The sequence below is a fragment of the Bombina bombina genome, chromosome 6 (assembly GCF_027579735.1).
Source record: "Bombina bombina isolate aBomBom1 chromosome 6, aBomBom1.pri, whole genome shotgun sequence".
Taxonomy (NCBI): Eukaryota; Metazoa; Chordata; class Amphibia; order Anura; family Bombinatoridae; genus Bombina; species Bombina bombina.
Genome location: NC_069504.1, coordinates 652,269,407 through 652,341,495, shown reverse-complemented (window position 1 = coordinate 652,341,495; position 72,089 = coordinate 652,269,407).

Here is a 72,089-nt window from a genome sequence, read left to right as displayed (position 1 = left end):
TTCCCTTGTGGACATACCCACATACTTTTTCCAACACATACATTCCAAACAGTAAATAATGTTCCTGGTTCGACAGTTATAAACTTCATTCATTTATCTTGTTCCATAGGGCAAAATTTCTATTTCTTTCACAGTACGTATATATGGACAAAATTTGCAAGTACCTCAGGAATATGTGCTTTTGAGTTTGTCCTTTCTTCTATTTACATGTTTAACAAAGTGGCTCTTGACAATTTCCTACTTAGATTTGTCCTCAGCCACAACTATTTGTCTTTAATGACAAATTCTTTCTCCAAATATGAGGTACCACCATGGGGATGGCATGTGCCCCCACATACGCCAATATATACCTAGGATGGTGGGAATGGAAAGTAGTATTTGGAGAAAAGATGGAAAAAATATATGGAACATATTTTGTTGTGGCTGAGGTACATAGATGATATGTTTATTCTGTGGAAGGGGGATGAAAACCTTTTTAAAACCTTCATAAGTGAACTGAATTTGAACGAACTGAATCTAAAATTAACTTATGAAATAAATTATGATAAGGTAACCTTTCTGGACCTAAGCATATCCAGGGATATGTTTGGCAAAATAAAAACTGACCTACACTTGATAAATTTAGCACAGTAACTCTGGGGAGTCTGCTGTATTATCTGTTAACGTAAGATTGTCTGTTTAAGTATAGCAGTTAGCTAACCAAGTTAATTTTTAAATTGTTTGCTTTGCAAGGGTTGCATTTAAAAAAAAAAAAAGAAAAATAACTTTTTATTTCTACCATTCCAATTTTTTTTTATTTTTCCTGTGTGGGTAATTAGGGGTGGGGTTATTTTCAGCTGTGTGGGCCTAGCAAGCCTATAAATTTAGCACAATAACTCTGTGGAGCCTGCTCTGAGTAGGTCTGCTGTATTATCTGTTAAAGTAAGATTGTCTAAGCATAGCAGTTAGCTAACCAAGGTATTTAGGCAAACAAGGATTTGGAATAACCAAGGGGAAATATAATTATTTAATATTTTTAAGTTAAACCTTTTAGTAAGAATATGTGAGAATCTCATTCAGTGTACAGCTTGCCATATGTTTGCATCACTGGAGCAGCCACTTTAGGGATTATATGTTTGTGGCAAGTGTGAGCATATTGTCTTTCTATTTAGAAACTCGTATTGGAGCTCTGGAGATACGAATTGCAACACTGCATGAAATTCAGACACTTGAAAGGGAAATGGATAGGACTGAGCTGGTTGTAAATGGTTCTAGCAGTGGAATGGGGAGGATTCAGATGAGGAGACTCCAGGATGTAGCTGGGTCACAGTTATAGGGCAAAGTAAAGGTAAGCAGAAGAGACGGGCCAGTTCTGAGCTGGTACACCCCAACAGATTTGCCAGATGAAGTGAAGATGTTGGGGATATCAGATCAGGGGTGGCAGTGTCAGAGAGGGCTGTTTTGCCTAGTATTGTGAACAGTCCTTTAGTCGTGGAAGAGGAGCATACTATGGTGGGCAGTCCTTCAGACATGGTAGAGGGGCATACTATAGTTAACAGTCCTCCAGTCATGGAAGAGGGGCATACAAGTCATGTCCTGAGGCAAATGTTGGTGATAGGAGACTCTATAATTAGGAAGGTTGATAGGGTAATTTGTCATCCAGACCCTTTAAATAGAACAGTTTGCTGTCTTTCAGGGGCTCGTGTTAGGCATATTGTGGAGCGTATTGATAGATTGCTAGAGGGATGTGGGTCTGATCCTGCAGTCATGGTACATATTGGTACTAATGAGGGTGAAAAGGTGCCAGAAGAACAAAAATTAAGGCCGTCCCACAAAAAAAACACGGGCGGGGAGCTGTGGACTCTTTCCATCTGAAGAAAAGAAAATTATCAGGTAAGCATAATTTATGTTTTTCTTTATAAATGGAAAGAGTCCACAGCTGCATTCATTACTTTTGGGAAAACAATACCCAAGCTATAGAGGACACTGAATGCTAAAATGGGAGGGTACAAAAGGTGGCCCATTCTGAGGGCACCAGGCCTGAAAACCCCTACCCACAAAATCCTGTTTCGTCTGAAGCTGAGAACAACTTTGAAAAAAAAGAAAAAGGCCCAAGGACACTGACCCACAGATAGTCCACAAGCCATGCTAGAGACCGCAGGAAACTAGACTTGACTGAGTCAATTAGTCTCCAGGAGACACCGCCGCCCAGCAGTCGGTCTCCAAACAACACACCCCTTACTAGAGAAAGGGAACAGACTACCGTATTCTTCCACCAAGGAGAAAAGACACCAAGAAAACAACCATAAGGAACTCCAGAACCCTAAAAAGGGCACAACGAGTCCTTATTAAAAACAGAGCGAAAACCAGAGAAACCGGGTCAGGTTAACAGAGATAGAACCAGTCTCATAGAAACAAGGGGAGGCAACACCCAGACTCCAGAGATACAGAAACCACGGGCTAAGGCCGGGAGTCTGAAACAGAGAAGAGAATCTTCCCTTAACACAGTGCAACCAACTGAAGACGAAGGTCCCCAAGTCGCAAAAGGTAGTTCCGAATATCTATTCAGAAACAAAACCTCTTGCAGCAAGCTCAGATAGATGAACATCTGACGTGCAGTCATCTAAAAATGACTCTGAAACTTGAATACTTGCAGGGCAAGTAAAGGGCAGCTGAAGATAGGATCCTTCAGTCTGCTAAGCATCCACTACCCAGTGGATAACGTCGCAGGCTATCCCAAAGCCACCAGTCCTTCCCACAGATCTTAACGTGGAGAAAAGCAGAAACCTCAAAGAGGCTCACCGTACCTCGAATGACCCGAGGACGAATTATCAGAGCAACAGATCTCAGATCCTGCTCCAAACACCGGACCAGCCCAAGCAACAGGCATGTCTTATAGACAGGGGGAACAGAAAGACCCCAACCACAAGTCCCCAGGAGCTGATTGCCAACCCAATCCGCTCCTCCAAGAAAAAAGTACTCCCAAGGAGAACCCCCTAGGACCTGGTATAGAGAAAGTACATTAGATCCTTAGGAAGACCTGTCACAACTCTCTTAGACAGTCTCTACATGGAGACTTCAATTTCCAACAGTTGGAACAGAGCAACACACGGAGCAGCAGACTGCTGAGCCTAATGGAAATAAAGCAACCTGTTTCAGCCTCCTACACACAGGGCCCACCAGAGAGAGGAAGACAAACTACCTCCTCGAAGGGGAGGCATAGAGAAATATAGCGCACATGCCCACAAGACATGAAACCATAGTCTGATCAAAACACGGACCAAATGAAAAATCATCCAGACACCACTGTTGATCCAACAGAGGAAAACTCCCCATAAAAAAGAGCACACTCAGACCAAAGGACAAGACAGGCCTTAAAGTTTATATCCAGTACCCAAAGGTGGATTTGAACCCTGGCCTAAACTGGACATCCAGCGCCGCAGCTGTATTTGAACAAACAACCCTTGTGTTGCAAGGCCACAAAGCTAACCGCTAGGCAACATTTGTTATTTACAAGCCCAATGAGCTAGCCCCTATGTCATAACAGTCTCCCTGAAAAAAACTGGGTCGTCCCGAACCAGTCTGCAGGATCAGAAATCTCTAGACATCCAAGAAGGATCTAAGACAAGAACCCTGGACCCGGGACCCAGAATCATCTTAAAATGAATGCCCAGGGAACACAAGATACCCCGTCTGAATAAATCAGACCTCACAGGGAATGATAACTGGGCTAACCCGGATAACGGGTACAGGACTCAATCGTAATATCCAGCCCAAGGGGAACAGAACACCCTTAGCAGGAGGTCAACACCCCCCAACAAGGTGCTAGGCCGTGACAAAGTCACGCAATTCCTCTAGATCCCAAAGACTCCAAGGACAACGTGCACAAAGTCCAAGACTAAGAGAATGATAACAAGAACAGAGTCACCCGAAGAGAGAGTAGAAGAAAGGCCAGTCTCCATAATCCTGTCAGATTAACTTTCCGGAGGACCGCACAAAAGGAAAAAGAATGCAGAGCACCCCGAACCCTGGTAGAAAAAATCCCATAAGCAAAGCTTGGAAAAGGAGACAACATCACCTATCGTCCCTGATACAGAGACGACTAACTCCCGGAAGTAAACAAAGCCGCACGGCCCTCACTTCCTAAATTAAATGGCCAAAGCTGCCAGAAAAAAACAGACGAAGTCCAGAAAATCCCAACCCGAAGGAGGAGAACCTCTAAAAGGAACAAGTCCTAAAAGGACACTCCCAAGAGACATTGAAAATGCAAGGCCGCAAAGAACTGGCGGTATGAGGACCTAAATCCTCCAAACCACCAACCGATAACGGAAGGGAACCACTCTAGTTCTCGCAAAAAAGGCAAAACAACTGAGTATGTCGCAGCGGATCTCAACGGAGTCCCGGCCGACTAGATTGAGAGGCTAATGAGGACTGAACTCAATCCCCCCATGCCCCTAAGCAAACCACGGACCATCAAGTCCTCTCAGAATGCTAGCTGAAACTTGTAAAATAAAACAAGGAAAACAACACAAATCATAGTGTGAGCACTCGGCGCCTGTCACCGGACCAGACCGGCATAAAAGGCGCCACGTGTCTGAGCTAGGCCTCAAGGACAGAAGGATTTGTACCCAGTCAGGACCTGCCTGAAACCAAGGGCCCTAGCACTGTCAAGGCCACATAGAGTCTCCTCCGAGATGAAGGGATAAACGACAGACAGACAAACATAGGACTAGCACGTCCTCACTCTTTGAACAAAACTTTGTAGAGGTAAACAGTGCGACCACAGTGCGACACGAGTATCAATTCCAGAGAAGAACGTTTCCAAAGGAAATATTACAACAACATGAGCTTTAAACAAAACAAAATGAGGACCTAAATACTCCATCCTGGATTAAAATAAAAGATAAGGCAACCCGTAGGCTATCACCCAGGAAGAACAGACACACCCGCAGGACCAGCCCAACAGGAATCCGAGTCTTCCAAGCTCAGAACTGTAAAGGATACTCAAAAAATAAAGACTATAAGAAGATTACTTCATCCCTTATGTCTAATCATGCAAGTTATTGGAAGAGGAAGACTGAGAGTTCCCAGACCCATTAAGAGCGGGATCCTCCAGCAACGCCAAAACGTGTCTCAGTAAAACACGAAGGCACGCCAGTCTGTAATGAAAAGCGCAACCTACCTCCGCCGGGACAAATGAAGACCCCAGCCCCGAAGGTTGACCCCCCGAGGCCTCAGGGGCAGTCGCTTCCCCAAAGGGCTGAACTAGACCAGGCAATCCCACACCTGACGAGCCCCGGTTTACAGAACACAGACAGTATCATAAGCACACTCCTGGGAGGTGTAGATGTGCCAGCGCCAAAGATATGGTCATGTGGAACTGTGTCGTAACCTCCGGTGGGAACAGACCGCTCTCCATAGAAGGATAAGCAGTGTTTGGGTTACCTGCATGCGTAGTAGTAAGAGATGGTGGTAGGGAACTCGCCGCGTGGGAGATAGAACCCCCAGAGGCGGATGGCTCAGCGGGTCCCTGATTCCCCGATCCCGAGGAAGAGAGCACTCTAAAACAGCATTCGGAACATAACTGATGGGCATGTATTACCCGGGCCAATTTGTATTCTTCGCAAGTAGTAGAATCTGAATCAAAGACTTCCGTCTCCAAAAAATCAGAATCCTCCATAAATGGGATATTGAATAAAAAATGGACAATTCTAAACGGCACCTTACACCCCCAGGCTGGGTCACTCAACACCTCCTGTGAACCAGAAACCAGCGGACCAGAATTTCTCCGTCACCACACGGTCAGGAATGCGGAAATATAGAGCCAAAAATGTGACCATGCCCGGTCACAAGCTAAGCCCCTCTCGGATAAACAGTTACAATTACAATACATCCATGATGAAAGTAAAATGAAACGATCTTTCCGGGAACGACGCCATAGAACAGGAACACGGCCCTTCAAATGTGACAGATAGTAGCATCACTTCTGACAACTCTGATTGCTTGTGGAGCTGTTAATATGAGTCGGGATGGTTTTGCAGAAAGACTCTCCCTGCATCTCCGGACTCTAACTTTCATCTAGGCTCTCACTGAGAGGCTGACAGGACTAGTTAAAACACCAGTCCCATTCCGAAGACTACAACCCTCCATAATAGACTATCGAAAACTTCTGACACTTCTCTGCCAACCTCCTGGGATGAAAGGCAAACAATTACTGTGGGATGAGGGAAGTGGGTGGAGTATTTAAGCCATTGGCTGGGGTGTCTTTGCCTCCTCCTGGTGGCCAGGTTCTGAATTCACAAAAGTAATGAATGCAGCTGTTGACTCTTTCCATTTATGAAGTAAAGTGTGGGCGACAAAGTGTCAATAAGTTGGAGGAGAGCCCCAACTATCAGAGACAAAATTTTCAAGAGCCACTTTGTTAAACATGTAAACAGAAGAAAGAACAACCTCAAAGGCACATATCCCTGTGGTACTTGCAAATTTTGCCCTATGGAACAAGATACATGAATGAAGTTTATAACTGTCAAACCAGGAACATTATTTACTGCCTGGAATGTATGTGTGGGAAAAAGTATGTGGGTATGTCCACAAGGGAATTAAGAACCAGACTGGGTGAGCATTTGGGTAACATTAGAAATGCAAAAAATGATCTTGAGAAACAGAGAAAAATTACAACTGTGGCCAGACATTTTCTGGACAAACATGGGGGTAAACCCAAACTGAAATGCTGGGTTTTACAAAGGGATAAACTAGGCATACGAGGAGGCAATATAGAAGCAGCACTTCTGAAAGAAGAAACTAAGTAGATATTCAGGCTGCAAACTATGGCCCCCCAAAAGGCCTAAATGAACACCTAACATATGGTCCATTTCTGTAACTCAACACAGCTACACATATGTAGATCCAGTCAGACCATGGGATTAATTGATCTCGATGTACCATATTTTTGCCAAATATAGACATATTTAATGTGAGACAACGCTATGAGATTATGGGACTAACGATACCTATATATGAAATCTGTACATACTTGTGCTATCTGATACACTGTCCACATATAATGGCTATATGTTGTTTTCTTAATTACAACACAAGGTATTAATGTTTATTAAACAGACCATTCTTAACAAATGAAAGATCAAAATTTTATATAACCATTAAGGTGTTCACAAACCCTTCCTTTGATAATCTACATAGTGACAGGAATTGGTGACATGCTTAGAAACTCTCAACAAGAAATAATCAACCCATCAATACATTTTTGATGGGTTGTTTTAATCGTAATCACGTATTACTACATCATGAATGGGAATCCTTTTGATGATCGGGGAACGTACTTATACACCCCCCTTTTTTTTATGATAAACCAACTAAATATATTGACAACTGACCAATTTTTTGACACCTAAAGATAGCCAATAAAAAAAACCTATGTTTAAAGACTGTACCCCCAATTATGTAATATTTATGTTATACAATATCCACACGAATAAGGTAATAGTAGCTGTTTAATGGAAGTTGTGTATTCGATAAGAATATCTGCATTACAATAATCAATAATAGAGACACACCATTCATTTCGTTGTGAATCGATCTTAATGGTAATAAAGACCCGTCTTTAAAAGTAACGATGGGGTGATTGGTGGATGCCACCACACACCCTCTTCTGATGTCAAAAATAGCGTAACAGCATAGAGAAAATCCGGACAACATTGTCGCAACCCGACTGGCTGCGCCTGTCACATGTTCCAGACACACCTTCTTTAGGATTGGCTAACTACTCTACAACTGAGCTCAGATGAGGGTGATCGGCGCCTTTTACCAAGCAGTAGGCGAAACGTGCATCAGGCGTTCGCTCTGCTTCTCTGCATCCAGTTAATATTTAATTGTTGACCTTAATTGGTGTATAGGGGGTACAGCTTGGTACTTTGATTCATGGGGTGGTTCTGAGTTTACGGTCCTCACATGTGATTGTTGTATACAGTGGATGACTCAGTTACACCGCTCCTATATCTAATTCTGTTTATTAGACAGTTGTACTACCCGGAGCTCCTGCTCTCAGACAATAGTGTTATCCCCAGCCAGCTATATCCACTGTATAGAATAGAATAATAAAAGTAAAATTGTATTTATACTCAGCCCTCATCTACACTAATCTGATTGCTATCTAAACTCGGGCAATAAGTGTGCCAAATAATGCTTCTATTCTTCTCTCTCCCCTTTTTTGCATGTGTGTGTATCAGTATAAGAAAGACGTTTAAAGGCAATAATCAACCCTGAGAAATGATCAAGACCTTTTTATTGCCATGAAAAGTTGTTGGTCTTATACTGACCCATATCAAATAAAGGCCAATTCTTAAAAAAAAAGATTTTGTTGCTGGTCTTATCTTTTTATATAATATTCTGCAACATAGTATTCTGGTAATAATGATAATATCATCATTAGCCTGTATGCTTTTGTAAATTTAAGACAACTACAAGAAGATCTGTATGGTCATTATAATACAGCTGCAAATATGGAAACATTTACCTCATGTATTATTTCCGTGAGTCTATGCAGCCAGCCATCCAATTGGGTTACAAGATCAGTAACAGGATCAGGATTCTTAATTAACTTTTTTAAAGATTGAGCCATCTCCTGTAGGAAAAGTGTACGTATATTGTACAGCTGGCTGTCCAAATTAGTCTTGTATGGGCTTTCCATCAAGCGGAGGATTTGTCTAAAAGTTAAAGATGGGGAAAAAAATGTGTCATGTGTCTTAGATACTTTCGCTTATATGCATAACACACATTGCCAAATGATATAAATAAAATAAAAATTCACTCCCATAATAAATACAATAAAATGCAAAGAATTCAATCAAAATGGGGTATTGATACATCAGACAGCCATATTATCTAACATGACTAAAGCTGTCTTTTCATCCATATTGAAACAACAGAGATAAAAGTTTTCCAAAGCTTTTAAAATATTACCAACAGCTTCCGTCAAAGCTTCTAAGGCTTTCAAACATTTATTTTAAAGTGTAAACTATACAGAGATCTTGTCTCTATTACCAACACAACATGAGTTCAGAGCCCAGGGCCCAGGTTTAGGGACATATCTGCCATTTTTATTTAATTTAGTGTCAATTTAAAGGGACACTAAAGTCAAAATAAAAAAATTTAAGATTCAGATAGAGAATGCAATAATAAAAAAAACTGTCCAATTTACACTATTAATTTTTGCTCAGTCATTTTATATGTACACTTTCTGAGGCACTGGATCCTACCGAGCATGTGCAAGAGTTCACAGTATATACCTTTGTGAGTATGTAATTGGGTGGTGGCTGTCACATGACTCAGTGGGCAGGTAAATGGAAGAAACATTTCAGTAGCTCTCATCCTATTGGCTGTTTTGAACAGCCAATATAATTTCAGAAGCTCTTCAAAGGTTAAGCCATGCACGTGTAAATTCGAACGCACCCCGCTGTCCCGGGTTCCTCCTGGGGCCATACCTGTATGAGGGTCGCCCCTCCGTCGGTCGCCCCCGTCGCGTCCATGCGCGGTGGGCAGCGCGAATTGGTCCGTCAAAGGCGCCGTGGCGGGGCCATCCTATTGGCTGATTTAAATTTGAAGAATCAAATTAGCAAATAGGAATTAAGAGGGTGAGTTAAATAGTGCGCTGGTGTCAAGGGGGAGGGGAGAAGATCAGACACCTTACTGGATAAGCTTAGATCCTTCAATCTAAGCAATAAATGTTAACAATACTGGAGGGGGTAGTAAGGGCGCTGAAAGCTAAAGATCTCTGTGGGTGTTAATGTACTTATATCGTGACACTCATAAGTATGCAATATTATTTAGAATCTTAGGTGCATCAAGTGTTAACAGATAGGTTCCAAGTGATTCTACACAGACACTCTTGGTGGGTGTTTAAAAGTTATTATTTAATAATAAAAATTAATAAAAATTAATACAATCTTCATTAGCTAAATTAAATACATAAAACAGTTATTAGAGACGTCTCTATAATAGGCTATAATATTGGGGATCCAACCAGCATAATCAACATTAAGCGAAAATACGTTATCAATGATACAATGTATCAATCTTTGGCATCTTTTACAGTGGTTAAAAATGAGGAAACTTTGTAATAAAAACAATAATTGATAACCTTTACTTCAATCTTATCTGGGAAAGTTCCTTTCCGGTTGTTAAGATATATTTGTGGCTGAAGTTACGTTATATTATTGAAGCGTTATGGTATTGAAGCGGTGCTGTGAAATTTTTTTGATGACACAGTTGTTAATTCGATAGTGCCTTTAAATGCAAAGAGTCTTAAACTGCAGGGTATTATGTAAGCGTCCTGCGTGTAAAATGTTAGTAAGTAATATTTATTAATCTTCCCGTGGTAACATACCTTTCTGCTTCGGTATCCAGGACCGTAAGGTTTACTTTCTCTCCTCCGATGTTCCGCGGCTAGTATCTGTCTTGTGAAGCCGGCATCTGACGTCACAACCGGTCACTCACAGATTCTTCCCACAACTGTCAATCACTCTCCGGGAGGTATTCTCAGGTAGTTACCACTTTTTGCTGTTGTATATTTAGGAGAAGAGTCATCAAATGTAGACAATATTAGTGATCTTTAGGACGAGTCCCTTGTACTGTAGTAACCTGCTCTTAGTGCTCAGGCACGCAGGTTATTTCCATCCAGCAAAGTATTCCGTTATCAGGAACAGTTCCAGATTATATTGACAAAAGCAACCCGGGTTGGCAAATATTAGTAAGATTCTGGTGCAAGGTCCACTCACTTCAACGCGTTTCACTCCTTTATGGAGCTTTATCAAGAATGACCTGAGACCGTTATGCACCTTTCTTTTAAAGGGACAGTCCTTTCCTGATTGGCTGGGTTTTAAGTCTTGTAATTAAGGTGGATTGTGATAATATATATCAGCCTCTTCACCTTTTAAGGTGGAATTGTTTTCCTCTTTGTGCACCCACTTCAATACTGCAATATCTTTTATGTACCCACTTCAATACTGCAAATATCTTGGATTTTCACAACATATGGAAGGTCTTATAACTTCATATATCTAACATTAGTAACAGCAAATACTATTATAACATATAAAGTGCATTGGTGCAAAGTCCTCTGGTTGCTGATTATTCCATGTTTATAACAATCTGAGATAAATAAAAAGAAAATGAAAAAAAATGAAAAAATGAAAGAAATGAAAAAATGAAAAATTGAAATGATTAAAAAAGTATTGTCTATAGAGATATATTTAATTAAGAAATATTTTAGGTTTGTGCTTGTGTTACTCTACTAAAGTAGTGATATATCTGGTTCTGAGTTCAACCTTTTGAAAATAGAGTGTTATATATAAAGATGAGTTCTGCTTCTTTGAGCATTGTTTTTTTCTGAATTTCTCTTCCTCTCTGATGATTTTTAACTTTGTGTACAACATATGGGAGGAAAGAGAGGAAGGGGACTATACACAAAAAGAAGCAAAAGAGGGAGGTAATCACAAATGAAGGAATATATAAACTTAGTAGTATCCCCCTCAGTAAGGAAGAAGAAAAGGTCTTAAGTTTGGGTCTCACGTATGCACCCACTACTAAACTCAATAAATTTAATACTTTCATCCACATGAAGAAATTTGTAAGGAATCTGACCATCAAAAGACACTATCTCAAAAATCCTATCGAAAAACAACTTCATACACAAACTAATATAATACATTCCAATTTGAAACCTAAATCAAAATTTAATCCGATACATTCAAAAGGCAATTATATTGACACCTTCGAAAAATTGGTTATAAAAGATATTACTAGAAGTGATCCCTCTTGTCCAAAGAAGTTTAATCTAAGTATTAAAGAAAAAACTATAATAAGTAATTTACAAAATAACAAAGAGCTAACAATTAAATCTGCGGACAAGGGCGGAGGTATAGTCCTAATGGATACTAAGAATTATCTGACAGAAGCCTATAGACTATTGAATAATACAAAGACATATAAAAAATTGGACTTTAATCCCACTTCAAAAAATTCACAACAACTAAATAAACTATTGGTGGGAGGTAGAGGATCGGATATTTTAAATGAGAAGGAATTTCAATTTCTCTCCCCACAAAATCCCAGAATACCGATCTTCTACTTCCTACCAAAAATTCATAAAAGCCTCACCAATCCCCTGGGAGGCCAATCATATCGGGAATCGACTCTATATCATCAAACCTCTCTAGATATGTAGATGATTATCTACAAAAATATGTAGTTAAATTAAATTCATATCAATGGCCTAGATTTGGAGTTTGGCGGTAGCCGTGAAAACCAGCGTTAGAGGCTCCTAACGCTGGTTTTAGGCTACTGCCGGTATTTGGAGTCAGTCAAAAAAGGGTCTAACGCTCACTTTTCAGCCGCGACTTTTCCATACCGCAGATCTCCTTACGTCAATTGCGTATCCTATCTTTTCAATGGGATCTTTCTAACTCTGGTATTTAGAGTCGTGTCTGAAGTGAGCGTTAGAAATCTAACGACAAAACTCCAGCCGCAGAAAAAAGTCAGTAGTTAAGAGCTTTCTGGGCTAACGCCGGTTCATAAAGCTCTTAACTACTGTACTCTAAAGTACACTAACACCCATAAACTACTTATGTACCCCTAAACCGAGGTCCCCCCACATCGCCGCCACTCGATTAAATTTTGTTAACCCCTAATCTGCCGACCGCCACCTACGTTATACTTATGTACCCCTAATCTGCTGCCCCTAACACCGCCTACCCCTATATTATATTTATTAACCCCTAACCTGCCCCCCACAACGTCGCAGCCAGCTACCTACAATAATTAACCCCTAATCTGCCGACCGCAAAGCGCCGCCACCTACATTATAGCTATGTACCCCTAATCTGCTGTCCCTAACACCGCCGACCCCTATATTATATTTATTAACCCCTAATCTGCCCCCCTCAACGTCGCCTCCACCTGCCTACACTTATTAACCCCTAATCTGCCGCTACTATAATAAAATTATTAACCCCTAATCCGCCTCACTCCTGCCTCAATAACCCTATAATAAATAGTATTAACCCCTAATCTGCCCTCCCTAACATCGCCGACACCTAACTTCAATTATTAACCCCTAATCTGCCGACTGGAGCTCACCGCTATTCTAATAAATGTATTAACCCCTAAAGCTAAGTCTAACCCTAACACTAACACCCCCCTAAGTTAAATATAATTTTAATCTAACGAAATTAATTAACTCTTATTAAATAATTATTCCTATTTAAAGCTAAATACTTACCTGTAAAATAAATCCTAATATAGCTACAACATAAATTATAACTATATTATAGCTATTTTAGGATTAATATTTATTTTACAGGTAACTTTGTATTTATTTTAACCAGGTACAATAGCTATTAAATAGTTAAGAACTATTTAATAGCTAAAATAGTTAAAATAATTACAAATTTACCTGTAAAATAAATCCTAACCTAAGTTACAATTAAACCTAGCACTACACTATCAATAAATAAATTAAATACAATTCCTACAAATAAATACAATGAAATAAACTAACTAAAGTACAAAAAATAAAAAAGAACTAAGTTACAAAAAATAAAAAAATATTTACAAACATTAGAAATATATTACAACAATTTTAAACTAATTACACCTACTCTAAGCCCCCTAATAAAATAACAAAGCCCCCCAAAATAAAAAAATGCCCTACCCTATTCTAAATTACTAAAGTTCAAAGCTCTTTTACCTTACCAGCCCTGAACAGGGCCCTTTGCGGGGCATGCCCCAAGAAGTTCAGCTCTTTTGCCTGTAAAAAAAAACATACAATACCCCCCCCAACATTACAACCCACCACCCACATACCCCTAATCTAACCCAAACCCCCCTTAAATAAACCTAACACTAAGCCCCTGAAGATCTCCCTACCTTGAGTCGTCTTCACCCAGCCGAGCCAAATTCTTCATCCAAGCGGAGCAAGAAGAGGTCTTCCATCCGATTGAAGTCTTCATCCAAGAGGCATCTTCTATCGTCATCCATCCGGAGCGGAGCGGCAGCATCCTGAAGACCTCCGACGCGGAACATCCATCCTGGCCGACGACTGAACGACGATTCCTTTAAATGACGTCATCCAAGATGGCGTCCCTCGAATTCCGATTGGCTGATAGGATTCTATCAGCCAATCGGAATTAAGGTAGGAATATTCTGATTGGCTGATGGAATCAGCCAATCAGAATCAAGTTCAATCCGATTGGCTGATTGGATCAGCCAATCGGATTGAACTTGATTCTGATTGGCTGATTCCATCAGCCAATCAGAATATTCCTACCTTAATTCCGATTGGCTGATAGAATCCTATCAGCCAATCGGAATTCGAGGGACGCCATCTTGGATGACGTCATTTAAAGGAACCGTCATTCGTCGTTCAATCGTCGGCCAGAATGGATGTTCCGCGTCGGAGGTCTTCAGGATGCTGCCGCTCCGCTCCGGATGGATGACGACTTCAATCGGATGGAAGACCTCTTCTGCCCCGCTTGGATGAAGACTTCTACCGGATGGAGGACCTCTTCTTGCTCCGCTTGGATGAAGAATTTGGCTCGGCTGGGTGAAGACGACTCAAGGTAGGGAGATCTTCAGGGGCTTAGTGTTAGGTTTATTTAAGGGGGGTTTGGGTTAGATTAGGGGTATGTGGGTGGTGGGTTGTAATGTTGGGGGGGGTATTGTATGGTTTTTTTTACAGGCAAAAGAGCTGAACTTCTTGGGGCATGCCCCGCAAAGGGCCCTGTTCAGGGCTGGTAAGGTAAAAGAGCTTTGAACTTTAGTAATTTAGAATAGGGTAGGGCATTTTTTTATTTTGGGGGGCTTTGTTATTTTATTAGGGGGCTTAGAGTAGGTGTAATTAGTTTAAAATTGTTGTAATATATTTCTAATGTTTGTAAATATTTTTTTATTTTTTGTAACTTAGTTCTTTTTTATTTTTTGTACTTTAGTTAGTTTATTTCATTGTATTTATTTGTAGGAATTGTATTTAATTTATTTATTGATAGTGTAGCGTTAGGTTTAATTGTAACTTAGGTTAGGATTTATTTTACAGGTAAATTTGTAATTATTTTAACTATTTTAGCTATTAAATAGTTCTTAACTATTTAATAGCTATTGTACCTGGTTAAAATAAATACAAAGTTACCTGTAAAATAAATATTAATCCTAAAATAGCTATAATATAATTATAATTTATGTTGTAGCTATATTAGGATTTATTTTACAGGTAAGTATTTAGCTTTAAATAGGAATAATTTATTTAATAAGAGTTAATTAATTTCGTTAGATTTAAATTATATTTAACTTAGGGGGGTGTTAGTGTTAGGGTTAGACTTAGCTTTAGGGGTTAATACATTTATTAGAATAGCGGTGAGCTCCAGTCGGCAGATTAGGGGTTAATAATTGAAGTTAGGTGTCGACGATGTTAGGGAGGGCAGATTAGGGGTTAATACTATTTATTATAGGGTTAGTGAGGCGGATTAGGGGTTAATAACTTTATAATAATAGTGGTGCGGTCCGGTCGGCAGATTAGGGGTTAATAAGTGTAGGCAGGTGGAGGCGACGTTGTGGGGGGCAGATTAGGGGTTAATAAATATAATATAGGGGTCGGCGATGTTAGGGCAGCAGATTAGGGGTACATAGGGATAATGTAAGTAGCGGCGGTTTACGGAGCGGCAGATTAGGGCTTAATAATAATATGCAGGGGTCAGCGATAGTGGGGGCGGCAGATTAGGGGTTAATAAGTGTAAGGTTAGGGGTGTTTAGACTCGGGGTACATGTTAGAGTGTTAGGTGCAGACATAGGAAGTGTTTCCCCATAGCAAACAATGGGGCTGCGTTAGGAGCTGAACGCGGCTTTTTTGCAGGTGTTAGGTTTTTTTTCAGCTCAAACAGCCCCATTGTTTCCTATGGGGGAATCGTGCACGAGCACGTTTTTGAGGCTGGCCGCGTCCGTAAGCAACTCTGGTATCGAGAGTTGCAGTTGCGTTAAATATGCTCTACGCTCCTTTTTTGGAGCCTAACGCTGACATTCTATGGACTCTCAATACCAGAGTTATTTTAAAGGTGCTGCCAGAAAAAAGCCAGCGTTAGCTACGCGGGTCGTTACCGACAAAACTCTAAATCTAGCCGTTAGAGACTCTACCCAAATATTAAACATATTAAATACTTTAAAATGGGAAGAAGACATGTATTTGGTTACGTGTGATGTAACATCACTGTACACAGTGATCAATCATACACAAGGTTTAGAAGCAGTCAAACACTATTTAAAACAGGATAACGATATGTCAGTGACACATGGAGAGTTTATTCTAAATAGTATAAAGTTTATTCTTGAAAACAATTACTTCTCATTTGATGAGAAGTTCTATCTTCAAATAGAGGGAACAGCAATGGGTACAAGGTTTGCACCTAGCTACGCGAACCTATTTATGGGCTTCTGGGAAGAGGAGTTTCTGGGTTCGGGTGGCTATGGTGCAAACCTTGTACTCTTTAAGAGATACATCGGTGACTTCATACTAATTTGGAAGGGAACTGAAAATGACCTTATCAAAATGATTGAAGAGATGAATAAAAATAACTATGGCTTAAACTTTACATATAATTACAGTAAGGAGTCAATTGTGTTTTTAGATCTAGAAATTATGTCCATAAATAATAAAATTGAAACAAGAACCCATTTCAAGAAAGTTGACTGCAATAATTATTTACATGCTAATAGTTGTCACTTAGATACATGGAAAAACAATATCCCCATAGGGCAATGCTTAAGAGTAAGGAAAAACTGCTCAAGAACAATAGATTTTGAGGAACAGGTAGGCACTTTAGTGGAAAGATTTACATCTAGAGGTTATAATATTGAAAACACTAAAAGAGCGTTAGAAAGAGCCAAGAATACAGATAGAGAATCTCTGTTAGTATATAAAGAGAAAACAACTACAAACACGGATATAATAAAAGTTCCATTTGTTACAGATTACAACATTGACCATAATTTGATTAAAAAATTGTCAAAAAACATTGGCACTTAATTAAAGAGGACGATGTACTAGGAGAAAAAATATCAAAGAACCCTAGCTTTGTATTTAAGAAAGCAGCTAATTTAAAATCATTGCTTGCCCCCAGTGAAATGAAAAAACAAAATAAACCAAAAAATCTGATACAAAAAAACCTTCATGGACAAAAAATAGCTGGATTTTGTCCATGTTATTCTTGTAAAGCATGTGGACATAGTAAAAAACAAAGCATCATACAGATAGGGAGCACAGAAGAAACCATACAAATAAAAGAACTAATTAGATGCACCCACAAAGGTATTATTTACATTTTAAAATGCACCTGCAATATGTTCTACTTTGGAGAAACAAAAAGGGCAGTAAGAGATCAAATAAGGGAGCTCCTTTGTAACATAGAAAATGGAAATGAGGATACATACCTCTATAAACATTTTAAAAATGTCCACAAAGGCAAAACTAAAGACATGTCCTATTGGGGGATATATAAAGTTAAAAAATCATTGGAGGGGAGGAGATATCCAGAAAAAATTATTGCTCAAAGAAGCAGAATTCATCTTTAAGTATAACACTTTATTTCCAAAAGGGTTGAACTCAGAACTAGACATATAACCATTTCTGTTAGACTAACACAAGCACAAATAAAAAAAAATTCTCTAACTAAATATATCTCTATAGTAAAAAAAATGTTTCCTTATTTATATCTATCTCAGAGTCCCACAAACATGGAGTAATCAGTGTGGTGACATTTTATCACTGGAATATTCACTTAGCTGTTATTGGGATCCCTTCCCCCAGGTACACCTTTCTCTCTGAACTATAGACACTCCCATTGGTCTTTTTGAGTGGCATTTGATAAGCCACTCCCTTTTGAATTGGGTTATAAAATACTGTAACACCAGAGCCTTTGTCTCTTCTTTGTATCCTGCTAAAAGATGGATGATGTTGGACACAGAGAATCTGGCTAAGTATTTCTGGGATAATATTCTGTGTAGCACAATTGGGGTTAGTTTAGAAAAGTTTCCCTGTATCTTAAAATGTGGACTGTATCTGTAAAATAGATTGATATATATATATACCTGTAAATATTTATCTTATTATTAACATATATTGATTCCTAAATAAACTGTTTGACAAATAATGGAGGACCCTCATAGAGTTTATTTCACAATTTATCTGTGTTGGTTTTAGTGGTACCACCATAGATATTTAGTATATTATATTTAGTAGAAAGTAGAGATATTTTAAATTAATAGATAACCACATTTTGGCGACCACGAAGGGACGCCAAAATGTGGTGGTAATTAGTACCAGAATATAAAACCAAAGGGGTTGTCCACTTTTTAAAATTATTTTATTGGAAGACAAATAATATAGGTATGAAGATTAACAATTATCTATAGGCTACAAAATATAAAACAAGTCTCAAGAAATACCAAGAGCTACAAACATAAATTACAGTCCAAATTATATGGGGCAACTCTATTTTAAACAAACCCAGATTAAGCAATATTAACTAAACATAGTGAAAAAGAAAATGTATCCCAAAGTAAAATGTATACGAATGCTAATATACTCAGCCAGTTCAGTCCTCCAATGCTCTCTCTCTCATCAGTTGCTTCCAGGAGGTGAGGAAGATAAAAAAGTGTGTATATTAACTGTTGGCTCCCATTGTATACTTAATTCACTTAAGGTGTGTCCTACCATACACCAATCAAAAGGCTACATGGGAGTGTCCTTCTTAGACAAAGACTAGGCCAGAGGCCTAGTCTATATTTTACTACTTGGGATAGGGATAAATTCTCTGGTTTTATGACACCACAATCAGCACCTTGAGTACTTTGCACAAATGCACAATATACGATATAAGAAATATATGTAGACACTAATGTTAGACATATGAAATAATGAAACCTCCCATATGTTGTACACAAAGTTAAAAATCATCAGAGAGGAAGAGAAATTCAGAAAAAAACAATGCTCAAAGAAGCAGAACTCATCTTTATATATAACACTCTATTTTCAAAAGGTTGAACTCAGAACCAGATATATCACTACTTTAGTAGAGTAACACAAGCACAAACCTAAAATATTTCTTAATTAAATATATCTCTATAGACAATACTTTTTTCATCATTTCATGTTTGCTGTTACTAATGTTAGATATATGAAGTTATAAGACCTTCCATATGTTGTGAAAATCCAAGATATTTGCAGTATTGAAGTGGGTTCATAAAAGATATTGCAGTATTGAAGTGGGTGCACAAAGAGGAAAAAAAATTCCACCTTAAAAGGTGAAGAGGCTGATATATATTATCACAATCCACCTTAATTACAAGACTTGAAACCCAGCCAATCAGGAAAGGACTGTCCCTTTAAAAGAAAGGTGCCTAACGGTCTCAGGTCATTCTTGATAAAGCTCCATAAAGGAGTGAAACGCGTTGAAGTGAGTGGACCTTGCACCAGAATCTTACTAATATTTGCCAACCCAGGTTGCTTTTGTCAATATAATCTGGAACTGTTCCTGATAACAGAATACTTTGCTGGATGGAAATAACCTGCGTGCCTGAGCACTAAGAGCAGGTTACTACAGTACAAGGGACTCGTCCTAAAGATCACTAATATTGTCTACATTTGATGACTCTTCTCCTAAATATACAACAGCTACAAAGTGGTAACTACCTGAGAATACCTCCCAGAGAGTGATTGACAGTTGTGGGCAGAATCTGTGAGTGACCGGTTGTGACGTCAGACGCCGGCTTCACAAGACAGATACTAGCCGCGGAACATCGGAGGAGAGAAAGTACACCTTACGGTCCTGGATACCGAAGCAGAAAGGTATGTTACCACGGGAAGATTAATAAATATTACCTACTAACATTTTAAACGCAGGACGCTTACATAATACCCTGCAGTTTAAGACTCTTTGCATTTAAAGGCACTATCGAATTAACAACTGTGTCATCAAAAAATTTTCACAGCACCGCTTCAATACCATAACGCTTCAATAATATAACGTAACTTCAGCCACAAATATATCTTAACAACCGGAAAGGAACTTTCCCAGATAAGATTGAAGTAAAGATTATCAATTATTGTTTTTATTACAAAGTTTCCTCATTTTTAACCACTGTAAAAGTTGCCAAAGATTGATACATTGTATCATTGATAACGTATTTTCGCTTAATGTTGATTATGCTGGTTGGATCCCCAATATTATAGCCTATTATAGAGACGTCTCTAATAACTGTTTTATGTATTTAATTTAGCTAATGAAGATTTTATTAATTTTTATTATTAAATAATAACTTTTAAACACCCACCAAGAGTGTCTGTGTAGAATCACTTGGAACCTATCTGTTAACACTTGATGCACCTAAGATTCTAAATAATATTGCATACTTATGAGTGTCACGATATAAGTACATTAACACCCACAGAGATCTTTAGCTTTCAGCGCCCTTACTACCCCCTCCAGTATTGTTAGCAAATAGGAATGCAAGGTACGCTATTTTGAAACGGCAACCTTGCATTCAACTTCAGTGTACGGCGGTGACCGTATGAATAGGACGCTGAATAGAGATGAATAGGGATGAAGATAGAAGTCATCCCCGAGATGGATTAAGGTGTAAAAGAGCTTAATGCCCTTTTAAGGGCAGTAAAAGAGATGAATGCCCTTTAGGGGCAATGGGTAGCTTAGGATTTTTTAGAGTTAGGTTTTTAATTTTGGGGCGTTACAGGCTTAAAGGCTTGCGGTACCGCTATACCGACAAGACTTGTAATGGCTGTGGTGCTGTTTTAAAGCTGAAATGGCCATTTTTTCAGAGTTAAAAGACAAACACACAACTCGTAATCTATCTGTGTCTAAATTATGTTTCCTCCTAAAATGTAATGCAACTGGAATAATTGATTCAAAATCCTCTACAGTTTGGAGATGTTCAAGAAAATGCTATTTTAGGGGTGTTATTTGAGCCACATACTTTTTTGTACCTAATATATTGTCTAATATTTTATGTTCTGCTTGTCACTTGTGTAGAAAAATCAGTGCCAAAAATGGCATGTGCACATTATTTACATCTTGAACTACCACATCTGCAAACATCGTGTTTATTAGATAGACAAGTTGTTATTTTGATTACCAGTGAAATTGAAGGTGACAACATGTTTCCTATTGTTCTTGCTTTTTTGATATAAAACAACTTTTGTGACAACTTTAAAATAGCAGTAAGTAAAGTAGCAGTAAGTAATAAAAAAGACAATCTTTTGTGCTGCTGCTAGCTTGCAGCAGTAGCACTAGCTACCACTTTAAAACTTTATTTAAGTTAAAGATGGTGCTCCTCCGCTGCCTTGAAAATGTTTCACATAGGAAATAGCATTATTAAATAAATTCTTAGAGACCCCCTTAACGAATATCAGAGAAAACTATTTTTTTTTTTTTTTTGTCATTACAAATTATTTGTCTGGAACCATTTTTTTTGTGTGTACACGTCTGTTATTACGTGCATCTGTAAGTGTCTATAAACCACTGTGTGTTAAACAGTGTGACTGAAATTACAATAGACTTGCACTGTCACTGGGCTTTTCACTATTTATCAAGAATATTGTTCCATATCTTAAACTGAAGGAAGAGTTTAAAATCTAAAATATAGGGCTAGATTACAAGTGGAGCTGCGCAACTTACCCCCTTCGCTGTGCTAGTTCTCATGCCGTGTCTGACAGCATGAGAATGAGGCTCCCATTGGAACCTATGGAAGCGCACTCTCGTGAGTGCAATGCTTCCGTACAATGTAAATGCAAGGTTGCGTTCGCATTGCACCTAATTGTAATACCAGAGCACATTTGTGTGCGCGGATAACAGAATTTATGCTTACCTGATAAATTACTTTCTCCAACGGTGTGTCCGGTCCACGGCGTCATCCTTACTTGTGGGAATATCTCTTCCCCAACAGGAAATGGCAAAGAGTCCCAGCAAAGCTGGCCATATAGTCCCTCTTAGGCTCCGCCCACCCCAGTCATTCGACCGACGGACAGGAGGAAATATATATAGGAGAAACCATATGGTACCGTGGTGACTGTAGTTAGAGAAAATAATTCATCAGACCTGATTAAAAAACCAGGGTGGGCCGTGGACCGGACACACCGTTGGAGAAAGTAATTTATCAGGTAAGCATAAATTCTGTTTTCTCCAACATTGGTGTGTCCGGTCAACGGCGTCATCCTTACTTGTGGGAACCAATACCAAAGCTTTAGGACACGGATGAAGGGAGGGAGCAAATCAGGTTACCTAAACGGAAGGCACCACAGCTTGCAAAACCTTTCTCCCAAAAATAGCCCCCGAAGAAGCAAAAGTATCAAATTTGTAAAATTTGGCAAAAGTGTGCAGTGAAGACCAAGTCGCTGCCTTACATATCTGGTCAACAGAAGCCTCGTTCTTGAAGGCCCATGTGGAAGCCACAGCCCTAGTAGAGTGAGCTGTGATTCTTTCAGGAGGCTGCTGTCCGGCAGTCTCATAAGCCAATCGGATGATGCTTTTAAGCCAAAAGGAAAGAGAGGTAGAAGTCGCTTTTTGACCTCTCCTTTTACCAGAATAAACAACAAACAAGGAAGAAGTTTGTCTGAAATCTTTTGTAGCCTCTAAATAGAATTTTAGAGCACGGACTACGTCCAAATTGTGTAACAAACGTTCCTTCTTTGAAACTGGATTCGGACATAAAGAAGGTACAACTATCTCCTGGTTAATATTTTTGTTAGAAACAACCTTAGGAAGAAAACCAGGCGTAGTACGCAAAACCACCTTATCTGCATGGAACACCAGATAGGGCGGAGAACACTGCAGAGCAGATAACTCTGAAACTCTTCTAGCAGAAGAAATTGCAACCAAAAACAAAACTTTCCAAGATAGTAACTTAATATCTATGGAATGTAAAGGTTCAAACGGAACCCCTTGAAGAACTGAAAGAACTAGATTTAGACTCCAGGGAGGAGTCAAAGGTCTGTAAACAGGCTTGATCCTAACCAGAGCCTGAACAAATGCTTGAACATCTGGCACAGCTGCCAGTCTTTTGTGTAGTAAGACAGATAAAGCAGAGATCTGTCCCTTCAGAGAACTTGCAGATAATCCTTTCTCCAAACCTTCTTGTAGAAAGGAGAGAATCTTAGGAATTTTTATCTTATTCCATGAGAATCCTTTAGATTCACACCAACAGATATATCTTTTCCATATTTTATGGTAAATCTTTCTAGTTACCGGTTTTCTGGCCTGAACCAGAGTATCTATCACAGAATCTGAAAACCCACGCTTCGATAAAATCAAGCGTTCAATCTCCAAGCCATCAGCTGGAGGGAGACCAGATTTGGATGTTCGAATGGACCCTGAACAAGAAGGTCCTGTCTCAAAGGTAGCTTCCATGGTGGAACCGATGACATATTCACCAGGTCTGCATACCAAGTCCTGTGTGGCCACGCAGGAGCTATCAAGATCACCGAGGCCCTCTCCTGATTGATCCTGGCTACCAGCCTGGGAATGAGAGGAAACAGTGGAAATACATAAGCTAGGTTGAAGGTCCAAGGTGCTACTAGTGCATCTACTAGAGTCGCCTTGGGATCCCTGGATCTGGACCCGTAGCAAGGAACCTTGAAGTTCTGACGAGATGCCATCAGATCCATCTCTGGAATGCCCCATAATTGGGTTATTTGGGCAAAGATCTCCGGGTGGAGTTCCCACTCCCCCGGATGGAATGTCTGACGACTCAGAAAATCCGCCTCCCAGTTTTCCACACCTGGGATGTGGATCGCAGACAGGTGGCAGGAGTGATCCTCCGCCCATTGAATTATTTTGGTCACTTCTTTCATCGCCAGGGAACTCCTTGTTCCCCCCTGATGATTGATATACGCAACGGTCGTCATGTTGTCTGATTGGAACCTTATGAATCTGGCTTTTGCTAGTTGAGGCCAAGCCCTGAGAGCATTGAATATCGCTCTCAGTTCCAGAATGTTTATCGGGAGAAGAGACTCTTCCTGAGACCATAGACCCTGAGCTTTCAGGGATTCCCAGACCGCGCCCCAGCCCACTAGACTGGCGTCGGTCGTGACAATGACCCACTCTGGTCTGCGGAAGCTCATTCCCTGGGACAGATGGTCCAGGGTCAGCCACCAATGGAGTGAATCTCTGGTCTTCTGATCTACTTGAATCATTGGAGACAAGTCTGTATAATCCCCATTCCACTGTTTGAGCATGCACAGTTGTAATGGTCTTAGTTCCTTTTGCACAAATTCATCTATGTCCATTGCTGCAACCATCAACTCTACTACTTCCATGCACTGCGCTATGGAAGGACGAGGAACAGAATGAAGAGTTTGACAAGAGCTTAGAAGTTTTGATTTTCTGACCTCTGTCAGAAAAATCCTCATTTCTAAGGAATCTATTATTGTTCCCAAGAAGGGAACTCTTGTCGACGGAGACAGAGAACTTTTTTCTATGTTCACCTTCCATCCGTGTGATCTGAGAAAGGCCAGAACGATGTCTGTATGAGCCTTTGCTTTTGACAGGGACGACGCTTTTATTAGAATGTCGTCCAAGTAAGGTACTACTGCAATGCCCCTCGGTCTTAGAACCGCTAGAAGGGACCCTAGCACCTTTGTGAAAATCCTTGGAGCAGTGGCTAACCCGAATGGGAGGGCCACAAACTGGTAATGCTTGTCCAGAAAAGCGAACCTTAGGAACTGATGATGTTCTTTGTGGATAGGGATATGTAGGTACGCATCCTTTAGATCCACGGTAGTCATAAATTGACTTTCCTGGATAGTGGGTAGAATCGTTCGAATGGTTTCCATCTTGAACGATGGTACCCTGAGAAATTTGTTTAGGATCTTCAAATCCAAAATTGGTCTGAAAGTTCCCTCTTTTTTGGGAACTACGAACAGATTGGAATAAAATCCCATTCCTTGTTCCTTTATTGGAACTGGGTGTATCACTCCCATCTTTAACAGGTCTTCTACACAATGTAAGAATGCCTGTCTCTTTATTTGGTTTGAGGATAAGTGAGACTTGTGGAACCTTCCCCTTGGGGGTAGTTCCTTGAATTCCAGGAGATAACCTTGAGAAACTATATCTAGCGCCCAGGGATCCTGAACATCTCTTGCCCAAGCCTGAGCAAAGAGAGAGAGTCTGCCCCCCAGTAGATCCGGTCCCGGATCGGGGGCTACTCCTTCATGCTGTTTTGTTAGCAGCGGCAGGCTTCTTGGCCTGCTTACCCTTGTTCCAGACTTGCATCGGTTTCCAGGCTGGTCTGGGTTGTGAGGTGTTACCCTCTTGCTTAGAGGATGCAGAATTAGAGGCCGGTCCGTTCCTGAAATTGCGAAAGGAACGAAAATTAGACTTATTTTTAGCCTTGAAAGACCTATCTTGTGGAAGGGCGTGGCCCTTTCCCCCAGTGATATCTGAAATAATCTCTTTCAATTCTGGTCCAAATAGAGTTTTACCTTTGAAAGGGATGTTAAGCAATTTTGTCTTGGATGACACATCCGCTGACCAAGACTTTAGCCAAAGCGCTCTGCGCGCCACGATAGCAAACCCTGAATTTTTCGCCGCTAATCTAGCTAATTGCAAAGCGGCATCTAAAATAAAAGAGTTAGCCAATTTAAGTGCGTGAACTCTGTCCATAACCTCCTCATATGGAGTCTCTCTACTGAGCGACTTTTCTAGTTCCTCGAACCAGAACCACGCTGCTGTAGTGACAGGAACAATGCACGAAATGGGTTGTAGAAGGTAACCTTGCTGTACAAAAATCTTTTTAAGCAAACCTTCCAATTTTTTATCCATAGGATCTTTGAAAGCACAACTATCTTCGATAGGAATAGTAGTGCGTTTATTTAGAGTAGAAACTGCCCCCTCGACCTTGGGGACTGTCTGCCATAAGTCCTTTCTGGGGTCGACCATAGGAAATAATTTCTTAAATATAGGGGGGGGGGGGAACAAAAGGTATGCCGGGCTTTTCCCACTCCTTATTTACTATGTCCGCCACCCGCTTGGGTATAGGAAAAGCGTCGGGGTGCACCGGAACCTCTAGGAACTTGTCCATCTTGCATAATTTCTCTGGAATGACCAAGTTGTCACAATCATCCAGAGTAGATAACACCTCCTTAAGCAGTGCGCGGAGATGTTCTAATTTAAATTTAAATGTCACAACATCAGGTTCAGCTTGTTGAGAAATTTTTCCTGAATCTTAAATTTCTCCATCTGACAAAACCTCCCTCATGGCCCCTTCAGATTGGTGTGAGGGTATGACAGAACAATTATCATCAGCACCCTCCTGCTCTTCAGTGTTTAAAACAGAGCAATCGCGCTTTCTCTGATAAGAAGGCATTTTGGATAAAATATTTGCTATGGAGTTATCCATTACAGCCGTTAATTGTTGCATGGTAATAAGTATTGGCGCACTAGATGTACTAGGGGCCTCCTGCGTGGGCAAAACTGGTGTAGACACAGTAGGAGATGATGTAGTATCATGTTTACTCCCCTCATCTGAGGAATCATCTTGGGCAATTTCATTATCTGTGGCAGTACTGTCCTTACTTTGTTTGGACGATATGGCACAATTATCACATAAATTTAAATGGGGAGACACATTGGCTTTCATACATATAGAACATAGCTTATCTGAAGGTACAGACATGTTAAACAGGCTTAAACTTGTCAACAAAGCACAAAAAACGTTTTAAAACAAAACCGTTACTGTCTCTTTAAATTTTAAACAGAAAACACTTTATTACTGAATATATGAAAAAGTATGAAGGAATTGTTCAAAAATTACCAAAATTTCACCACAGTGTCTTAAAGCATTAATAGTATTGCACACTAAATTTCAGAGCTTTAACCCTTAAAATAACGGAACCGGAGCCGTTTATAAATTTAACCCCTATACAGTCCCAGCTATAGTCTTTGCTGAGACCCAACCAAGCCCAGAGGGGAATACGATACCAATTGACGCCTTCTAGAAGCTTTTCCAGCAATTTTTAGATCCTCACACATGCATCTGCATGCCCTGCTCTCAAAAAACAACTGCGCAGTAATGGCGCGAAAATGAGGCTCAGTCTACAACTAGGAAGGCCCCCTGACTGGAAAATGCGTCTAACACAGTGCCTGCCGTTTAATAAACGTTCCCCAAGTTTATAAATGCAAATTGTCAGCATAAATATGAATAAAATGCCCAAATAAAGCAATCGATTTAGCCCATAAAAATGTCTACCAGTTTTTTAGCCCATAATAAGCCCTTTATTCTGTTTGACTAAGAAAATGGCTTACCGGTCCCCATGAGGGGAAATGACAGCCTTCCAGCATTACATCGTCTTGTTAGAAATATGGCTAGTCATACCTTAAGCAGAAAAGTCTGCTAACTGCTTCCCCCAACTGAAGTTACTTCATCTCAACAGTCCTATGTGGAAACAGCAATCGATTTTAGTTACTGTCTGCTAAAATCATCTTCCTCTCACAAACAGAAATCTTCATCCTTTTCTGTTTCAGGGTAAATAGTACATACCAGCACTATTTTAAAATAACAAACACTTGATAGAAGAATAAAAACTACATTTAAACACCAAAAAACTCTTAACCATCTCCGTGGAGATGTTGCCTGTGCAACGGCAAAGAGAATGACTGGGGTGGGCGGAGCCTAAGAGGGACTATATGGCCAGCTTTGCTGGGACTCTTTGCCATTTCCTGTTGGGGAAGAGATATTCCCACAAGTAAGGATGACGCCGTGGACCGGACACACCAATGTTGGAGAAATTGCTCAGTTGAGTGCAAATAGCGCTTTTGCGTAAGCGATGTTTTGCGCTCAACTCGTAATCTGGCCCATAAAAGGCTGTAACCTTTCCTTTATTAAACCAAGTGTATTTCCAAAATTTTAAATCTTAAATTTTGAATCCTTTGCAATTACTTTAAACCAAGTGTATTTCCAAAATTTTAAATCTTAAATTTTGAATCCTTTGCAATTACTTTAAATAGAAACCCTCACACACTTATACCAATTTTTTGTTAATTAAATTTTTACAGGTTTATAAATTCTAAATTAATCAATTATTTTGTGTGCAATACATATGAATATTTGCTATTTTAGAAGTAAAATACATGTTTCTGTTCTTTACCGGCAAGCATTTTTAATTTTCTTCAGTAAAATTTTCCAGCTGATGCCAATGTTTCCTGAGAGGCTATCTTTTTTAAAAGCTTCCAGATTATTCACCTGAGGAATAAGAAAAAAGGCAAGTACATTAATCTGGAAAATTAATTTTCAAATTAATGGAATATGACATTTAAAAATGAAGGAAATAAATTACAATTACAAGTGAATAGCAACACAATAAGCATAAAGATTAGGAGTTTTGCGTTACGGTTTTAACGCTAAAAAATGGCCATTTCAGCGTAAAAACAGTAACGCAGCCATTACAAGTCGTGACGGTATAGCTATACCGCAAGCATTTTAGCCTGTAACGCAACGTCAATCTCGCACTCCAAAAAATGAAATTTTTGCGTGGGATTTCCATAGCGCCGGTATTACAGGTTGTGCGGTGAGGCTAAAATGCTTGCATTACAGCCTATGCCGACACGATCCATACCGCCATCTGAAAGCAGTAGTAATGGATTTTGTGTAACAAAAATGTTTCACAAAACTCATAACTAAAATATTACAAAGTACACTAACACCCTAAACGACCTATTAACCCCTAAACCGAGGTCCTCCCGCATCGCAAGCACTGTTTAAAACGTATTAACCCCCAAACCTTGACACCGCCGCCACTAACTAAACCTATTAACCCCTAAACTGCCAGCCCCCCACATCGCCACTACTAAATAAACCTATTAACCCCCAAACCGCAAGCACCCCCCACATCACCACTAATAAATTCAACTATTAACCACTAAACCTATCACTCCCTAACTTTAAATTAAAATATCCCTATCTTAAAATAAATAAAAACATACCTGTGAAATTAAAAAAACCTAAGTTTAAACTAACAATTAACCTAACATAACTATTATACTAAACTATTATACTAAAATTAAAATAACTATAAATTAAAAAAACTAAATTACACATTAAAAAAAAACCTAACACTACTAAAACAATTAAAGTCTAAAATTACAACAACAAAAAATACTAAATTATGATAAATAACAAACACTAAATTACGAAAAATAACAGTATGCGGTATGAGTGAAAAATCAGCGTTAAGGCTCTTTTTCACTACCGCTGGTATTACTAGTCTTGCAGGTTTAGGGGCACCGCACACTTTTTTGGCAGTAACGCAACGTAACTACTGCAGCTTTTAAAAAGTCATTTTTCAATGGGACTTCCATAGCACCGGTATTACGAGTCTGCCTGGGAGGCCAAAAAGTGAGCGGTACAGCCTAAAACTACAAGATTCATACCGTAAACTGAAAGTCAGTAGTTATGAGTTTTACGCTACAAAGCCGCACAATAAAACTCATAACTAAAGTGCTAAAAAGTACACTAACACCCATAAACTACCTATTAAACCCTAAACCGATGCCCTGCTGCATCGCAAACACTAAAATAAAATTATTAACCCCTAATCTGCCGCTCCAGACATCGCTGCTACTGGAATAAACATATTAACCCCTAAACTGCCGCACTCCCACATCGCAAACACTAGTTAAATATTATTAACCCCTAATCTGCCACCCCGACCTCGCCGCCACCTACATTATACTTATTAACCCTTAATCTGCCGCCACCAATGTCGCCGCCACCTACATTACAGTTATTAACCCCTAATCTGCCGCCCCCAACACCGTTGACACCTAAATTAAATTTATTAACCCCTAATCTGCCGCTCTTAACATCACCGCCACCTACCTACATTTATGAACCCCTAATCTTCCGCCCCCAACGTCGCCACCACTATACTAAAGTTATTAACCCCTAAGTCTAACCCTAACACCCACTAGCTTTAATGTAATTAAAATAAATCTAAATAAAACCTACTATTAATAACTAAATAATTCCTATTTAAAACTAAATACTTACCTGTAAAATAAACCCTAAGCTAGCTACAATATAACTAATAGTTACATTGTAGCTATCTTAGCTTTTATTTTTATTTCATAGGCAAGTTTGTATTTATTTTAACTATTTATAAACTACCTAGCTAAAATAAATACAAATTTACCTGTAAAATAAAACCTAACCTGAGTTACACTAACACCTAACCTTTACACTACAATTAAATAAATTACAAAAAAACAAACACTAAATTACACAAAATAAAAAAAAAATCAAATATTTAAACTAATTACACCTAATCTAATAGCCCTATTAAAATAAAAAAGCCCCCCCAAAATAAAAAACCCTAGACTAAACTGCCAATAGCCCCCCAACAGTAAAACCCACCACCCACACAACCAACCCCCCCAAATAAAATCCTAACTAAAAAACCTAAGCTCCCCATTGCCCTAAAAAGGGCATTTGTATGGGCATTGCCCTTAAAAGGGCATTTAGCTCTTTTTCCGCCCAAACCCTAAGATTAAAATAAAACCCACACAATAAACCCTTAAAAAAACCTAACACTAACCCCCCCACTTACAGTTTTTGAATACCCGACATCCATCCTCAATGAAGCCGGGAGAAGTCTTCATCCAAGCGGCAAGAAGTCCTCAATGAAGCCGGGATAAGTCTTCATCCAAGCGGCAAGTAGTGGTCCTCCAGACGGGCAGAAGTCTTCATCCAGACGGCATCTTCTATCTTCATCCATCCGGCGTGGAGCAGCTCCATCTTCAAGACATGCAACGTGGAGCATCCTTTTCTTTCGATGGTCGCTGAAGAATGAAGGTTCCTTTAAGTGACGTCATCCAAGATGGCATCCCTTGAATTCCAATTGACTGATAGAATTCTATCAGCCAGTCAGAATTAAAGGGTAAAAAATCCTATTGGCTGATGCAATCAGCCAACAGGATTGAGCTTCAATCCTATTGGCTGATCCAATCAGCCAATAGGATTGAGCTCACATTTTATTGGCTGGTAGGTGGCGGCGATGTTAGGGGCGGCAGATTAGGGATTAATAACTGTATGTAGGTGGCGGCGGTGTTGGAGGTGGCAGATTAGGGATTAATAAATATAATGTAGGTGTCGGCGATGTCGGGGGCAGCAGATTAGGGGTTAATAACTATATGTAGGTGGCGGTGGTGTCAGGGGCGGCAGATTAGGGGTAATAAATATAATGTAGGTATCGGCGATGTCGGGGGCAGCAGATTAGGGGTTAATAAGTATGTAGGTGGCAGCGGTGTCGGGGGTGGCAGATTAGGGGTTAATAAATATAATGTAGGTGTCAGCGATGTCGGGGGCGGCAGATTAGGGGTGTTTAGACTCGGGGTTCATGTTAGGGTGTTAGGTGTAAACATAAATTTAGTTTCCCCATAGGAATCAATGGGGCTGCGTTACGGAGCTTTATGCTCCATTATTGCAGGTGTTAGGCTTTTTTTCAGCCGGCTCTCCCCATTGTTGTCTATGGAGAAATTGTGCATGAGCACATAAAACCAGCTCACCGCAGCGCTGGTATTGGAGTGCGCTGTAGGTAAGTGAGCGGTGACAATAACTTGCAAGTTAGTAACGAGCAGCTCTTACCGCAAAACTCGTAATCTAGCCGGAAATTGTCAAAAATAAAAACAATTACACCTAATCTAATAGCCCTAAAAAAATAAAAAAGCCCCCCCAAAATAAAAACACCCCCTAGCCTACAATAAACTACCAATAACCCTTAAAAGGGTCTTTTGTAGGGCAAGCTAATAACTTTTTTTTTTAGTGTCGACGATGTTGGGAGCGGCAGATTCGGGGTTAATAACTTTATTTCGGTGTCGGCGATGTCGGGGGTGGCAGATTAGAGGTGTTTAGACTTGGTGTCTATGTTAGGGTGTTAGGTTTAAAAGAAACTTTTTTTCCCCATAGACATCAATAGGGTTGTGTTACAACGATCGCCATTCCGCACTTCAGGTGTTAGTTTTTTTTCTAACACCTTCTCCCCATTGATGTCTATGGGGAAAGCGTGCACAAGCACGTATTCTCAGCCCTTAGATTTTGTGTGGTATGGAGCTTATCGCCACCATATTGCACGCACAAGGAGGCTTTTCAGAAACTTGTAATGGCAGCGTTATGGAGGGTGAAATAACACAACTTTTGTTGCGTTCATTTCGCACCCTCTATAGCGCAAAACTTGTAATTTAGGCGATAGAGTGTGTAAAATTTCATACAGCTTGCTCACATTTTCTTCTAGGATTGGGAATATTTGTGAAAATAATATGTGAGTTTAGATATGTCTTGCAGTATTAAAGGGATATGAAACTCCAAATCTTTATTTCATAATTCAGATAAAGAATACGATTTTAAACCACATTCCAATTTACTTCTATTATCAAATTTGCTTCATTCTTTAGGTATCCTTTGTTGAAGAAATAGCAATGCACTTGGGTGAGCCAATAACACGAGGTATCTATGTGCAACCACCAATCATCAGCTCCTGAGCCTATTTAGATATGCTTTTCAACAAAGGGATATCAAGAGAATAAAACTAAATAGATAATAAAAGTATATTGGAAAGTTTTTTTTTAAAAATACATGTTCTTTCTGAACCATAAAAGAAAAAATGTGGGTTTCATGTCCCTTTAACAAGTTATTGGGCCTCCATTGGCATTTGCGGGAGCCCAGGGGATGACAAATTTGTGGGGCCACCCAACCCAGCCCCTTTATTCCCTCTCACTGTATGCCCTACCCCCTGTATGGCTCACCCCTGTCCAAAGATACATGACAATGTGGGCCCTCCAAAAATGTGGGGCCCATGGCTGGTTCCCAGCTTGCCCTTCCCAAAGGGCAGGCCTGATGAGTAGTATGAAATAGCAATTGGTCATCATAAGGTTGCCCTGTGGATTCTGTTACTGCAAACAGCTTTAGCCTTTTAGTTTTATATTAGTATAAAAAGACCTGATGGAGGTCTACATGTTAATTTAAACTTGACAAAAATGTATATGTAAAATAAAAAAAATCTGTCATCTGACATTAAAGTGTGCATGTGACCTGTCCGTTAATATCCACCAAGCCTTATTAAACTTCACAATAATTTTTTACACCTGTTTATATTTACCATATTCTGATGTAAATTTGATAGCACATTGAGAGCCTCCATCCTGTGTGTGATATCCTCCCAATCACAGGTCATAGCTACCATTGGTTTTGTGTCATACCACGGGAGGTAGTAATAGCAGTTCCCTGCAGAACAGACAACAGACATTACACCATGCAAGTATGTGTTTTAGTAAGGTTCTTATAACACTTTACAGATCATTAATAGGGTCTCATCTTGAGTATTGCCTACAATTCTACAGGCTATGGCCCCTAGTTATCAAGCCGTCAACCTCAAATACGCTGGAATTCCGCAGCGTATTTGTGGCGAGGCTGATTCGCCTTAGTTATCAAGCCCTACAGCCCGGCAAAAGTAGAATCTGGTGACGTAAGCATCGATCCGCCGGACTCAGTCCGACACAGATCGATTCTTACGTCACTCCAGATGTTCCGAACGCAAGTTCAGCACAATCTGACTACTTTTGGGAGTTATCAAAATTCCAGCAGGTACGCTCGGCACTTTTACGGCCCAGCGTACCTGGTTTTCAATCCGCCGCCCTGGAGGTGGCGGATCCCATAGGAATCAATGGGAGTCAGACCATAGCGAAAGTTCAAGTTCGCTGCTGCCTGACATCCCATTCATTCCTATGGGAAGTGTGTACACCTAACACCCTAACATGTACCCCGAGTCTAAGCACCCCAATCTGCCCCCCCCTACACCGCCGCCACCTATATTAAACATTTTAACCCTAAACCGCCGCTCCCGAACCCCGCCGCAAATCTAAGAAATCTGTTAACCCCTAAACCGCTGCTCCCGGCCCCCGCCGCCACCTACATAATACCTATTAACCCCTATCCTGCCCCCCTATACCGCCGCCACCCCTAATAAATGTATTAACCCCTATCCTGCCACTGCCGGACCCCGCCGCCTACATAATACCTATTAACCCCTATCCTGCCCCCTATACCGCCGCCACCCCTAATAAATGTATTAACCCCTATCCTGCCGCTCCCGGACCTCGCCGCAACTAAATAAATAGTTTAACCCCTAAACCGCCGCTCCCGGACCCTGCCGCCACCTATATTATACTTATTAACCCCTAATCTGCCCCCCTACACCGTCGCCACCTATAATATTTTTATTAACCCCTATCCTGCCCTCCCTATACCGCCGCAACCTATAATAAAATTATTAACCCCTAAAGCTAAGTCTAACCCTAACACCCCCCTAAATTAAATCTAATTTAAATCTAACGAAATAAATTAACTCTTATTAACTAAATTATTCTTATTTAAAGCTAAAAACTTACCTGTAAAATAAACCCTAAACTAGCTACAATATAACTAATAGTTACATTGTAGCTATTTTAGTATTTATTTTTATTTTACAGGCAACTTTCAATTTATTTTAACTAGGTAGAATAGCTATTAAATAGTTATTAACTATTTAATAGATACCTAGCTAAAATAAAGATAAATTTACCTGTAAAATAAAAACTAACCTAAGTTACAATTACATCTAACACTACACTATCATTAAATAAATGAATCCTATTTAAAACTAAATACTTACCTGTAAAATAAACCCTAAGATAGCTACAATGTAATTAATAATTACATTGTAGCTATTTTCGGGTTTATATTTATTTTACAGGTAACTTGGTATTTATTTTAACTAGGTACAATAGCTATTAAATAGTTAATAACTATTTAATAACTACCTAGCTAAAAGAAATACAAAATTACAAGTAAAATAAATCCTAACCTAAGTTACAATTAAACCTAACTCTACACTATCATTAAATAAATTAAATAAATTAAATACAAATACCTACAAAGAAATACACTAACTAAAGTACAAAAAATAAAAAAAGAACTAAGTTACAAAAAATAAAAAAATAATTTACAAACATTATAAAAATATTACAACAATTTTAAGCTAATTACACCTACTCTAAGCCCCCTAATAAAATAACAAAGCCCCCCCAAAATAAAAAAAATCCCTACCCTATTCTATATTTTATTCCGATCAGCCAATAGAATGCAAGCTCAAGCTGATTGGCTGATTGGATCAGCCAATCGGATTGAACTTGAATCTAATTGGCTGATTCCATCAGCCAATCAGATTATTCCTACCTTAATTCCGATTGGCTGATAGAATCCTATCAGCCAATCGGAATTCGAGGGACGCCATCTTGGATGACGTCCCTTAAAGGAACCTTCATTCATCGGGAGTTCGTCGGGGAGGAAGGATGTTACGCGTCGGCGGGATGAAGATGGAGCCGGAAGAAAGAAGATTGAAGATGCCGCTTGATAGAAGACTTCAGCCGGATGGAAGACCTCTTCAGCCCCCGCTTGGATGAAGACTTCAGCCGGATGATGGACCTCTTCAGCCCCCGCTTGGATGAAGACTTCAGCCGGATGATGGACCTCTTCAGCCCCCGCTTGGATGAAGACTTCAGCCGGATGATGGACCTCTTCAGCCCCCACTTGGATGAAGACATCGCCCGGATTGGATGAATTGGATGAAGAATTCGGCTCGACTGAGTGAAGACGACTCAAGGTAGGAAGATCTTCAGGGAGGTAGTGTTAGGTTTTTTTAAGGGGGGGTTTAGGTGGGTTAGAGTAGGGGTGTGTGGGTGGTGGGTTTTAATGTTGGGGGGGTTGTATTTTTATTTTACAGGCAAAAGAGCTGTTTTCTTTGGGGCATGCCCTGCAAAAGGCCCTTTTAAGGGTTGGTAAGGTAATAGAGCTGGTATCTTTTAAATGTAGAATAGGGTAGGGAATTTTTTTTATTTTGGGGGGCTTTGTTATTTTATTAGGGGGCTTAGAGTAGGTGTAATTAGCTTAAAATTGTTGTAATATTTTTATAATGTTTGTAAATTATTTTTTTATTTTTTGTAACTTAGTTCTTTTTTTATTTTTTGTACTTTAGTTAGTGTATTTATTTGTATTTATTTGTAGGTATTTGTATTTAATTTATTTAATGATAGTGTAGTGTTAGGTTTAATTGTAACAGGTTAGGATTTATTTTACTTGTAATTTTGTATTTCTTTTAGCTAGGTAGTTATTAAATAGTTAATAACTATTTAATAGCTATTGTACCTAGTTAAAATAAATACAAAGTTACCTGTAAAATAAATATAAATCCTAAAATAGCTACAATGTAATTATTAATTACATTGTAGCTATCTTAGGGTTTATTTTACAGGTAAGTATTTAGTTTTAAATAGGATTAATTTATTTAATGATAGTATAGTGTTAGGTGTAATTGTAACTTAGGTTAGTTTTTATTTTACAGGTTAATTTCTCTTTATTTTAGCTAGGTAGCTATTAAATAGTTAATAACTATTTAATAGCTATTGTACCTAGTTAAAATAAATACAAGCTTGCCTGTAAAATAAAAATAAATCCTAAAATAGCTACAATGTAACTATTAGTTATATTGTAGCTAGTTTAGGGTTTATTTTATAGGTAAGTATTTAGTTTTAAATAGGAATAATTTAGCTAATGATAGTTATTTTATTTAGATTTATTTAATTAATATTTAAGTTAGGGGGGTGTTAGGGTTAGTGTTAGACTTAGGTTTAGGGGTTAATAATTTTATTACAGTGGCGGCGGTGTAGGGGGGCAGGATAGGGGTTAATAAATGTATTATAGGTGGCGACGGTGTAGGGGGGGCAGATTAGGGGTTAATAAGTTTAATATAGGTTGCGGCGGGGTCTGGGAGCGGCGGGTTTAGGGGTTAAACTATTTATTTAGTTGCGGCGAGGTCCGGGATCCGCAGGATAGGGGTTAATAACTTTATTATAGGTGGCGGTGGTATGGGGGGCAGGATAGGGGTTAATAGGTATAATGTATGTGGCGGCGGGGTCCGGGAGCGGCGGTTTAGGGGTTAATACATTTATTATAGTTCTGGCGGGGTCTAGGAGCTCCGGGGGCGCTGGTATAGGGGGTAGAACAGTGTAGTTAGTGTGGGTGCTTAGTAACAGGCTAGCAATAAAGCTGTCAAAAAGCCGAAGAGCAGCGAGATCGGATGAGTGATAACTCTCACAGTCCGCTGCTCATCGCCCCATACTTGGTGTGCGGCTTTTTGACAGCTTTATTGATAACTTAGGTGAAATTTTGCAGGTTCGCGGTGGCAATGGTAGGCGAGCTTAGGCGGGCGTATTGAACCACCGAAGGCAGGTAAAGTAGACGGCTTGATAACTAGGCCCCTATATCTCCAGAATTATATAAATAAACTGGAATCTGTTCAAGGAGGGCTACTAAAATGGTACATGGTCTAAAAACTAAAACCTACAAAGAAAGACTTGAAGACCTAATTAAGTATAGCTTAGAGGAGAGAAGGGAAATAGGTGATATGATATCAACTTTCAATTATATTAAAGTGAATGTAAACTTTGACAAATGTGTGCCCGGTTTTTAAAAATCCTATTAAAAACAGGGGCACTTTCATTCATCAAAGTTTACATTTCACAGGTTTTGTTAAAATACTTACCTTTTCTTCTTGAAAGCCGGACCAGCTATTCCCCCACCTGCCGCTCGTCTCTTTATACGTCAGAAATGAAGATTCTGGCTTCCTCCAATCACGGCATGGCCTCAGGCAATGTTTGCTCTGGGGGGGAAGCCGTGATTGGAGGAAGCCGGATTCTTCATTTCTGACGTATAAAGAGACGAGCGGCAGGCGAAGGAATTGTCTGGCTTTCAAGAAGAAAAACTACATTTATGCTAACCTGATAAATTTCTTTCTTTCTTGACACAATGAGTCCACAAATCATCTATAATTACTATTGGGAATATCACTCCTGGCCAGCAGGAGGAGGCAAAGAGCACCACAGCAAAGCTGTTAAATATCACCTCCCTTCCCTCCAACCCCAGTCATTCGACCAAAGTAACAAGAGAGAAAGGAAACAACAAGGTTGCTGACATTTCTCTGATGGTTGGAGGCTCTATTCTCAACACCTCACCCCAGGTCCGCTGCCTTGGGGTCACACTAGACTCAGAACTCACATTCAACCCACATATACAAACACTTACCAAATCCTGCCGTTCACACCTACGCAACATTTCCAGAATTCGTCCCTTCCTTACTCAAAAAACTACAAAAATACTTATTAATTCCCTCATCCTGTCACGCATTGATTATTGCAATCTACTCCTAAATGGCCTTCCAAAACACCGCCTCTCCTCCCTCCAATCTATTATGAATTCTTCTGCTAGACTCATCCACCTAAGTCGTCAATTTACATCAGCTGCTCCGCTCTGCCAGTCTCTACACTAGCTCCCCATAAACTCCAGAATACAATTTAAAGTATTAGCCCTAACCTACAAAGCACTCAACAGTCTAACTCCCAACTATATTTCCTCTCTCATCGTGAAATATTCCCCATCCCGTCCTCTTCGATCAACCTCTGGCCTACATCTCTATACTCCTGTTATCTCTACATCCCACTCCCGCCTCCAAGACTTTGCACGTGCTGCTCCTGTCCTCTGGAACCTTATGTCTCTGCACCCTAAACCTATAGACTGTGAGCTCTCCGGAGCAGGGCCCTCTTCCTCCTGTGCTAGATTTGTATAGTTTTGTTATGTTTTGTATTTTATCACAAATCTTTGTCATTGTATACCCCTATCATTGTACCCAGCGCTACAGAATTTGGCGGCGCTATACAAATAAATTATAATAATAATAATAACAAGGTGCAGAGGTGCCTGAGGTTTACAAAACAAAAAGAATGTCTGAATAAACAGGGCGGGCCGTGGACTGATCGTGTCAAGAAAGAAAGAAATTTTTAAAAATTTTATTATAGTGTTTGCGATGCGGGAGGTCCTCGGTTTAGAGGTTAATAGATAGTTTATGGGTATTAGTGTACTTTGTAGCACTTTAGTTATGAGTTTTATGCTACAGCTTTGTAGTATAAAACTCATAACTACTGACTTTAGAATGCATTAGGAATCTTGGAGGTAGAGGGTGTACCGCTCACTTTTTGGCCTCCCAGGACAAACTTGTAATACCGGCGCTATGCAAGTCCCATTGAAAAAAGACTTTACGAAATTTACGTAAGTTGATTTGCGTTAAGGCCAAAGAAGTGTGCGGTGCCCCTAAACCTGCAAGACTCGTAATACCAGCGGGTGTTAAAAAGCAGCGTTAGGACCTGTTAACGCTGCTTTTTAAGCTTACCACAAAACTCGTAATCTAGCCGTATGTTTTTATAAAATGATTACTTAATTTGGATGGACATATATTATTTTGTAGATGAAACATTGTACTTAACCCTGAGACAAAAGAATGATGTGGTCCCTGGCACATGGCTATAAAACCACAAAACATACTAGTTGACGGGATAATAGAAAAGGTTTACAAATGAAGCATTGCACATTTGATTGCTGGTAAAACGCATAACCATTTACACAAAACAAAGCTACACAGCCTGAATTGTCAGAAATATCACTGTATCTGATGTTAATAATAGTTATTTTTTCTTTTTTATTGGTTCAATAAGTGTCACTTGACTCATGGCACACAGATGTGACATATGTTTGCATAACTTTGACAGATAAGCTTTTTATGCAGATGAAAAGTGCAATATCAGCAAATGTCTCTAATATTGGCTGTTTCTCAAATAGCTGTTTGATTGTTTCTCATTCAGATGTGAATATCAACAGGTAAATGATATCCAGCTGAGCTTGAAGCAAAAAAACATTCATTTTTGTATCTTAAAACTATCTTAAACACCTTGAGATTTTGATTTTACAATGTTTATTTATGCATAATGAAAAACTTTGCAAACTATTTTCATTATTGTTTTCCCCCTTTTCATTTAATTCAGCTCTGAAAAACAAAAAACATAATTTATGCTTACCTGATAAATTTATTTCTCTTGTAGTGTATCCAGTCCACGGATCATCCATTACTTATGGGATATTAACTCCTCCCCAACAGGAAGTGCAAGAGGATTCACCCAGCAGAGCTGCTATATAGCTCCTCCCCTAACTGCCATTACCAGTCATTCGACCGAAAACATGCAGAGAAAGGAAAACCATAGGGTGCAGTGGTGACTGTAGTTTAATGGAAAAATTACCTGCCTTAAAGTGACAGGGCGGGCCGTGGACTGGATACACTACAAGAGAAATAAATTTATCAGGTAAGCATAAATTATGTTTTCTCTTGTTAAGTGTATCCAGTCCACGGATCATCCATTACTTATGGGATACCAATACCAAAGCTAAAGTACACGGATGACGGGAGGGACAGGCAGGCTCTTTATACGGAAGGAACCACTGCCTGAAGAACCTTTCTCCCAAAAACAGCCTCCGAAGAAGCAAAAGTGTCAAATTTGTAAAATTTGGAAAAAGTATAAAGAGAAGACCAAGTTGCAGCCTTGCAAATCTGTTCAACAGAAGCCTCATTCTTAAAGGCCCAAGTGGAAGCCACAGCTCTAGTAGAATGTGCTGTAATTCTTTCAGGAGGCTGCTGTCCAGCAGTCTCATAGGCTAACCGTATTATGCTACGAAGCCAAAAGGAGAGAGAGGTAGCCGAAGCTTTTTGACCTCTCCTCTGACCAGAAAAAACGACAAACAGGGAAGACGTTTGTCGAAAATCCTTAGTTGCCTGTAGATAAAATTTCAGGGCACGGACTACATCTAGATTGTGTAGCAGACGTTCCTTTTTCGAAGAAGGATTAGGACACAAAGATGGAACCACAATCTCTTGATTGATATTCCTGTTAGTGACCACCTTAGGTAGGAACCCAGGTTTAGTACGCAGAACTACCTTGTCTGAATGAAAAATCAGATAAGGAGAATCACAATGTAAGGCAGGTAACTCAGAGACTCTTCGAGCCGAGGAAATCGCCATTAAAAACAGAACTTTCCAAGATAACAACTTGATATCAATGGAATGAAGGGGTTCAAACGGAACCCCCTGTAAAACATTAAGAACTAAGTTCAAACTCCATGGTGGAGCAACAGTTTTAAACACAGGCTTGATCCTAGCTAAAGCCTGACAAAAAGCTTGAACGTCCGGAACTTCTGACAGACGTTTGTGTAAAAAAATGGACAGAGCTGAAATCTGTCCCTTTAAGGAACTAGCGGATAAACCCTTTTCTAAACCTTCTTGTAGAAAAGACAATATCCTCGGAATCCTAACCTTACTCCATGAGTAACTCTTGGATTCGCACCAATATAAGTATTTGCGCCATATCTTATGGTAAATCTTTCTGGTAACAGGCTTCCTAGCCTGTATTAAGGTATCAATAACTGACTCAGAAAAACCACGTTTTGATAAAATCAAGCGTTCAATTTCCAAGCAGTCAGCTTCAGAGAAATTAGATTTTGATGTTTGAAGGGACCCTGGATCAGAAGGTCCTGTTTCAGAGGTAGCGACCAAGGTGGACAGGATGACATGTCCACTAGATCTGCATACCAAGTCCTGCGTGGCCATGCAGGCGCTATTAGAATCACTGATGCTCTCTCCTGTTTGATTCTGGCAATCAATCGAGGAAGCATCGGGAAGGGTGGAAACACATAAGCCATCCCGAAGGTCCAAGGTACTGTCAAAGCATCTATCAGAACCGCTCCCGGATCCCTGGATCTGGACCCGTAACGAGGAAGCTTGGCGTTCTGTCGAGACGCCATGAGATCTATCTCTGGTTTGCACCAACGTCGAAGTATTTGGGCAAAGACCTCCGGATGAAGTTCCCACTCCCCCGGATGAAAAGTCTGACGACTTAAGAAATCCGCCTCCCAGTTCTCCACTCCCGGGATGTGGATTGCTGACAGGTGGCAAGAGTGAGACTCTGCCCAGCGAATTATCTTTGATACTTCCATCATTGCTAGGGAGCTTTTTGTCCCTCCCTGATGGTTGATGTAAGCTACAGTCGTGATGTTGTCCGACAGAAACCTGATGAACCCCCGAGTTGTTAACTGGGGCCAAGCCAGAAGGGCATTTAGAACTGCTCTCAATTCCAGAATGTTTATTGGTAGGAGACTCTCCTCCTGATTCCATTGTCCCTGAGCCTTCAGAGAATTCCAGACAGCGCCCCAACCTAGTAGGCTGGCGTCTGTTGTTACAATTGTCCAGTTCGGCCTGCTGAATGGCATCCCCCTGGACAGATGTGGCCGAGAAAGCCACCATAGAAGAGAATTTCTGGTCTCTTGATCCAGATTCAGAGTAGGGGACAAGTCTGAGTAATCCCCATTCCACTGACTTAGCATGCACAATTGCAGCGGTCTGAGATGTAGGCGTGCAAAGGGTACTATGTCCATTGCTGCTACCATTAAGCCGATCACCTCCATGCATTGAGCTACTGACGGGTGTTGAATGGAATGAAGGACACGGCATGCATTTTGAAGCTTTGTTAACCTGTCTTCTGTCAGGTAAATCTTCATTTCTACAGAATCTATAAGAGTCCCCAAGAAGGGAACTCTTGTGAGTGGAAAGAGAGAACTCTTCTTTTCGTTCACCTTCCATCCATGCGACCTTAGAAATGCCAGTACTAACTCTGTATGAGACTTGGCAGATTGAAAGCTTGAAGCTTGTATCAGAATGTCGTCTAGGTACGGAGCTACCGCAATTCCTCGAGGTCTTAGTACCGCCAGAAGAGCACCCAGAACCTTTGTGAAGATTCTCGGAGCCGTAGCCAATCCGAATGGAAGAGCTACAAACTGGTAATGCCTGTCTAGAAAGGCAAACCTTAGATACCGGTAATGATCTTTGTGAATCGGTATGCGAAGGTAAGCATCCTTTAAATCCACTGTGGTCATGTACTGACCCTTTTGGATCATGGGTAAAATTGTCCGAATAGTCTCCATTTTGAACGATGGAACTCTTAGGAATTTGTTTAGGATCTTTAAATCCAGGATTGGCCTGAAAGTTCCCTCTTTTTTTGGGAACCACAAACAGATTTGAGTAAAACCCTTGTCCCTGTTCCGACCGTGGAACTGGATGGATTACTCCCATTAATAAAAGCTCTTGTACGCAGCGTAGAAACGCCTCTTTCTTTATTTGGTTTGTTGACAACCTTGACAGATGAAATCTCTCTCTTGGGGGAGAGTATTTGAAGTCCAGAAGGTATCCCTGAGATATTATCTCTAGCGCCCAGGGATCCTGGACATCTCTTGCCCAAGCCTGGGCGAAGAGAGAAAGTCTGCCCCCCACTAGATCCGTTCCCGGATCGGGGGCCCTCAATTCATGCTGTTTTAGGGGCACCAGCAGGTTTCCTGGCCTGCTTGCCCTTGTTCCAGGACTGGTTAGGTCTCCAGCCTTGTCTGTAGCGAGCAACAGATCCTTCTTGTTTTGGAGCAGAGGAAGTTGATGCTGCTCCTGCTTTGAAATTCCGAAAAGAACGAAAATTAGATTGTCTAGCCTTAGGTTTGGCTCTGACTTGAGGCAGGGCATGGCCTTTACCTCCTGTAATGTCAGCGATAATTTCTTTCAATCCGGGCCCGAATAAGGTCTGCCCTTTGAAAGGTATATTAAGTAATTTAGACTTAGAAGTAACGTCAGCTGACCAGGATTTTAGCCACAGTGCTCTGCGCGCCTGAATGGCGAATCCGGAATTCTTAGCCGTAAGCTTAGTTAAATGTACTAGGGCATCTGAAATAAATGAGTTAGCTAACTTAAGAGCTTTAAGCCTGTGTGTAATCTCATCTAATGGAGCTGATTCAAGTGTCCCTTCCAGAGACTCAAACCAAAATGCTGCTGCAGCCGTGACAGGCGCAATGCATGCAAGGGGTTGCAATATAAAACCTTGTTGAACAAACATTTTCTTAAGGTAACCCTCTAACTTTTTATCCATTGGATCTGAAAAGGCACAGCTATCCTCCACCGGGATAGTGGTACGCTTAGCTAAAGTAGAAACTGCTCCCTCCACCTTAGGGATCGTTTGCCATAAGTCCCGTGTGGTGGTGTCTATTGGAAACATCTTTCTAAATATCGGAGGGGGTGAGAACGGCACACCGGGTCTATCCCACTCCTTAGTAGCAATTTCAGTAAGTCTCTTAGGTATAGGAAAAACGTCAGTACTCGACGGTACCGCAAAATATTTATCCAACCTACACATTTTTTCTGGTATTGCAACTGTGTTACAATCATTCAGAGCTGCTAACACCTCCCCTAGTAATACACGGAGGTTTTCCATCTTAAATTTAAAATTTGAAATATCTGAATCCAATCTGTTTGGATCAGAACCGTCAGCCGCAGAATGAAGCTCTCCGTCCTCATGTTCTGCAAGTTGTGACGCAGTATCTGACATGGCCCTAACATTATCAGCGCACTCTGTTCTCACCCCAGAGTGATCACGCTTACCTCTTAGTTCTGGTAATTTAGCCAAAACTTCAGTCATAACAGTAGCCATATCCTGTAATGTGATTTGTAATGGCCGCCCAGATGTACTCGGCGCCACAATATCACGCACCCCCCGAGCGGGAGATGCAGGTACTGACACGTGAGGCGAGTTAGTCGGCATAACTCTCCCCTCGTTGTTTGGTGTTTAAATGTGTTCAATTTGTACAGATTGACTTTTATTTAAAGTAGCATCAATACAGTTAGTACATAAATTTCTATTGGGCTCCACTTTGGCATTAGCACATATAGCACAGATGTCTTCCTCTGAATCAGACATGTTTAACACACTAGCAAATAAACTAGCAACTTGGAAATACTTTTCAAGTAATTTACTATAATATGAAAACGTACTGTGCCTATAAGAAGCACAGAAAGAGTTATGACAGTTGAAAGTTAATAAACTGAAAGGTTATAGCATCAAATCTTTGTAAAAAACACAATTTTAGCAAAGGCTTGTTCCCATTAGCGAAGGATAACTAACCCTGATAGCAGAAAAAAAAGTTACAGAAATAAACGTTTTTTATCACAGTCAACTACAATCTCACAGCTCTGCTGTGAATGATTACCTCCCTCAAAACAAGTTTTGAAGACCCCTGAGTTCTGTAGAGATGAACCGGATCATGCAGGAAATACAATGAGCTTCTGACTGAATTTTTTGACCTCCCCCTCACACACAACAGTGAGAGAGATCAGTAAACTGTCATAAATTAAATAAAACAACTGCCTAAGTGGAAAAAATAATGCCCAAAACATTTTATTCACCCAGTACCTCAGAAAATGAAACGATTTTACATGCCAGCAAAAAACGTTTAACATAAATTAAGTGTTATTAAAGAGCCTGTTGCCAGTCCCTGCAAATTAGGCTAAAGTTTTATGCACACAGTATAATTCCAGTGAAGTGCCATTCCCCAGAATACTGAAGTGTAAAATATACATACATGACAGCCTGATACCAGTTGCTGCTACTGCATTTAAGGCTGAGTTTACATTATATCGGTATGGCAGAATTTTCTCATCAATTCCATTGTCAGAAAATAATAAGCTGCTACATACCTCTTTGCAGATTAATCTGCCCGCTGTCCCCTGATCTGAAGTTTACCTCTCCTCAGATGGCCGAGAAACAGCAATATGATCTTAACTACGCCGGCTAAAATCATAGTAAAAACTCAGGTAGATTCTTCTTCAAATTCTACCAGAGAAGGAATAACACACTCCGGTGCTATTATAAAATAACAAACTTTTGATTGAAGGTATAAAACTAAATATAATCACCATAGTCCTCTCACACATCCTATCTAGTCGTTGGGTGCAAGAGAATGACTGGTAATGGCAGTTAGGGGAGGAGCTATATAGCAGCTCTGCTGGGTGAATCCTCTTGCACTTCCTGTTGGGGAGGAGTTAATATCCCATAAGTAATGGATGATCCGTGGACTGGATACACTTAACAAGAGAAAGTATGCTTACATGATCAATTCTTTTCTTTTGGAATGATGATGGTCCACAATCCTCAACACATGGGATATATTTCCGGCCACTAGGAGGAGGACAAGAACCCATACAAGACCTTTAAAACCCTCCCATCTCTCTCTTAGTTTTACGTACAGGCAAGTAAAGAGTAGGAAGAAAAGGAAGGAAAGGCAAAGCAGGGTCTATAGAGGTGTCATTAGAACTGTCGACCAAAAAATTGAAACGGGCAGGGCCTATGGACCATCATCATTCCGAAAGAAAATAATTTATCAGGTAAGCATCATTTTTGCTTTCTTTCGTAAAATGATGATGGTTCACAGTCCTCCGTAACATATGGGATTATTACCCAAGCTCTATTTTATAGAAAGAGTGGGACAATTTTTCTGGCAGTTCTTATTTAGCCAACACTGCAGCCTGAAGGACTTTTCTGCCAAAAGCCTCTTGCGATAAACTCTGCAAAAAAGTAGGCAGATAAGAGATGTTGCAGCTTTGTAAATCTGCTCCAAAGAATTAAAAACTCTTTTAAAAACTCATGATGTTGCAATTGCTCTTGAAGAAAGAGCTGTAATACTCTTACGGCTAGATTTAGAGTTTTGTCGGTAACGACCCACGTAGCTAACGCTGGCTTTTTTTTCCCCGCACCTTTTAAATACCGCTGGTATTTAGAGTTCACAGAAGGGCTGCGTTAGGCTCCAAAAAAGGAGCGTAGAGCATAATTTACCGCAACTGCAACTCTCAATACCAGCGGTGCTTACGGACACGGACAGCTTCAAAAACGTGCTTGTGCACGATTCCCCCATAGAAAACAATGGGGCAGTTTGAGCTGAAAAAAAACCTAACACCTGCAAAAAAGCAGCGTTCAGCTCCTAACGCAGCCCCATTGTTTCCTATGGGGAAACACTTCCTAAGTCTGCATCTAACACCCTAACATGTACCCCGAGTCTAAACACCCCTAACCTTACACTTATTAACCCCTAATCTGCTGCCCCCGCTATCGCTGACCCCTGCATATTTTTTTTAACCCCTAATCTGCTGCTCCGTACACCGCCGCAACCTACATTATACCTATGTAGCCCTAATCTGCTGCCCCTAACACCGCCGACCCCTATATTATATTTATTAACCCCTAATCTGCCCCCCACAACGTCGCCGCCAGCTACCTACAATAATTAACCCCTAATCTGCCGACCGGACCTCACCGCTACTATAATAAAGTTATTAACCCCTAATCCGCCTCACTAACCCTATAATAAATAGTATTAACCCTTAATCTGCCCTCCCTAACATCACCGACACCTAACTTCAAGTATTAACCCCTAATCTGCCGACCGGACCTCACCGCTACTATAATAAAGTTATTAACCCCTAATCCGCCTCACTAACCCTATAATAAATAGTATTAACCCCTAATCTGCCCTCCCTAACATCACCGACACCTAACTTCAAGTATTAACCCCTAATCTGCCGACCCGACCTCACCGCTACTCTATTAAATTTATTAACCCCTAACACTAACACCCCCCTAAATTAAATATAATTTTTATCTAACTAAATAAATTAACTCTTATTAAATAAATTAATCCTAATTAAAGCTAAATACTTACCTGTAAAATAAACCCTAATATAGCTACAATATAAATTATAATTATATTGTAGCTATTTTAGGATTTATATTTATTTTACAGGCAACTTTGTATTTATTTAAACCAGGTACAATAGCTATTAAATAGTTAATAACTATTTAATAGCTACCTAGCTAAAATAATTACAAAATTACCTGTAAAATAAATCCTAACCTAAGTTACAATTAAACCTAACACTACACTATCAATAAATAAATTAAATAAAATACCTACAAATAAATACAATTAAATAAACTAACTAAAGTACAAAAAATAAAAAAAACACAATTTATGCTTACCTGATAAATTTATTTCTCTTGTGCTGTATCCAGTCCACGGATCATCCATTACTTGTGGGATATTCTCATTCCCAACAGGAAGTTGCAAGAGGACACCCACAGCAGAGCTGTAATATAGCTCCTCCCCTAACTGTCATAGCCAGTCATTCGACCGAAAACAAGCCGAGAAAGGAGGAACCATAGGGTGCAGTGGTTACTGTAGTTTAAATTTAAAAATTACCTGCCTTAAAATGACAGGGCGGGCCGTGGACTGGATACACCACAAGAGAAATACATTTATCAGGTAAGCATAAATTGTGTTTTCTCTTGTAAGGTGTATCCAGTCCACGGATCATCCATTACTTGTGGGATACCAATACCAAAGCTAAAGTACACGGATGAAGGGAGGGACAAGGCAGGAACTTAAATGGAAGGAACCACTGCCTGTAAAACCTTTCTCCCAAATATAGCCTCCGAAGAAGCAAAAGTATCAAATTTGTAAAATTTTGAAAAAATATGAAGCGAAGACCAAGTCGTCGCCTTGCAAATCTGATCAAAAGAAGCCTCATTTTTAAAGGCCCAAGTGGAAGCCACAGCTCTAGTGGAATGAGCTGTAATCCTTTCAGGAGGCTGCTGTCCAGCAGCCTCATAGGCTAAGCGGATTAAGCTTCTTAGTCAAAAAGAAAAAGAGGTTGCCGAAGCCTTTTGACCTCTCCTCTGTCCAGAGTAGACAACAAACAAAGCAGATGTTTGACGAAAATCTTTAGTAGCTTGTAAGTAAAACTTTAAAGCACGGACCACGTCCAGATTGTGTAACACAAGGATGAAACAACAATCTCTTGATTGATATTCTTGTTAGATACCACCTTAGGTAAGAACCCAGGTTTGGTACGCAGGACTACCTTATCCGTATGAAAAATCAGATAAGGAGAATCACATTGTAAGGCAGATAGCTCAGAGACTCTACGAGCCGAGGAAATAGCTACCAAAAAAAAAAAAAAAGGACTTTCCAAGATAAAAGCTTGATATCTATGGAATGAAGAGGTTCAAACGGAACTCCTTGAAGAACCTTAAGAACCAAGTTTAAGCTCCATGGTGGAGCAACAGGTTTAAACACAGGCTTGATTCTAACTAAAGCCTGACAAAATGCCTGAACGTCTGGAACATCTGCCAGACGCTTAACTAGCTGACAATCCTTTTTCCAAACCTTCTTGGAGAAAAGATAATATCCTAGCAATCCTGACCTTACTCCATGAGTAACCCTTGGATTCACACCAATAAAGAAATCTACGCCATACCTTATGGTAAATTTTCCTGGTGACAGGCTTTCTTGCCTGTCTTAAGGTATCAATAACTGACTCGGAGAAGCCACGCTTTGATAAAATCAAGCGTTCAATCTCCAGGCAGTCAGCCTCAGAGAAATTAGATTTGGATGGTTGAAAGGACCCTGAAGTAGAAGATCCTGTTTCAGAGGCAGAGACCATGGTGGAAAGGATGACATGTCCACTAGATCTGCATACCAGGTCCTGCGTGGCCACGCAGGTGCTATCAGAATCACTGATGCTCTCTCCTGCTTGATCTTGGCAATCAGTCGAGGGAGCAGAGGAAACGGTGGAAACACATAAGCCAGGTTGAAAGACCAGGGCGCTGCTAGAGGATCTATCAGTGTCGCCTTGGGATCCCTGGACCTGGATCCGTAACACGGAAGCTTGGCGTTCTGGCGAGACGCCATGAGATCCAGTTCTGGTTTGCCCCAACGATGAATCAGTTGTGCAAATACCTCCGGATGGAGTTCCCACTCTCCCGGATGAAAATTCTGATGACTTAGAAAATCCACCTCCCAGTGCTCTACACCTGGGATATGGATAGCTGATAGGTGGCAAGAGTGAATCTCTGCCCAGCGAATTATTTTTGAAACTTCTAACATCTCTAGGGAACTTCTCGTTCCCCCTTGATGGTTGATGTAAGCTACAGTCGTGATGTTGTCCGACTGAAATCTGATGTACCTCAGAGTTGCTAACTGAGGCCAAGCCTGAAGAGCCTTGAATATCGCTCTTAGTTCCAGAATATTTAATGGAAGGAGAGACTCCTCCTGAGTCCACGATCCCTGAGCCTTCAGGGAGTTCCAGACTGCACTCCAACCTAGAAGGCTGGCATCTGTCGTAACAATTGTCCAATCTGACCTGCGAAAGGTCATACCTATGGACAGATGGACCCGAGATAGCCACCAGAGAAGAGAATCCCTGGTCTCTTGGTCCAGATTCAGTTGAGGGGACAAAGCTGTGTAATCCCCGTTCCACTGACTGAGCAAGCATAGTTGCAGCGGTCTGAGATGTAAGCTTGCAAACGGCACTATGTCCATTGCCGCTACCATTAAGCCGATTACTTCCATACACTGAACCACCGAAGGGCGCGGAATGGAATGAAGAACCCGGCAGGAATTTAGAAGCTTTGATAACCTGGACTCCGTCAGGTGAATTTTCATTTCTACAGAATCTATCAGAGTCCCTAGAAAGGAAACTCTTGTGAGTGGGGATAGAGAACTCTTTTCCTTGTTCACTTTCCACCCATGCGACCTCAAAAATGCCAGTACTACGTCCGTATGAGACTTGGTAATTTGGAAGTTTGACGCCTGTATCAGGATGTCATCTAAATAAGGGGCTACTGCTATGCCCCGCGGCCTTAGGACCGCCATAAGCGACCCTAGAACCTATGTAAAGATTCTTGGGGCTGTAGCTAATCCCAAGGGAAGAGCTACAACTGGTAATGCCTGTCTTGAAAGGCAAACCTGAGAACCCGATGATGATCTTTGTGTATCGGAATGTGAAGATAAGCATCCTTTAGATCCACTGTAGTCATACAGTGGGGAAAAAAAGTATTTAGTCAGCCACCAATTGTGCAAGTTCTCCCACTTAAGAAGATGAGAGAGGCCTGTAATTTACATCATAGGTATACCTCAACTATGAGAGACAAAATGTGGAAACAAATCCAGACAATCACATTGTCTGATTTGGAAAGAATTTATTTGCAAATTATGGTGGAAAATAAGTATTTGGTCACCTACAAACAAGCAAGATTTCTGGCTCTCACAGACCTGTATCTTCTTCTTTAAGAGGCTCCTCTGTCCTCCACTCATTACCTGTATTAATGGCACCTGTTTGAACTTGTTATCAGTATAAAAGACACCTGTCCACAACCTCAAACAGTCACACTCCAAACTCCACTATGGTGAAGACCAAAGAGCTGTCAAAGGACACCAGAAACAAAACTGTAGACCTGCACCAGGCTGGAAAGACTGAATCTGCAATAGGCAAGCAGCTTGGTGTAAAGAAGTCAATGGTGGGAGCAATAATTAGAAAATGGAAGACATACAAGACCACTGATAATGTCCCTCGATCTGGGGCTCCACGTAAGATCTCACCCCGTGGGGTCAAAATGATCACAAGAACGGTGAGCAAACATCCCAGAACCACACGGGGGACCTAGTGAATGACCTGCAGAGAGCTGGGACCAACGTAACAAAGGCTACCATCAGTAACACACTACGCCGCCAGGGACTCAGATCCTGCAGTGCCAGACGTGTCCCCCTGCTTAAGCCAGTACATGTCCGGGCCCGTCTGAAGTATGCTAGAGAGCATTTGGATGATCCAGAAGTGGATTAGGAGAATGTCATATGGTCAAATGAAACCAAAGTAGAACTGTTTGGTAGAAACACAACTTGTCGTGTTTGGAGGAGAGAGAACACCATACCTACTGTGATGCATGGGGGTGACAACATCATGCTTTGGGGCTGTTTCTCTGCAAAGGGAACAGGACGACTGATCCGTGTACATGAAAGAATGAATAGGGCCATATATCATGAGATTTTGAGTGCAAACCTCCTTCCATCAGCAAGGGCATTGAAGATGAAACGTGGCTGGGTCTTTCAGCATGACAATGATCCCAAACACAATGCCTGGGCAATGAAGTAGTGGCTTCGTAAGAAGCATTTCAAGGTCCTGGAGTGGCCTAGCCAGTCTCCAGATCTCAACCCCATAGAAAACCTTTGGAGGGAGTTGAAAGTCCATGTTGCCCAGCGACAGCCCCAAAACATCACTGCTCTAGAGGAGATCTGTATGCAGGAATGGGCCAACATACCAGCAACAGTGTGTGACAACCTTGTGAAGACTTATAGAAAACGTTTGACCTCTGTCATTGCCAACAAAGGATATATAACAAAGTATTAAGATAAACTTTTGATATTGACCAAATACTTATTTTCCACCATAATTTGCAAATAAATTCTTTCCAAATCAGACAATGTGATTGTCTGGATTTGTTTCCACATTTTGTCTCTCATAGTTGAGGTATACCTATGATGAAAATTACAGGCCTCTCTCATCTTCTTAAGTGGGAGAACTTAGACAATTGGTGGCTGACTAAATACTTTTTTTCCCCACTGTATATTGACCCTCCTGGATCAGTGGTAGGATGGTACGAATAGTTTCCATCTTGAACGACGGAACTTTGAGGAATTTGTTTAAGATCTTTAGATCCAAAATTGGTCTGAAGGTTCCCTCTTTTTTGGGAACCACAAACAGATTTGAGTAAAAACCCTGTCCCTGTTCCTCCTTTGGAACTGGATGGATCACTCCCATAACTAGGAGGTCTCGTACACAGTGTAAGAATGCCTCTCTCTTTATCTGGTGTGCAGATAATTGTGAAAGGTGAAATCTCCCTTTTGGGGGAGAAGCTTTGAAGTCCAGCAGATATCCCTGGGATATAATTTCCAACGCCCAGGGATCCTGAACATCTCTTGCCCACGCCTGGGCGAAGAGTGAAAGTCTGCCCCCTACTAGATCCGTTCCCGGATAGGGGGCCATTCCTTCATGCTGTCTTAGAGGCAGCAGCAGGCTTTTTTACCTGCTTACCTTTTTTCCAGGTCAGGTTTGGTCTCCAGACCGTCTTGGATTGAGCAAAAGTTCCCTCTTGTTTATTATTAGAGGAAGTTGATGCCGCACCTGCCTTGAAGTTTTGAAAGGCACGAAAATTAGACTGTTTGGCCCTAGATTTGGACCTGTCCTGAGGAAGGGCATGACCTTTTCCTCCAGTGATATCAGCAATAATCTCCTTCAACCAGGCCCGAATAGGGTCTGCCCCTTGAAGGGAATGTTAAGTAGCTTAGATTTTGAAGTCACGTCAGCTGACCATGATCTAAGCCATAGCGCTCTGCGCGCCTGTATAGCAAAACCAGAATTCTTAGCCGTTAGTTTAGTCAAATGAACAATGGCATCAGAATAAAAGAATTGGCTAGCTTAAGTGCTCTAAGTTTGCCAAGTATGTCATCCAATGGAGTCGCTACCTGTAAAGCCTCTTCCAGAGACTCAAACCAGTAAGCCTAAGCAGCAGTGACAGGGGCAATGCATGCAAGGGGCTGTAGGATAAAACCTTGTTGAATAAATATTTTCTTAAGGTAACCTCTAATTTTTTATCCATTGGATCTAAAAAAAGCACAACTGTCCTCGACAGGGATAGTAGTACGCTTTACTAGAGTAGAAACTGCTCCCTCCACCTTAGGGACTGTCTGCCATAAGTCCCGTGTGGTGGCGTCTATTGGAAACATTTTTCTAAAAATAGGAGGGGAAGAGAACGGCACACCTGGTCTATCCCATTCCTTATTAATAATTTCTGTAAACCTTTTAGATATTTGGAAAAACATCAGTACACACCGGCACTGCAAAGTATTTATCCAGTCTACACAATTTCTCTGGCACTGCAATTGTATCACAGTCATTCAGAGCAGCTAAAACCTCCCTAAGCAACACGCGGAGGTGTTCAAGCTTAAATTTAAATGTAGAAATATTAGAATCAGGTATCTTTCCTGAGTCATTAACATCACCCATTGACTGACGCTCTCTTTCCTCAGCTTCTGCATATTGTAAGGCAGTATCAGACATTGTTCTTAAAGCGTCAGTATGCTCTGCATTTTGTCTCACCCCAGAGCTATCTCGCTTACCTCTAAGTTCAGGTAGTCTGGCTAATACCGCTGACAGTGTATTATCCATGACTGCCGCCATGTCTTGTAAAGTAAACGCTATGGGCGCCCTAGCTGTACTTGGCGCCATTTGAGCGTGAGTCCCTTAAGCGGGAGTCAAAGGGTCTGACACGTGGGGAAAGTTAGTCGGCATAACTTCCCCCTCGTCAGATTCCTCTGGTGATAAATTTTTTAAAGACAGAAAATGATCTTTATTGCATAAAATGAAATCAGTACATTTGGTACACATTCTAAGAGGGGGTTCCACCATGGCTTTTAAACATAATAAACAAGGAGTTTCTTCTATGTCAGACATGTATATACAGTCTAGCAATGAGACTAGCAAGCTTGGAAAACACTTTAAATCAAGTTAACAAGCAAATATAAAAAACGGTACTGTGCCTTTAAGAGAAACAAATTTTGTCAGAATTTGAAAAACAGTGAAAAAATGCAGTAAATCAAACGAAATTTTTACAGTGTGTATAATAGGCTAACAGAGCATTGCACCCACTTGCAAATGGATGATTAACCCCTTAGTTCAAAAAACGGATCAAAAAAACGAAATAGACGTTTTTTAACAGTCACAACCAACTGCCACAGGAAGCTGTGGCCCTACCTTCCCCAATAAACGACTTTGGAAAGCCTTTGGGCCCTTTAGAGATGTCCTATAGCATTCAGAGGGCCTTTGAGGGAAGCTGGATGTCACAGTTTGTAATTTTAACTGCACCAACTGTAACTTTTATAATACAACAGTGGAAAGCCTCAGGAAACTGTTTCTAGTCAAAATGTAAGCCAGCCATGTGGAAAAAACTAGGCCCCAATAAAGTTTTATCACCAAAGCATATATAAAAACGATTAAACATGCCAGCAAATGTTTTATATTGCAATATCATAAGGGTATTACCCCTGGGAGTAAGCATGATACCAGTCGTTATTAAATCACTGTATTCAGGCTTAACTTACATTAATCCTGTATCAGCAGCATTTTCTAGTGTTTTCCATCTCTAGAAAAAATTATAACTGCACATACCTGATAGCAGAATAAACTGCACGCCATTCTCTCGCTGAAGTTACCTCATCTGTGTAATCCCCTCAGACATATGTGAGAACAGCAATGGATCTTAGTTACAACCTGCTAAGATCATAGAAACCTCAGGCAGATTCTTCTTCTATTTACTGCCTGAGATAAAATAGCACAACTCCGGTACTATTTAAAAATAACAAACTTTTGATTGAAGAAAATAAACTAGCTATATTTAACCACTCTCTCCTACAACGTCCTTGCTTGTTGAGAGTTGCAAGAGAATGACTGGCTATGACAGTTAGGGGAGGAGCTATATTACAGCTCTGCTGTGGGTGTCCTCTTGCAACTTCCTGTTGGGAATGAGAATATCCCACAAGTAATGGATGATCCGTGGACTGGATACACCTTACAAGAGAAAGCTAAGTTACAAAAAATAAAATTTTTTTTTACAAACATTAGAAAAATATTACAACAATTTTAAGATAATTACACCTACTCTAAGCACCCTAATAAAATAACAAAGCCCCCCAAAATAAAAAAATGCCCTACCCTATTCTAAAATTAAAATAGAAAAGCTCTTTTACCTTACCAGCCATTAAAAGGGCCTTTTGCGGGGCATGCCCCAAAGAAAACAGCTCTTTTGCCTGTAAAAAATAACATACAATACCCCCCCCCAACATTACAACCCACCACCCACATACCCCTAATCTGTTCCGATCAGCCAATAGAATGCGAGCTCAATCTGATTGGCTGATCGGATCAGCCAATCGGATTGAACTTGAATCTGATTGGCTGATTCCATCAGCCAATCAGAATTTTCCTACCTTAATTCCGATTGGCTGATAGAATCCTATCAGCCAATCGGAATTCGAGGGACACCATCTTGGATGACGTCCCTTAAAGGAACCGTCATTCGTCGGGAAGTCGTCGGTGAAGATGGATGTTCCGCGTCGGCGGGATGAAGATGGATCCGGAAGAAAGAAGATTGAAGATGCCGCTTGATAGAAGACTTCAGCCGGATCATGGACCTCTTCAGCTCCCGCTTGATAGAAGACTTCAGCCGGATTATGGACCTCTTCAGCTCCCGCTTGATAGAAGACTTCAGCCGGATCATGGACCTCTTCAGCTCCCGCTTGGATCAAGACTTCAGCCGGATCATGGACATCTTCAGCCCCCGCTTGGGCTTGGATGAAGACGTCGGAGCCTGGACCGATCGGTGATACCCGGTGTGGTGAAGATAAGGTAGGATGATCTTCAGGGGGTTAGTGTTAGGTTTATTTAAGGGGGGTTTGGGTTAGATTAGGGGTATGTGGGTGGTGGGTTGTAATGTTGGGGGGGGGTATTGTATGTTATTTTTTACAGGCAAAAGAGCTGTTTTCTTTGGGGCATGCCCCGCAAAAGGCCCTTTTAAGGGCTGGTAAGGTAAAAGAGCTTTTCTATTTTAATTTTAGAATAGGGTAGGGCATTTTTTTTATTTTGGGGGGCTTTGCTATTTTATTAGGGGGCTTAGAGTAGGTGTAATTAGCTTAAAATTGTTGTAATATTTTTCTAATGTTTGTAAAAAAAAATATTATTTTTTGTAACTTAGCTTTTTTTATTTTTTGCACTTTAGTTAGTTTATTTAATTGTATTTATTTGTAGGTATTTTATTTAATTTATTTTTTGATAGTGTAGTGTTAGGTTTAATTGTAGATAATTGTAGGTATTTATTTAATTTATTTATTGATAGTGTAGTGTTAGGTTTAATTGTAGATAATCGTAGGTATTTTATCTAATTAATTTATTGATAGTATAGTGTTAGGTTTAATTGTAACTTAGGTTAGGATTTATTTTACAGGTAATTTTGTAATTATTTTAACTAGGTAGCTATTAAATAGTTATTAACTATTTAATAGCTATTGTACCTGGTTAAAATAAATACAAAGTTGCCTGTAAAATAAATATAAATCCTAAAATAGCTACAATATAATTATAATTTATATTGCAGCTATATTAGGGTTTATTTTACAGGTAAGTATTTAGCTTTAATTAGGATTAATTTATTTAATAAGAGTTCATTTATTTCGTTAGATAAAAATTATATTTAACTTAGGGGGGTGTTAGGGTTAGACTTAGCTTTAGGGGTTAATAAATTTAATAGAGTAGCGGTGAGGTCCGGTCGGCAGATTAGGGGTTAATACTTGAAGTTAGGTGTTGGTGATGTTAGGGAGGGCAGATTAGGGGTAATACTATTTATTATAGGGTTAGTGAGGTGGATTAGGGGTTAATAACTTTATTATAGTAGAGTTGAGGTCCGGTCGGCAGATTAGGGGTTAATAAGTGTAGGTAGGTGGCGGCGACGTTGGGGGCGGCAGATTAGGGGTTAATAAATATAATATAGGGGTCGGCGGTGTTAGGGGCAGCAGATTAGGGGTACATAGGGATAACGTAGGTGGCGGTGGTGTACGGAGCGGCAGATTAGGGGTTAAAATTTTTTATTAGAGTGGCGGCGATGTGGGGGGGGCCTCGGTTTAGGGGTACATAGGTAGTTTATGGGTGTTAGTGTACTTTAGAGCACAGTAGTTAAGAGATTTATGAACCTGTGTTAGCCCAGAAAGCTCTTAACTCCTGGCTTTTCTCTGCGGCTGGAGTTTTGTCGTTAGATTTCTAACGCTCACTTCAGCCAAGACTCTAAATACCGGCGTTAGAAAGATCCCATTGAAAAGATAGGATACGCAAATGGCGTAGGGGGATCTGCGATATGGAAAAATCGCGGCTGCAAAGTGAGCGTTAGACCTTTACCTACACGACTATAAATACCAGCGGTAGCCCAAAACCAGCGTTAGGAGCCTCTAACGCTGGTTTTGACGGCTAACGCCAAACTCTAAATCTAGGCGTTAGAAAGGAGACCTACCCACCTTCCGCTACCTAGAGTTAGCAGGATTTGAATAGATGAAGGAACAACCATTTCTTGATTGGTTTTTTCCTTAGGAAGAAAATCATATTTAGTACAAAGTATAGTCATCAACTTGTTAATAGTGAGAAATGAAGAATCACAAGACAAGGTTAGCAATTTAAAATCTCTTTATGCTAAAGAGATTGCGATTAGAAAGAGTACTTTCCTATATAAAAGTCAAAACCTTGTAATATAGAGAAACATAAGTTCAGATTACAGGGTGGAGAAATAGGTAACATTAGTGGCCTAATTCTATCTAACGCCTGAACAAAAGTCTGAATCTCAGAAATACCGGAGTCCCTCAGGGGGAGGCTAGGGATGAGTCCCCCGGATGCCTGAGGATAGTAATGGATGAATTCCTGTTAGGGAAATTCTGTGCACATAACAGGGTATTACTGTGTCCCTGTATCATTCAGCTGCTATGAAGATTCTTTTTTTTCTTTTCTGCAAATAATTCTCCTGAGGGACTCTGGGTCTCACATAGGTCTGAGCTCCCAATTTGTAATCCATAAGCAAGTAGCTGGAACAACCTCTATTCTCAACCATCTCCTACGAGGCCAAGAAGAAAACTAAGAGAGAGATGAGAGGTGGGAAGGTTTTAAAGCTCTTGAATAGGTTCTTGACCTCCTCCTAAGGGCAGGAAATATATCACATATGTTATGGAGGACTTTGGACCATCATAATTTTACAATACATATATACCATACATATATATATATATATATATATACATACATAAAGACAAAATGTATGCTCACCTGATAAATTAATTTCTTTCATGATGATGAGAGTCCACGTGTGGAAAAACCCAACACATCAGACTTTTAAGACCCTCTCACTTCCCATGAGTCTCAGCCATATATATAGCCAAGTAGATGAGGAAAACAGAAAAGCAGGAAACCTAAAGTGGGTCAAAAGAAGTGCAAATCAAGTACTACCACCACCTGAACAAAAATAGAAAGAGCTAGGATAATTATTTTCTATCTAAAGATTAAAAAGATGAACTATTCTCCAAAGAAATAGCGGTACGCTTGGCAAGAATGTAAATAGCTGCATCCACCTTAGGAATAGTTTCCCAAATTTCTGCGTTCACAGAAGGAAGAGAAGAACATTAACGGCTAGATTTAGAGTTTGGCGGCCAAAGGGGTGCGTTAGCTACGCGTGCTTTTTTTCCCCCGCACCTTTTAAATACCGCTGGTATTTAGAGTTCACAGAATGGCTGGGTTTTCAGTGCGTTAGGCTCCAAAAAGGGAGCGTAGAGCATAATTTAACGCCACTGCAACTCTCGATACCAGCGGTGCTTACGGACGCGGCCAGCTTCAAAAACGTGCTCGTGCACGATTCCCCCATAGAAAACAATGGGGCTGTTTGAGCTGAAAAAAAACCTAACACCTGCAAAAAAGCCGCGATCAGCTCCTAACGCAGCCCCATTGTTTCCTATGGGGAAACACTTCCTACGTCTGCACCTAACACTCTAACATGTACCCCGAGTCTAAACACCCCTAACCTTACACTTTAATCTGCCGCCCCCGCTATCGCTGACCCCTGCATATTATTTTTAACCCCTAATCTGCCGCTCCGTACAACCCCACCACCTACATTATCCCTATGTACCCCTAATCTGCTGCCCTAACATCGCCGACCCCTATATTATATTTATTAACCCCTAATCTGCCGCCCCCAACGTCGCCTCCACCTAACTACACTTATTAACCCCTAATCTGCTGACCAGACCTGAGCGCTACTATAATAAATGTATTAACCCCTAATCCGCCTCACTCCCGCCTCAATAACCCTATAATAAATAGTATTAACCCCTAATCTGCCCTCCCTAACATTGCCAACACCTAACTTCAAGTATTAACCCCTAATCTGCCGACAGGAGCTCACCGCTACTCTAACACCCCCCTAAATTAAATATAATTTAAATAAATTATTCCTATTTAAAGCTAAATAGTTACCTGTAAAATAAACCCTAATATAGCTACAATTTAAATTATAATTATATTGTAGCTATTTTAGGATTAATATTTATTTTACAGGCAACCAGGTACAATAGCTATTAAATAGTTAATAACTATTTAATAGTTACCTAGTTAAAATAATTACAAAATTACCTGTAAAATAAATCCTAACCTAAGTTACAATTAAACCTAACACTACACTATCAATAAATTAATTAAATAAAACACCTACAATTATCTACAATTAAACCTAACACTACACTATCAATAAATAAATTAAATATAATTCCTACAAATAAATACAATTAAAAAAACTAACTAAAGTACAAAAAATAAAAAAGAACTAAGTTACAAAAAATAAAAAAATATTTACAAACATTAGAAAAAAATTACAACAATTTTAAACTAATTACACCTACTCTAAGCCCCCTAATAAAATAACAAAGACCCCCAAAATAAAAAAAATGCCCTACCCTATTCTAAATTACAAAAGTTCAAAGCTCTTTTACCTTACCAGCCCTTAAAAGGGCCCTTTGCGGGGCATGCCCCAAAGAATTCAGCTCTTTTGCCTGTAAAAAAAAAAACATACAATACCCCCCCCCAACATTACAACTCACCACCCACATACCCCTAATCTAACCCAAACCCCCCTTAAATAAACCTAACACTAAGCCCTTGAAGATCTTCCTACCTTGTCTTCACCATGCCAGGTATCAACGATCGTTCCAGGCTCCGAAATCTTCATCCAAGCCCAAACGGGGGCTAGACATCCATCATCCGGCTGAAGTCTTCTATCAAGCGACGGCTGAAGAGGTCCAGAAGAGGCTCCAAAGTCTTCATCCTATCCGGGCAGAAGAGTAGATCTGGACCGGCAACCATCATGATGCAAGCCGGCATCTTCTATCTTCATCCGATGAGGAACGGCTCCATCTTGAAGACCTCCAGCGTGGACCGATCCTCTTCTTCCGACGTCCAACTGAAGAATGAAGGTTCCTTTAAGGGACGTCATCCAAGATGGCGTCCCTTGAATTCCGATTGGCTGATAGGATTCTATCAGCCAATCGGAATTAAGGTAGGAAAATTCTGATTGGCTGATCGAATCAGCCAATCAGAATCAAGTTCAATCCGATTGGCTGATCCAATCAGCCAATCAGATTGAGCTTGCATTCTATTGGCTGTTCCGATCAGCCAATAGAATGCGAGCTCAATCTGATTGGCTGATCGGATCAGCCAATCGGATTGAACTTGATTCTGATTGGCTGATTCCATCAGCCAATCAGAATTTTCCTACCTTAATTCCGATTGGCTGATAGAATCCTATCAGCCAATCGGAATTAGAGGGACGCCATCTTGGATGACATCCCTTAAAGGAACCTTCATTCTTCAGTTGGACGTCGGAAGAAGAGGATCGGTCCGCGCTGGAGGTCTTCAAGATGGAGCCGTTCCTCATCGGATGAAGATAGAAGATGCCGCTTGGATCAAGATGGTTGCCGGTCCGGATGTCCTCTTCTGCTCGGATAGGATGAAGATGCCGCTTGGATCAAGATGGTTGCCGGTCCGGATGTCCTCTTCTGCCCGGATAGGATGAAGATTTCTTCCCGAAGATGGACTTCTTCATTTGCCGGTTGGATCCAGACTTCAGCCGGAGGATGGACGTCACTCTTCAGCCTCCGCTTGGGCTTGGAGGAAGATTTCGGAGGCTCTTCTGGACAGATCGGGACCCGGTGTGGTGAAGACAAGGTAGGGAGATCCTCAGGGGCTTAGTGTTAGGTTTATTTAAGGGGGGTTTGGGTTAGATTAGGGGTATGTGGGTGGTGGGTTGTAATGTTGGGGGGGGGTATTGTATGTTTTTTTTTACAGGCAAAAGAGCTGAATTATTTGGGGCATGCCCCGAAAAGGGCCCTTTTCAGGGCTGGTAAGGTAAAGAGCTTTTCTATTTTTATTTTAGAATAGGGTAGGGCATTTTTTTATTTTGGGGGGCTTTGTTATTTTATTAGGGGGCTTAGAGTAGGTGTAATTAGTTTAAAATTGTTGTAATATTTTTCTAATGTTTGTAAATATTTTTTTATTTTTTGTAATTTAGTTCTTTTTTATTTTTTGTACTTTAGTTAGTTTATTTCATTGTATTTATTTGTAGGTATTTTATTTAATTTATTTATTCATAGTGTAGTGTTAGGTTTAATTGTAGGTAATTGTAGGTATTGTATTTAATTAATTTATTGATAGTGTAGTGTTAGGTTTAATTGTAGATAATTGTAGGTATTGTATTTAATTAATTTAATGATAGTGTAGTGTTAGGTTTAATTGTAACTTAGGTTAGGATTTATTTTACAGGTAATTTTGTAATTATTTTAACTATTTTAGCTATTAAATAGTTATTAACTATTTAATAGCTATTGTACCTGTTTAAAATAATTACAAAGTTGCCTGTAAAATAAATATTAATCCTAAAATAGGTACAATATAATTATAATTTATATTGTAGCTATATATATTTATTTTACAGGTAAGTATTTAGCTTTAAATAGGAATAATTTATATAATAAGAGTTAATTTATTTTGTTAGATTTAAATTATATTTAACTTAGGGGGGTGTTAGTGTTAGGGTTAGACTTAGCTTTAGAGGTTAATCCATTTATTAGAGTAACGGTGAGCTCCGGTCAGCAGATTAGGGGTTAAAACTTGAAGTTAGCTGTCGGCGATGTTAGGGAGGGCAGATTAGGGGTTAATACTATTTATTATAGGGTTATTGAGGCGGGAGTGAGGCGGATTAGGGGTTAATACATTTATTATACTAGCGGTGAGCTCCGGTCGGCAGATTAGGGGTTAATTATTGTAGGTAGCTGGCGGCGACGTTGTGGGGGGCAGATTAGGGGTTAATAAATATAATATAGGGGTCGGCGGTGTTAGGGGCAGCAGATTAGGGGTACATAGGGATAACGTAAATGGCGGCGGTGTACGGTGCGGCAGATTAGGGGTTAAAAAATTTAAATATAGTGGCGGCGATGTGGGGGGGCCTCGGTTTAGCGGTGCATAGGTAGTTTATGGGTGTTAGTGTACTTTAGAGCACAGTAGTTAAGAGATTTATAAACCGGCGTTAGCCCAGAAAGCTCTTAACTACTGACTTTTTTCTGCGGCTGGAGTTTTGTCGTTAGATTTCTAACGCTCACTTCAGCCAAGACTCTAAATACCGGCGTTAGAAAGATCCCATTGAAAAGATAGGATACGCAATTGACGTAAGGGGATCTGCGGTATGGAAAAGTCGCGGCTGGAAAGTGAGCGTTAGACCCTTTAATGACTGGCTCCAAATACCAGAGGGCGGTAAAAACCAGCGTTAGGAGCCTCTAACGCTGGTTTTGACGGCTACCGCCCAACTCTAAATCTAGCTGATAGATTTAAACTTGGTAGATGGAACAAAAGGAATTTCTGGCTTCTGCCATTCCTTAGAAACATAGAATTGGACTGTAGATAAGAACAAAAAAGGCCCATCAAGTCTACACATATTGGGCCAGATTATAAATGGAGCGCTATGAAGCACTTTGCAATAGCACAAATTGCAATAGTAAACTTTATTAGCGTTTCGGGTTGCGCTCGTTTTATGAGTTAAAAGTAAAAAGTTATCGCTCTCGAGCTAACCTGATGTGTGCAAAAAGCCAGACTTAGAATATTGCGTGCGCGATAACCTTCCCCCCATATATTCCCCCCATAGAAGTCAATGGAGCAGAAAATTGTCCTGATAGCTAAAACTTCATTAATAGTAGAGTGAATATACTCCTTGAGTTTTGGAGAACACTCAGATGAACTCTCCTGGGAGCAACTTTGATAGGTTAACTTAAAACCCTTGCAACACTCTAAAGTGCAGGAAAACCTTGTTTAGGGTTAGAAATTGACTCAGTACCTGAGGTAAATAGCTGAGCAGGGGGACACACTTGATAATCCTTACAAAGCAAACACAAGCTGGAAGTGGTGAAAGTATCAGAGGATCTCCGATCTAAAAAAATCAGCTGAAGATTAAATCAGAAGCCTGAGTTGCACTAGTTTTCCCCATAGTAACAGTAAGGAAATATATAAGTATCAGAGATAGACAAAAGCAAATAAGCAGTAAAAAGCACACACAGAGGCCCATTTATCAAGCTCCATATGGAGCTTGAAGGGCCATGTTTCTGGCGAGTCTTCATACTCGCCAGAAACACCAGTTATGAAGCAGCAGTCTAAAGACTGCTGCTCCATAACCCTGTCCGTCTGCTCTGATGAGGCGAACAGGAATCGCCGCAATTCAACCCGATCGTATACGATCGGGTAGATTGACACCTCCCTGCTGGCGGCCGATTGGCCGCAAGTCAGCAGGGGGCGGCGTTGCACCAGCTGCTCTTGTGAGCTGCTGGTGCAGTGCTGAATACAGAGAGCGTATTGCTCTCCGCATTCGGCGAGGTCTTGCGGACCTGATCCGCACTGTCGGATCAGGTCCGCAAGACCTTTCATAAATAGGCCTCATTGTGTTAAAGGTCATTAACCATTAAGAGGGAAATAATAATAGTAATAATAATAATAATAATAAAGTACTGTCAAATAAGTGCTGAAAAGATACAAAAACAGCAAAAGACTAAGGCCTAGATTTGGAGTTTGGCGTTAGCCGTGAAAACCAGCGTTAGAGGCTCCTAACGCTGGTTTTAGGCTACCTCCGGAATTTGGAGTCACTCAAAAAAGGGTCTAACGCTCACTTTTCAGCCGCGACTTTTCCATACCGCAGATCCCCTTACGTCAATTGCGTATCCTATCTTTTCAATGGGATCTTTCTAACTCCGGTATTTAGAGTCGAGTCTGAAGTGAGCGTTAGACATCTAACGACAAAACTCCAGCCGCAGGAAAAAAGTCAGTAGTTAAGAGCTTTCTGGGCTAACGCCGGTTTATAAAGCTCTTAACTACTGTACTCTAAAGTACACTAACACCCATAAACTACCTATGTACCCCTAAACCGAGGTCCCCCCACATCGCCGACACTCGATTACATTTTTTTAACCCCTAATCTGCCGACCGCCACCTACGTTATACTTATGTACCCCTAATCTGCTGCCCCTAAAACCGCCGACCCCTATATTATATTTATTAACCCCTAACCTGCCCCCCACAACGTCGCAGCCAGCTACCTACAATAATTAACCCCTAATCTGCCGACTGCAAAGCGCCGCCACCTACGTTATACTTATGTACCCCTAATCTGCTGCCCCTAACACCGCCAACCCCTATATTATATTTATTAACCCCTAACCTGCCCCCCACAACGTCGCCTCCACCTGCCTACACTTATTAACCCCTAATCTGCCGAGCGGACCGCACCGCTATTATTATAAAGTTATTAACCCCTAATCCGCCTCACTAACCCTATAATAAATAGTATTAACCCCTAATCTGCCCTCCCTAACATCGCCGACACCTAACTTCAAACATTAACCCCTAATCTGCCGACTGGAGCTCACCGCTATTCTAATAAATGTATTAACCCCTAAAGCTAAGTCTAACCCTAACACTAACACCCCCCTAAATTAAATATAATTTACATCTAACGAAATTAATTAACTCTTATTAAATAAATTATTCCTATTTAAAGCTAAATACTTACCTGTAAAATAAATTCTAATATAGCTACAATATAAATTATAATTATATTATAGCTATTTTAGGATTAATATTTATTTTACAGGTAACTTTGTATTTATTTTAACCAGGTACAATAGCTATTAAATAGTTAAGAACTATTTAATAGCTAAAATAGTTAAAATAATTACAAAATTACCTGTAAAATAAATCCTAACCTAAGTTACAATTAAACCTAACACTACACTATCAATAAATTAATTAAATAAACTACCTACAATTACCTACAATTAACCTAACACTACACTATCAATAAATTAATTAAATACAATTCCTACAAATAAATACAATTAAATAAACTAGCTAAAGTACAAAAAATAAAAAAGAACTAAGTTACAAAAAATAAAAAAATATTTACAAACATAAGAAAAATATTACAACAATTTTAAACTAATTACACCTACTCTAAGCCCCCTAATAAAATAACAAAGCCCCCCAAAATAAAAAAATGCCCTACCCTATTCTAAATTACTAAAGTTCAAAGCTCTTTTACCTTACCAGCCCTGAACAGGGCCCTTTGCGGGGCATGCCCCAAGAAATTCAGCTATTTTGCCTGTAAAAAAAAACATACAATACCCCCCCCCCCCAACATTACAACCCACCACCCACATACCCCTAATCTAACCCAAACCCCCCTTAAATAAACCTAACACTAAGCCCCTGAAGATCATCCTACCTTGTCTTCACCTCACCGGGTATCACACCGATCCGTCCAGAAGAGCTCCTCCGATGTCCTGATCCAAGCCCAAGCGGGGGGCTGAAAAGGTCCATGATCCGGCTGAAGTCTTCATCCAAGCGGGAGCTGAAGAGGTCCATGATCCGGATGAAGTCTTCATCCAAGCGGGAGCTGAAGAGGTCCATGATCCGGATGAAGTCTTCTATCAACGGCATCTTCAATCTTCTTTCTTCCGGATCCATCTTGCAGACCTCCGACGCGGAACATCCTCTTCTCCTGACGCCCACTAGCCGAATGACGGTTCCTTTAAGGGACGTCATCCAAGATGGCGTCCTTCGAATTCCGATTGGCTGATAGGATTCTATCAGCCAATCGGAATTAAGGTAGGAATATTCTGATTGGCTGATGGAATCAGCCAATCAGATTGAGCTCGCATTCTATTGGCTGATCGGAACAGCCAATAGAATGTGAGCTCAATCTGATTGGCTGATTGGATCAGCCAATCGGATTGAACTTGATTAATTCCGATTTGCTGATAAAATCCTATCAGCCAATCGGAATTCGAGGGACGCCATCTTGGATGACGTCCCTGAAAGGAACCGTCATTCGGCTAGTAGGCGTCGGGAGAAGAGGATGTTCCGCGTCGCAGGTCTGCAAGATGGATCCGGAAGAAAGAAGATTGAAGATGCCGTTGATAGAAGACTTCATCCGGATCATGGACCTCTTCAGCTCCCGCTTGGATGAAGACTTCATCCGGATCATGGACATCTTCAGCTCCCGCTTGGATGAAGACTTCAGCCGGATCATGGACCTCTTCAGCCCCCCGCTTGGGCTTGGATCAGGACATCGGAGGAGCTCTTCAGGACGGATCGGTGAACCTGGTATGGTGAAGATAAGGTAGGAAGATCTTCAGGGGCTTAGTGTTAGGTTTATTTAAGGGGGGTTTGGGTTAGATTAGGGGTATGTGGGTGGTGGGTTGTAATGTTGGGGGGGGGGTATTGTATGTTTATTTTTTTACAGGCAAAAGAGCTGAATTCTTTGGGGCATGCCCCGCAAAGGGCCCTGTTCAGGGCTGGTAAGGTAAAAGAGCTTTGAACTGTAGTAATTTAGAATAGGGTAGGGCATTTTTTATTTTGGGGGTCTTTGTTATTTTATTAGGGGGCTTAGAGTAGGTGTAATTAGTTTAAAATTGTTGTAATATTTTTCTTATGTTTGTAAATATTTTTTTATATTTTGTAACTTAGTTCTTTTTTATTTTTTGTACTTTAGTTAGTTTATTTCATTGTAGTTATTTGTAGGAATTGTATTTAATTTATTTATTGATAGTGTAGTGTTAGGTTTAATTGTAGGTAATTGTAGGTATTGTATTTAATTAATTTAATGATAGTATAGTGTTAGGTTTAATTGTAACTTAGGTTAGGATTTATTTTACAGGTAATTTTGTAATTATTTTAACTAGGTAGCTATTAAATAGTTCTTAACTATTTAATAGCTATTGTACCTGGTTAAAATAATTACAAAGTTGCCTGTAAAATAAATATTAATCCTAAAATAGCTATAATATAATTATAATTTATATTGTAGCTATATTAGGATTTATTTTACAGGTAAGTATTTAGCTTTAAATAGGAATAATTTATTTAATAAGAGATAATTAATTTCGTTAGATGTAAATTATATTTAACTTAGGGGGGTGTTAGTGTTAGGGTTAGACTTAGCTTTAGGGGTTAATACATTTATTAGAATAGCGGTGAGCTCCAGTCGGCAGATTAGGGGTTAATAATTTAAGTTAGGTGTCGGCGATGTTAGGGAGGGCAGATTAGGGGTTAATACTATTTATTATAGGGTTAGTGAGGCGGATTAGGGGTTAATAACTTTATTATAGTAGCGCTCAGGTCCGGTCAGCAGATAAAGGGTTAATAAGTGTAGGCAGGTGGAGGCGACGTTGTGGGGGGCAGATTAGGGGTTAATAAATATAATATAGGGGTCGGCGATGTTAGGGCAGCAGATTAGGGGTACATAGGGATAATGTAAGTAGCGGCGGTCTACGGAGCAGCAGATTAGGGGTTAATAATAATATGCAGGGGTCAGCGATAGTGGGGGCGGCAGATTAGGGGTTAATAAGTGTAAGGTTAGGGGTGTTTAGACTCGGGGTACATGTTAGGGTGTTAGGTGCAGACGTAGGAAGTGTTTCCGCATAGCAAACAATGGGGCTGCGTTAGGAGCTGAACGCGGCTTTTTTGCAGGTGTTAGGTTTTTTTTCAGCTCAAACAGCCCCATTGTTTCCTATGGGAGAATCGTGCACGAGCACGTTTTTGAGGCTGGCCTCTTGCGTAAGCAACTCTGGTATCGAGAGCTGAAGCTGCGTTAAATATGCTCTACGCTCCTTTTTTGGAGCCTAACGCAGCCTTTATGTGGACTCTCAATACCAGAGTTATTTTTATGGTGCGGCCAGAAAAAAGCCGGCGTTAGTTTTTCGGGTCGTTACCGACAAAACTCCAAATCTAGCCGTTATATAGCAAATAACATAGAACATAAAAGGTTAAATAAAATGTGTACCCCAAATTTGAAATCAAGTTCTGTTGATCAGAGTGGCTTACCACTATCGGTCCTGTGAGCCTTCCTTACATATTGAATAGGTTACAGCAACACAGGAAAAGGAAAGCATAAAGTCTCAGAAAAATTGCTCTAAAAAGCATGCTAAAATATTTAACCCTTAGCACACCTGCACTATGGTGAGCCTTAAGCCAAGAACCTGAAGGAAACAAGAAGAACTTTAGCGCAGGTGAAGGAAAATACACTGTGTACATCCCAAAGTAACTTCTGAGCAAGCTAAGGCAACCACACTAAATTTAAATTAACAGTAACTTTAAAAATAAAAAATGTTCCAAGTAACCAAAAGTGCTATAAACTGTTAATATAAAGAGTATATTGTACAAATATATGTCCCCAGACTATGGGAAGCATGTTCATACTAATAGCCGGTGGCCTGTGAAGGTCAAAGTACTTACCTATAAACACCTTTGTCCACTGTGTTTACCTCAACTGCAGCAACTTGCTTTCAGTAGACAAGCCCATCCTAGGCAGTGCATGCACAATGCCTATTAATCTAAATCAGTAGCAGCATCTACAACACAGGGGATTTGTGGACAAGTCCACTTTTCACTTGGGGAGAGCTGAGGATCCCACAAGAAGCAGCTCATCGAAGACCATGGGTTTGGTGGACCAGTCCACACTACATCTGGAAGGCCTGCGACATTTCTCACTAAAAAAAGACCCTTTGTTGCCTGGCTGATAACTCATTGTCATCCCCTGTGAACAACAGGTTACTGTAAAGAGGAACTGGGCCTCAGATCAGTTATAGGATCCATATCAACAACAAGTAGATCTGCACTTCACTTTCACCTCACTCCTCATCAAGGAGGCAAAAGAAAATGACTGAGGATCATGGGAAGGGGAGTCTTCACCTTCTCCTAGTGGTTAAGAGGGGATTTCCCACATATAATGAACCATGAACTCTCACCATATGATAAAGAAAACACAATTTATGCTTACCTGATACATTTATTTCTCTTGTGGTGTATCCAGTCCACGGATCATCCATTACTTGTGGGATATTCTCATTCCCAATAGGAAGTTGCAAGAGGACACCCACAGCAGAGCTGTAATATAGCTCCTCCCCTAACTGTCATAGCCAGTAATTCGACCGAAAACAAGCCGAGAAAGGAGGAGCCATAGGGTGCAGTGGTTACTGTAGTTTAAATTTAAAAATTACCTGCCTTAAAATGACAGGGCGGGCCGTGGACTGGATACACCACAAGAGAAATAAATTTATCAGGTAAGCATAAATTGTGTTTTCTCTTGTAAGGTGTATCCAGTCCACGGATCATCCATTACTTGTGGGATACCAATACCAAAGCTAAAGTACACGGATGAAGGGAGGGACAAGGCAGGAACTTAAATGGAAGGAACCACTGCCCGTAAAACCTTTCTCCCAAATATAGCCTCTGAAGAAGCAAAAGTATCAAATTTGTAAAATTTTGAAAAAAATATGAAGCGAAGACCAAGTCGTCGCCTTGCAAATCTGATCAAAAGAAGCCTCATTTTTAAAGGCCCAAGTGGAAGCCACAGCTCTAGTGGAATGAGCTGTAATCCTTTCAGGAGGCTGCTGTCCAGCAGTCTCATAGGCTAAGTGGATTAAGCTTCTTAGTCAAAAAGAAAAAGAGGTTGCCGAAGCCTTTTGACCTCTCCTCTGTCCAGAGTAGACAACAAACAAAGCAGATGTTTGACGAAAATCTTTAGTAGCTTGTAAGTAAAACTTTAAAGCACGGACCACGTCCAGATTGTGTAACACAAGGATGGAACAACAATCTCTTGATTGATATTCTTGTTAGATACCACCTTAGGTAAGAACCCAGGTTTGGTACGCAGGACTACCTTATCCGTATGAAAAATCAGATAAGGAGAATCACATTGTAAGGCAGATAGCTCAGAGACTCTACGAGCCGAGGAAATAGCTACCAAAAAAGAACTTTCCAAGATAAAAGCTTGATATCTATGGAATGAAGAGGTTCAAACGGAACTCCTTGAAGAACCAAGTTTAAGCTCCATGGTGGAGCAACAGGTTTAAACACAGGCTTGATTCTAACTAAAGCCTGACAAAATGCCTGAACGTCTGGAACATCTGCCAGACGCTTAACTAGCTGACAATCCTTTTTCCAAACCTTCTTGGAGAAAAGATAATATCCTAGCAATCCTGACCTTACTCCATGAGTAACCCTTGGATTCACACCAATAAAGATATCTACGCCATACCTTATGGTAAATTTTCCTGGTGACAGGCTTTCGTGCCTGTCTTAAGGTATCAATAACTGACTCGGAGAAGCTACGCTTTGATAAAATCAAGCGTTCAATCTCCAGGCAGTCAGCCTCAGAGAAATTAGATTTGGATGGTTGAAAGGACCCTGAAGTAGAAGGTCCTGTTTCAGAGGCAGAGACCATGGTGGAAAGTATGACATGTCCACTAGATCTGCATACCAGGTCCTGCGTGGCCACGCAGGTGCTATCAGAATCATCTATGCTCTCTCCTGTTTGATCTTGGCAATCAGTCGAGGGAGCAGAGGAAACGGTGGAAACACATAAGCCAGGTTGAAAGACCAGGGCGCTGCTAGAGCATCTATCAGTGTCGCCTTGGGATCCCTGGACCTGGATCCGTAACACGGAAGCTTGGCGTTCTGGCGAGACGCCATGAGATCCAGTTCTGGTTTTCCCCAACAATGAATCAGTTGTGCAAATACCTCCGGATGGAGTTCCCACTCTCCCGGATGAAAAGTCTGACGACTTAGAAAATCCACCTCCCAATGCTCTAGACCTGGGATATGGATAGCTGATAGGTGGCAAGAGTGAATCTCTGCCCAGCGAATTATTTTTGAAACTTCTAACATCTCTAGGGAACTTCTCGTTCCCCCTTGATGGTTGATGTAAGCTACAGTCGTGATGTTGTCCGACTGAAATCTGATGTACCTCAGAGTTGCTAACTGAGGCCAAGCCTGAAGAGCCTTGAATATCGCTCTTAGTTCCAGAATATTTAATGGAAGGAGAGACTCCTCCTGAGTCCACGATCCCTGAGCCTTCAGGGAGTTCCAGACTGCACCCCAACCTAGAAGGCTGGCATCTGTCATAACAATCATCCAATCTGGCCTGCGAAAGGTCATACCTTTGGACAGATGGACCCGAGATAGCCACCAGAGAAGAGAATCCCTGGTCTCTTGGTCCAGATTCAGTTGAGGGGACAAATCTGTGTAATCCCTGTTCCACTGACTGAGCATGCATAGTTGCAGCGGTCTGAGATGTAAGCGTGCAAACGGCACTATGTCCATTGCCGCTACCATTAAGCCGATTACTTCCATACACTGAACCACTGAAGGGCGCGGA